Source organism: Pocillopora damicornis, chromosome 10, assembly GCF_964200805.1.
Source record: "Pocillopora damicornis chromosome 10, jaPocDami1.2, whole genome shotgun sequence".
In the NCBI taxonomy this organism is placed as follows: Eukaryota; Metazoa; Cnidaria; class Anthozoa; order Scleractinia; family Pocilloporidae; genus Pocillopora; species Pocillopora damicornis.
The window spans coordinates 12,905,674-12,976,864 of record NC_142679.1 but is presented as its reverse complement, the minus strand read 5'-3'; the positions used below and the strand labels follow the sequence as shown (position 1 = coordinate 12,976,864).

The following is a 71,191-nucleotide window of genomic DNA, read 5'->3' as shown; positions in this document are numbered from 1 at the left end:
ACGTTTAAAACACATGACATCATCCACCTTGTCAAATGTAATAGCATGATCATTTCAATTGTAATGCCTTCTTATCCCAACGTTACTTTGTTTCTTTGCTACATTAGCGAACACTGAACTACTGCTCGTACTCTAGATATGACAATCAACCACAAAATTCCCTAAACCAGATAACATTAAACATAATCTAAAAAATCATGTGTCAATTCACGAGTTTGCTCACAGAGCACTTTGATTTCTTTCAAATACATTTCGTTCCAAATAGGACTGGCATCAATTCATAGATTCACAAACAAATCTTTACCACGTAAATAAATTTGTTTAGATAATCGAGATAACAATTGAACCTCTTGTAGTGCACTAGAAATAACGTGTCGTTTCTTCGCCCAACTCTGAGAGCGTGGAGCGGCAGAGACGCGAAACACGACTCTCGCGTCTCGCGGCTTCTCCATGCTCACAGGATACGCGAGACCTCACTATCTTTAAGAAAAATAAGAGACTGCTCGAAGTCTGTATTCCGTTCAACCATTTCATAAGAGTGACGCGAGTCTTTCAATCGAGTGAGAAGGTCACAAACCCATTCTTCATTCCTTTGACACGGAAATTGAAATCGTATCGAGTATACAAAGTTATAGTGAGTTCCTTTAGATCTCCCGAACTTGTATCGCGTTGGAAACAATTACAAGTACAGGAAGAAGTAGTTCGTTAGCGAGACGTTCATTATGTCTCAGGACTGCTTTTAGAATAGCAAAGATGGAAAAACTTTGGTTGATCGCGTGGCTTAAGTGGTTTGGTACGACTGTCTGAATGCAATGACGAAGTAAACGTCATTTGATAAGCTGCCACCTGTCTAAAGAGGTCTTAAGTGAAAATGAACTAATCTTGGCAAGGATTGGCCTATTTCACCTCGCTCAGGAGGATAAACAAAAAAAAAGTGGATTTGCCATAGGTATCGCCACACTTTGGGGAAGTTTTGGAGAAGTGCAAAGGTAACATGTCAGTATCCTGATCATGATGGTGTCAGGAAGCGTATCCAAGGCAGAGGTGTAATTACCTTGCATATGTCTCAGGACATTCATGATAGTGAGTCTTGGCTGAGACAAGAAGAATCAGAGAAGAATCTTCGGTCCTCAGAAACGCCACTTTTAAACACGAGACAACTAAGGTAATTGAATTAAGGGGTATTTGTTTTATTGAAAACTATCGTTCAGGTTATAAGATAGGCAAATAACTCTCCCCACCGATTTTTTCTTACATTCTGTTAATCAAAAGTTTCAATAATTATAAAGGCTTTCTTGTTGATCGTCTTAATAGTAACAGTTTCCAGGATCCAAGGGGAGCAAAAGAGAGAACAATTTTCTGTGTAGTTAGGTAAGGCGAAATGCCAGCTTTATACTTCTCCCGGCGTGATAACGATAATGATGACAACAATGGGTAAAAAGCATCGTCCGCTATTAATGACGATTATCATAGTTATAAACAAATCTCAGTTCTAGTCCTGAAAAAAATCTCAGGGGGTTCTTTGAACCATCCACTTCATCTCGCCAGAGGTCAAAGTTGCCTACACTCATTCTAAGGTTCGTGCGATTTTACGACAAATTTTCAATTCCGGTGTGTTGCACGCGCGACTTTTGATAGGAAAAACCTGCACGCGCTATAACTTAAAAGAACGTGTCAGTGGAATGAATCAAATCTCTATCATTTTGCATACATTCTTGGGAACAGCAAAAAATACTTAGTACAAACATTCTAAGTATAGTGTTCATTCCGTGCAATGGGGCATAAATAAAAGGTTCTGGTGGAAAATACACCTTATTTTATACCACTGATGACAGGCAAAAAGGTTATATGGGTACCCCGGTTAAAAATATATTGTTAACTCTATTATTTAATACCAGCTCTAATTTAAAGGAGAAAGTTATGAAAATAAAATAAAAGTTGTTTGTACCACGAAGCATGCCTTCATTGTTTAGACTGATAGTCCTAAAGCTTTTTAAGCATGTATTCGAATATCTTATGACGATAAGCCCGCCACTCACCCCACCCCGCGCTATACTGTTTTCACTCAGCGGCTGGTCAGCGATCACGTTTATGAGGTAAACACAACGATCGATTCCTGATCACCGTGCTTGTCGATCGGAAAATCAAAATACCAGCGTGATATTGCCGCGAAGATGAAGCAGTTGTGTTATTTGATTCGTACTTCGCATTCGAGTCGAAGCTTGGGTTGCACAGGTTATTTCTTACGGTGGAATCGACGAGGGGAATTCGAACACTAGTCGTAGTGTTTGAATTGTTGGAAGAAATGTTCGCATGGGGATGGTAAGTTTAACGAACAATTTCAAATTTCGCCGCTTGAATTGAAAGTAAAGTTCATTTGAATTGCTTTCGTATGTATTTCTGACGGTTTTAGATCTACCTGCTTGATTTATATCGGTTACGCTTTATGTTGACAAGTCCCTCAAAATGGCGGCCAAACTTGGAAATTACCGAAAGTTAGGTAAGTTCACGGAGTTATAAAGTTCTCGTAAAGGTCGGGCCGCAAAGTTTTTTTCTGTAGTTACCTTTTCTATGACAACTATTTCCTAGCAATGTTAGTTGGATCAGTTAAGAACGCCTCACTTTTTCAAAAATTTACCTTGAATTTGATCGGTTTTGGCGTGTGTGATTTGGGCGAACCGATAAGGTGTCATTCAAGTCTTCCTGTTTCCTTGATTGAAACGTGATGTTTACGAAAGTCGCCTCGATAGATAAGATAAAGTTAATATACATGGCTGTGGTATTTGTTTTTTTCTGAGTTCCGTAGTTTTTTGTAAATTGTTCTCCAAAGTTGTATGAAATTAAAGTCTTGAAAAGTGTCACGACAAGCCTTCGCTCGAGTGAAATTTAATTTCCGTAAAACTCCGAAAAGTAAAGAGATCCGATCAAACTGATTGTTGTTTTAGTATAGGTACATGAATGTCTTACAACACACAAGAAACGAGCGAAATCAGTGTCTCAAGCAAAATCGACCGGACCGCTCTTACAGAGACACTCTCTTAAACCTTTACCGTTGAATATCTTGTCAAAACACGAAGTCTCTGGTAGTTTAACACATAAACCGGGAAGACTGCGACGAAGTTGAAGATTCTACCGTTTTATTTTTTTCCTTTTGATCGACTAAGTGGTATAAATTCTAATTTTTCGTACTGTTTCGTCGTTCATTGCGCGTGGTGTTTATTATTTGGAATTTCGAAACGGACAAGTTTAGGAGTGGGCACTGAGTTTTGGAGTCCATCGTTGTTCGTTTGAAAGTTATTCGCATTTTTTGGACGCGCGCTCAAGATACCATGGAGGAGTGAAATATATCGACTGATGTAATGTACTTAGAGCAGCTCGAAAGTACAGGAAGCGCACAATGCACGAGGTAAGAATATAGATTAAGTTATCTTGACCCCTATCTTGGGGTGTGTTGGTGACTAAGGGTCATTTAGCCTACTTTCAATATCGCCCACTCTAGATCGAGAGTGAACTCCGGTTTAATCGTCAAATGCAGGAACCAAGAACAATTTATCAATCACTTCTCGGGTACTCGTTGGTACTTACTACGGATTATGGAGATGATGTTTGACTGGTATCGATTATCAAATTAATGCTCATTTTTTTTTTGTCACTTTGAGTGTAGAGGGTTGACCAATACACTGATTCTTTTTCGACCACACTGCATATTCAATAATTAGTATAGGTCCAGGTAAAGTTTTTTTTTTTGTATTTTATTAATTTTTATTAATTCAAAGTTACATACATTTTTCATAAACAAACATAATTCACATAAACAGACAGACATGGTACATCATATATCTACATACACAATCCACAAATCCTCTTAGCTCTCCTCGGCTTCTAAATATAATACTAGTACAGTGCAGCAACAAACATGAGATTCTATATCATCTAATAATTTTTGTACTTGTCCCATTTCATATTATGAGCTTTTAGCTTATTATTTGATTTTGCGATCATTGTCTCGAGTTGGTGGATCGTTTTAATTTTGAGGTTTAATACTTTAATTGAAGGAAGAGATTTGTTCTGTCGGCAATACTGTTTGGCAATTATTAAAATATGATTGATTAATAATTCGTCTTCGCACCTTAAAATACCAAACATTATATCTTTTTCAGAGAGGTGTTTTATCTTTACGCCTTGATTATCGAACCACTTTATTACCTCAGCCCAGAAATCCTTAGTATAACGACAAGAAATAAAAAAGTGCTCCAAGGATTCGTTCATTTCGCCACAAAAGGAACACGCCGGGGATGGAATAATACCAATTTTGTTTAAAAAAGAATTTGTGATAAGACACCTGTTAAGTAGTTTATACTGGAATTCACGCGATTTTGTGTCCAAGGAAGTACGAAATGGCAAGCGGTAAATCTCTTTTCATTCTAAAACATCATTAACAAAATGAGTATTAAAATTCAGTTGAGCAGTCGGTGGAGTGATGATTCTATTTCGAAGTTCTTTATATATAGTCTTTGAAATGACTGTTTCAATTAAAACGTTTTTGTCATTAAAACTTAATTTAATTTCGTTATACAAATTGAAAGGCTCGTGAGCTGTAGAAGCAAGCGTGTTTAATGATTCACGCCATTCAACTGGTAAGGCGTCTATTACAGAAATAAGTCTAAATATATCTAACGGCGAGGTGTTTAATTCTCTCAACTTGTAATTACTTTTAACAATAAATTCGTTATTGTCCGAGATTAGATCCCCTATTCGGAGAATTCCTTTTTCTGCGAGATTTTTAAAATACACAGATTTGCCACCGATACAAATAAATTTATTATTCCACACAATAGCTTTTGAAAGATCTTGTCTATTTTGATCTTGTATACTTGTGTGAGTTGCTGCGGAACATTTTGCGAAACTTTTAAAGCATTCTTCATAAAATGCTGGAAGCTTTATGGGCAATTTCTTCAAATCAAAATCGCAACATGAAATAAGTTTACCCCCCGCAGGTTCAAGATAATGCAGTACAATTTTTTTCCAATTGCTCGGTTGATCGCTTGCCAACTTTTTGCAACAGAGGATTCTCTGAGTCTCTATTGTAGAATCTAAATGTGGGGCTTTAAGTCCAGGTAAAGCTTGGTTGTTGAACTGGTCATTACAAGTTGCCTGACGGGCAACTTGTAATGACCAGTTCAGGTACATGTGAGAAAAATTCCACCGATGTAGATATATTTAATAGTAGAAGAAAAATGTTTAAAGGGGAGAGAGAATTAATTATGGGTCAGAATGGTATTACTTATCTTTTACACAGAATAAGGAAAGATAGGATACAGGATGATAAACTTGGCACATTTTCAACAGATCCAGTGTTCCACTCTAATTTATTTCTGTTAATCGTTGTACACCAACTATGTGTAACATAACATTGGCTGCATCACTTTGATTTGCCCTTCCTGTGCAAAATGTTATGCTTATTGTACAAGAACACTTATACATAAGTCATGTTCTTATCACATTAAAAGTTACATACTGCTAGTGATATGTTAAGTTATACATGTGCAACAGTATAACGATATAATCTACATGTAGTTAAATATTACATTTATTATGTTCTTAAACTGCTGAAATTTAGTGACAGCAATTCAGTGTTTGTTTAATATTCTACAAAGCTACAGTCATAAATAACAATTTAAAATCAGATACATTACAGCTTCGTATACCTACTGTTCATTTTGAATTTAATATTCAATTCATTTAATTCAAGATCCAATACAACATGATTGTACGTGCATGTCTCATCTTTGGCACCATGCACTTCACTTTTACCCTGTAAAACCAGTTGCAATATTGTAAACCAAAAAGCTAACATGCTACTTGTACATATACTAGGTTATTAGGCTATGTTCACTTTACTAACATGGCATATACAACGTGCTTTTACCAGGTTAATTCTAACATGTTGTGTTGAAACATTAATCAATTATTAGATGCGTCTCTGTGTGTAAAAATGCATACATGCTGAGATATATTTATTTCATGCAGTGTGGTCGGTGAAATCAATTCTTATATGTACAAATCTAAAACATTTAAAAATTACTTAGCCACCCCTCATGACTACTCTATTCTTCATGTGCAGGCAACGGCGTAACATGTTCAGACATGTGGGATGTGGAAAGATGAGTAGTTGGAGGCTGGAAGACATTTGGAAGATTTTGTAGACACAACTGGCATTCTCTTGGTAGATCATAAATTGGTAGCTCCTCCCCATAGTTCCACACCTTTAGTGCTACTAGCTGCATGAGTCTTGGAACTTGTCCATCAGGTGTACAGGTAACTCCCTCAATTACTGTTGGGTTGAATGACCTCTGTCCCTCCAGTGCAGATGTTCCCCTGACAGAAGCCTTCCATTGAAGTTTAAGTTTGCGACCATCTGCTTTTAGTGACTGAATTGTTTCTGGTAAGTTATTGTTTACTTTCTTCTCTACCCATGCTCTAGGGTAAACATCCTTTGCAGTAAGTGGCCCATGTGTGCAGTTTTCTCTAATCTTGTTTAGGTTCTTTCTTGCCTCTTGCAAAACGTCTGTGGTGAGCATTTGGGTATAATCTTTCATTTTTCTTCGTGAACTTCACATGCTGCTTCTGTGGTCCTGGTGTTGGTTTTTCCACTATGCAGAATATTTTCAACAAATGTGATTGAGGCCTGTTTTGATAACTCTGACATGTTATCATTAAGATACAGTTGAGAAAGATTGAACTGTCTTTCAGCAAGAACATAGTTAACTGAAAGACTGAAAATGTGCTTGGTATAGAACTCAAACAGGTTTGGAGTGGCTTCTTTACTTATGAGTGAGCTGTGTGGTGATGAAGCAATTTCTTTGATCTCACTGAGCAATTGTGGTTCCATCAATTTCCAAAGAGTGGCCCATTTAATCAATCCAACTCTATCCTTAGACACCAATGTTAGAATGTTCTGTCCATGTACATGAAAGAGATTGTTCACTGACTTTTCTTGTTGATTCTCAGATCTGACTGGAATTTCAAGAAGCTTTAAAACTAAATGCCAGAAAGGACTTTGGTATCTCTGATCAGCTCCCATTCCAAACAACTTGGGAAAAGTTAACCACTCTGCTCCATGATCTTTGATTACTTTAATTGCTTCTTGTAACATTGGCCTCAGCACTTGTTTGTGAAAATGGTTGATAGCTGCTGGGTCCTTCAATGACATCTTCACCTGTTGCGATGTTAAAAGAAAATATTCTGCAGGAGACATCAACATTTTACTTAAAGTTTCATGGTGCTTCAGAACAGTTGCTGGCCATAACCTTGCTAGGTAACCACTGGAGAATCCAAGTTCTGCATCACTAGCTTGGGATGAATTCAGAGATGGGATGATAAACTTATCGAGGAATTCAAACAAAAACTTGATTTCAACTTGAATCATAGGACTGGAGCTAAACTTAATGACATCTTGTCAAATAATCTGGTGGCTATCTGATTTTGGCAATCTTTCAAGGAGACACTCAGCGAGCTGTAAACAAGCTTTTCCATACTTAAGATACCAAGTTTGTTGGGGGGCTACAATTGAACAAAATATTGAAAATCAGATGTAATGCTACAGGTGTCTTTTGATATGATAACAAATATGCATGTTGCATGTATCTGACACAAGCCGTAAACATAAAGGTCCTTTGGTTGTGTCCAATGTCTCCACAAGGGAATGCCCCTTTTTGGCAATTTCACTGTTGCCCTGTAATTTCTGTTTTAGCTTTGAGGAAGCAGATCTTGTCCCCCTTAGCTTGTGTCTGACTTGTTTTTCCTTTTTTTCAGTGGACATCAGATTTTTTTGACACTTTTTAAGTTGAGTTTGAAGCCTCAACACGTCCTTTTTCAATTGGATGTTCCTTCCTTTTACAAATACTGAAATTATGAAAAGGTGACACACTAAAAATTAGTTAAATGTAACTGATTTCACTCGAGAGAGTATCGAAACAGAATACAAAGTTAAAATGTCCTACCAGAAATCTTATCGACCAGGTATATTTAGAATGTGTAGTTCAAATTTGGCAAAAACATTGTTATCACAATTGCAAGGTTGAATAATTGAAACTATTGTGTTTCCACGGTGGTCCGTACGCAGATAATTTTGTTCGCGTTGATAAAAACTTCTAACACAAGCCTCAAAACTTCACTCGTAAAACTCTCGATACTGTGTGATACTCAAAGATACGCGTCCTCATGATCTGCTGACCGAAAACATTAACTTGGCCTGTACATTTCTTTTCTTAGGTACGAACCTTTACAGGGAATCTAGTCCGCAGTTTAATTTTTTCGCTTTTGAGTGCGCATACTACCTCCTTTGCGTTAACCGCCGCTCCAAATAGTTAAGCAAGAAAAAGCCTGAAAATACTGACCAGGCAGCCATATCGACTACTTTGTCTTTATTTTCGAGAAGTTTTTTTTTGGGGCTTCTGTTTGGTGGGAGTATTATCGGTTTATGATTAAAATCCTCTTAAAGTAGTGTTATTAGCGATCGCGTAAGTTGCAACCGCCGAAAATTCAGAATAGGAATGAAAATCATTCACCGTAGTTCGTGGCTCAGGCAATCTGCATTATTATTCTTATTCTTATTACAGACAGAAAAAGATAATAAAGAATACTGAGAGTGAGATATTATAACTTCAAGTTTTTAATTTCGGTAACATTTTTTTCTGGTGGAATCGAGTCGTTTTGTCTTTGATTCGAAAGTCACCTGAGTACAACATGAAAAGTGAAATGTCTTATTTGCTCTTGTGTGGCCACAGAGGAAGCTTTTGGGAGAAATATTCCTTGGTTTTTTTCGATAATTGCGGTTGCAGAGGTGGCTAGCAAAAACTATGCCACGGGCCGGGAAAGAAGTAGATTTCTTTCTTCCACAGTTAGTTTTCCGCAGTTTGGGAGAGTTTGAATAAAGCAACCAGAACCACGCCAATTGTCCTTTGCAAGGAGACGTGCACCTAGGATTGTCCAGCAATATAGAGGGCAGAAGACGTACGGAAACGTCAAACCTGATCATAACCACATGTCCATGGGAATTAGACAGAGACTTTCAGAAAGATTAACGCTTGTGGCCATCAAGGGAAACTGTTTGTACAAAAACTTAGGTTTCTGTCTCAGTGGCTTCCAATTGAGAATTTCGAGGTCTTTCTTCTTTTAATTAAATGAAATTGAACCAAGTGTGTACAATTTTTTTTTTGCTGTAACATTTGTTCTTGTTGGTGAACATCATGTTGAAAGAAACATTAGCAACTTGCACACATTTGTTGAAAAATACGTCAAGTTGGGGAACACTGCCTGTACATCAATATCAGCATCTATTGACATTTATCTCTGGGAATGCACCATGCAAAACCCCTACGCGATGCAAATAAATTGCACCGGGTCCTCTTGGCCCTCTTGCTGTGGGTCACTTTTTAAAAGCTCCTCTAGGCGTGAGCCGATCTGGTTCCGCCTCGCCCAGTGCTAGCACGGCTGAAAGGCCGATGGTAAACTGAGATTCTTTACGTTATCATTTACATCTCCATGATTGCTAAAATAGTCTTCCTGTGCTGTTCTGAATCTATATAAGCCGTATTTTTGCAGCCAACACTACTAAACAAAACGAGAGTGCAGCACTAATCGCATCAACGGTACGGTCCAGTTTCAAGTTCCCACCTCAGAGATTACCATCGGATTATTCAACCGAATTCGTGCGAACACATTACGATCACTGTTAACGATCTCCATACCAACCGGCATCGAAGGCAGAGCAGGCGAGGAAAATCCAATAACCAGACAGGTTCCGACAATTTACGCCAAGTATAAAAGCCTGGAGACGAGCAAGTTTCAGAGGACTAATAGAAGAACAGAACACCTTCACTTCGACTAAGAGGAGAGAAGAATGGATTTTAAAACTATCTTTGTAGTGGGTTTTCCAATTGTTCAAACTATACTCATCGCTAAATTCATTTTAGTTACAAGAAATGTCGGTTTATGGCTCATTTGAAGCTAGACAATTTTGTTTAGGGAACGTGGTCGAGTGATTTTGGCCGGTGTGCTTGAAGAAGAGATAAGCTCTCGGCTTGAAATATTTCCTTTCCTGGAATTCATATGTTCAACATGATATACAAGCAAGTGTTTTTTTCTTATGAGTAGTACCACTCCTTTATCTCTTGCAATTTGAAAATAGACAAACGAAAAACGCCCTATTAAGAATTGAACGGTGGATCCAACCAGGTATGTTCTGACCATTTTCGTTGAATCACTGAATAAATTGTGGAATGAGTCCTACATTTTCTGAACGCACTGACATTAGTACTTAAATGAAGCTTGTCATTTTCGGTACAATTTTGCAGAAAAGGAATGTTGATAAAATTGCTTTCATACTTGTAGATCAAAATTTTCCTTTTTTACCGCAGTCCATCGCAGCCTATCAATTGGTAGCAGATCTAAAGAATGGCAGTGAATCTACAGGTGCGCTGTCCGATAAATTGTCTTCTTTACTTGAACTGCACGAAGAAGATAGGCCAAGGAGCAGTACAGGAAATCATCCTTTCCTCTCACGAGTTTCTCGCTCACCGAACCCCTGCGAGGAAAAGTGCCGTTTCTGAGCTCGCCCATCGTAACTATTGATTAAGGGATATATGTAGTCAATATGGACATAAGTTATGCTGATTTAATTTTTGAACGAATCAAATAAATCCTATGTTAATCGTAAATAACAGCCATTGTAGATCGTGATCGCCTCGACCGGCATAGTGTGCTCCTGAAAAGGAATGGTTAAGCTGACTGTTTCGAAAACTTGGGAGGAAGTGATAAACAGAGTCATGACTTCTTACTTTCGCTAAGGAAGTTTAAAACGTCTAATTTTTTCACCGACAACAGTCCATCACGTCACCCATTGTTTATCTTTCAATGGTTTAAGTTACAGTTGTTTGTTTACAGGATGACCGCCAGAAATTTCCGGTCTACCGGCTACGGGTTTTCCATCTTGGAAAAACAATTGACCGACATTTCCTTGATTCTGTTCTGATCCTCGCCATAATTAATCATCTTTGTTTCTCTCTAGTTCATTTAGAGTTGTTAGATGTACGTCACCCTAAATAAATACTACGATTCAATTAAGGTTTTCATAAATTTAAATATGATTCTTTGAAGGTTTATTTTGATGGCCTTATATATTTCAATATGATCAGAGCAATGATTGATTCATTTTTAATTTCGCAATTTACTTTCTGTTTACCTCTCTTTTTTATCCTCTGGGTTCCCTCTGGCACTGGTGCATCATATTTTTGTATTAACCGGTTTTCAACGGCTTTTGGTCTCTCCAGTGTGTTAAGGGAGGCGTGAAGACCAAAATTTAAGCCAAGGTCAGAAATAGCGAAGACCAACTGTTCATGTTCTCCATATCACAACTTGAAAGGTACACAGATTTTTGACAGCGTCTCCAAACTCCTCAAGTGTTCATATGAGACCATGAACGAATTAAATGGAGATCGATGAATGAGCTGAATACAGATAACATATCGCCATCGTAGGCCTTGTTGATAAGCCAGCTTATTTTTAGTCATTAGAACCGTAACGCCAACAAAAGTGCAAATTCTTTATTGTTGCCTAATTTTAAGCATATCTGCCCTCTTTAAGATTAACATCCGGCTTTATAGGTAGGTAGACTTCCTGTTGAATCGTTTCACCGAAAACCATTAGAGTTTCCCGCAAAACCGCGAATGTAGTACATTTGTATTACTTCATGATCACCATGGACGTTGTTTTCCAAACCGGCTTTGACTAAGGAAATCCAGTTTATCAGGAGTAAGACATCGCAGAACTCAGTGCCTTCACAGCGTACGAGGGTCATTTAAAGCGGAAAGGCTAGCTTTGGCAGAGCGCTTTAGTCAAGCCACAAGGGAGTTATATTTTTTCGGGATCTTTGAAGCTAACAGGAGATATTTTGGGGTGTATAAGATGCTACGGAAGCAGTGTGCTAATGTTGTATACCGCATGGGGAAAGTGATTGTTTGAATTAATTCTTTGCTTCAATCTCTCGCCTTTGGGTAATTGAGTAGAATAGACGGCTGATTTTAGAATGAAAGTTACAAGAAGAATGATAATCATCTCGTCACTAAACAAACTAAGAAAAACATTTTTATTTGTATACGATTAAAAATCAACATCGATGTTAACCTATACAAGCCGAGCAGCATTTCTGCTTTCATCTGGAATCTCTGTACAAAACGTAACACTACGGTGAGTCAGCTTTTATCGTCATGTTACATGTATTACGGCACTGCTAAGAAAATACACACAACTTTGATTACTTATGAAGTGTAAAAGGATGACGGTGAGTTCTTTTGTAAGCAAATGTCATTTTCAAAACTCTCACCGATAACCTTCATTATTGACATCTGCATCCCGTAACATGTACTTTTCCGCATCCATTCCGTATCCGTATTCCTCCGGAGTGTGGTGAAGGGTAGGACCCGTCAATCAAATCGACGCTTGTATCCCCACAAGTGATATTGAATACCATCATACCGCCACAAATTGCAACTGACATGTTGAACTTGACGCACGAATGGGTATCGCGAATGACACGGTGGTGGAATCGATTCAAGCAGTTCATCCCGCTTCCGTCACGATGATCGTTTGGGCTGATGTCACGACGTAACGCTTTGCTTTCTTCAAAGCCGTCACCGACCTGGTCACGGTCACGATAGACGAAGTTTTCTTTCTGTTGAACTGGGGCATCAAAACGGCGGGAATGGAGTAATCCTTACCGTTTGGATGAAAAGTAAGAAAAGAGCGAATGTGGTCGGTATCTAAACGGAAGAAAACAAAAATTTTGGGTTGCTCACGTAGGTTATTCTATTTTGGTACACCAGTTCTTTGATGAATGCTCTCAGAAGTAACGTAAACAGTATTAAACACTGTGATTGGATGTAATAGGTGTGTTGAGACAAGGTGTCGTTTTTGGATGCGGAACAGCACGTACTACGGTGCTTTATTTTTTTTCCCGCGTTCCTTCTCTCGCACGTTTTTCGCTCCTTGCGCTTCCTTGGCGTTTACCCACGATTACTTTTAAAAAAGCTGCATATTGAGCAAGCTATACTTGAAGGCAGTTTCATGCTGTATGGCCAATTTCATGAACGCGAATTCCTTTTTGTGATTTATTGGCGGGAGTGATGTTTTGAAAGTTGTAGTAATTGCTTACGTCATCGGCGGGTACAATGGGAAATATTACAACTGATCATAAACCACGAGATGAACACGTGTTTTGCGATTTTTTGTTATTCTTTTTATGAGACAAATAAGCTGACAAACACTAAATCTTTGCCCATCGCCGGTGTTCGAAACACTCTCCAACGAGTTTAAAAATGCTTGTGTTTTCTCTCAATTGGTTATTCAACTGATTAACCGCAACAGACTTGAAATAACAAATTAAAAAATCTTTCAAATATTTTATAAGTTACCTAATTTTGAGAGAGTATAATACGGAAATTCCTTGTTCTATGACCCATTTACGCATTAGTCCTTAATCAGTCAGAAGCGATATATGTCTGAGTATCTGATGCCTGCTCTGCGATTTTCGATTGTTTCAGTGAGACATCATTTTGTTCACCAGAGGACTCGCGTTTAACGATGGGCACGAGTAACATTAATGATATCAAAAACGATCAAGACAAAAAGAGATCATACTCAAAGCAAAAGAGATCATACCCAAAAAGATCAAACATCTCGACCACTTACAAGTTGTTTTTTTTTTTACTATATTTATCTGTGTCTACGGCTATCCTATCTTCTACTTCTTGGGAGGTAGTAACGCTCCAGCATTTTTTAAACTTAACAACCGGTTATTGAAACATAAGACTTTTTCTAGAAGAAAATGCCAAAATAAATTTACCTACCTTAACCCGATTCAAAAGAAGAGTCTACAAGAGCTCTCCTTGATCTAAAAAAGCTTTAGAGACGGAATTTTTCATTGTGATTCTCAGCTCTTCGGTCGCCTTATGTACGTTTTCATTTTCAAAATCTATTCGACTCAAATTTCGAGGATTATTTTTTAAGCGATTAGAGGGAATTCAACACTGTTCCTTTGCATTAAAACTTGTTCATCAGCATAAAACTTGGACTTCCAAGTAAGATAACTGTTTTTAGAATTACTCTTACATAAATTTCAGTTTCTCGAAAGTAAGGCAACATAAATTCAACACAAACGATTAAATATCTATAACATTTTCTTTGAAATAACTGAGGCAAGCCCCTGTACTGACATTTAAATCATAACAAGGAGAAGAGCAGATAGACATAAGCTGAATTTAAGCAAGAAACATGAGTGTTGATTTTGAAGTAACTTCTTCACTCTTCTTGTTCAAGACTGCGCACATGAGCAATTAGTTTGATATAACTACAAATGGACTTCACCGATGCAATATATAACTGGCTCTCTAATTTCTTAGAGGGAGGAAGACAAACTTCTGTTTGTTCAGGGTCACTAATTTATGTTCCATTTCCCCCAAATAACAATGAGTTTAATTATATCCTAGTTATGCCTTTCAGCAAAACAAAATAAGACACCTCAACGCTCTCTTCATTGTGTGACTTTATCTACCGGACATTTGTGCTCTTTCAGCAAAATAGACCAAGCGGGCTACGAAATAAATTCCCGTAGTTTGCAACATCAGTTATTTCATCATAAGGTTTTCTAGACTGGGTTTTATTCAATTCTTAAAAGATAGGTTAGAAAGGAACTTGATCCTAATGGAAACAAAGGAAGTTCTTTATCCAGATTTCTACAAGGAAAAAGCACCTGACGCTGTTACAAAATGACGTTTGTTATCGTTTACATTAAGTTTGTGTTTCAAGGATGTGTTTTTTCATACACTTACAAATTCAATTAAGAAAATGCTAATGAGAAACTGACTAAAACTCAAAATATTTACATAGATACAATACGAGAAAAATTCTCTGTAGTTTTCCAACATTTATTGCACAACTCCCAGCCACAAAGAGTTCCGTGGTATCCACCTAATTGTGTGGTAGCAAGTAGAAATAGAACTAAACCATGATTTTGACGCTTCAGACGGCTAAAGTATGATTGAACAACTGGTCTGAGACTGCGTGCGAATCCATCGCAAAATACCACTGGTTTGTGGACATGTAATCAGATTTTATCTCAGTGCTCTGTTTACAGCGAACGTCATCAGGCTATGTCATGTGGTATCTTGACCGGGAAAGTCGTAAAATAATTTTGAGAGTGAGAGGCACAAATTAGGGTTTTGTGAAGAGCAGGAAAAGAAAAGAAAAGCTTCAAAAAATAATTTTTTCGTTCTAATAACTCCCTAAAAAAAATAAGCGACTTCAGTTCTTTATTATTAGATGTTTGCGAGGGAGATAATTGTTTAAGTTCAGTGGTTTATTAATTTACTTAAGTGTAGTTTATTTTCCCAAAAAAAAACAAAAGGAATGCCTAGCTACGAATATCCATGCGGAATAACAGTATTAATTGGCCTTAAAAGGCCAAGTGGTGATAATATTCATCGTGAAATACCTTGTTTATTTAACTCTATGCCCTTAATTGCATATGGATCAGGAGTAAGACCAATCATCAAGCGCGTGGTAATCAGCGTATTGTAAAGCCCGAAATAATATTATTTAGCTATGGTTGTTACACTTCAAGCGGCTACAATTTGGTCCAAAAAAGGTTTAGATTCTTAGGGTTCGAGCCAATGGTAAAATAATTTTAGATTCCATTGATTTTTTCATGACGTTGATTCTTTGTTTCATATTTAGCCGAGTTGACGGTAACAGGTTACGGAATTGTCCCGTTCTGTGTCATCCCGTTCTTTGTTGTATCGTTCTGTGTCATCCCGTTCTTTGTTGTACCGTTCTGTTTCATCCCGTTCTTTGTTGTACCGTTCTGTGTCATCCCGTTCTTTGTTGTACCGTTCTGTGTCATCCCGTTCTTTGTTGTATCGTTCTGTGTCATCCCGTTCTTTGTTGTACCGTTCTGTGTCATCCCGTTCTTTGTTGTATCGTTCTGTGTCATCCCGTTCTTTGTTGTACCGTTCTGTGTCATCCCGTTCTTTGTTGTACCGTTCTGTGTCATCCCGTTCTTTGTTGTACCGTTCTGTGTCATCCCGTTCTTTGTTGTATCGTTCTGTGTCATCCCGTTCTTTGTTGTACCGTTCTGTGTCATCCCGTTCTTTGTTGTATCGTTCTGTGTCATCCCGTTCTTTGTTGTACCGTTCTGTGTCATCCCGTTCTTTGTTGTACCGTTCTGTGTCATCCCGTTCTTTGTTGTACCGTTCTGTGTCATCCCGTTCTTTGTTGTACCGTTCTGTGTCATCCCGTTCTTTGTTGTATCGTTCTGTCTGTAATCAAAATTGTAACAAATTTGAGGAATTCCTCAACAGCCCGACTCGAGCACCGATAGGACAGTTGTTAGGAAGTTGTAGATCAACGGGTTTTAAGGTTTTATTGATTCATGGGGGTGAGAAGAATGTTTTGGGAGGGTGTTTGTCTTGTTCTTTGTTTTCTCTTAATTGTTCATGACCTCCCTGTTTTGTTTCGCTTTCTTCTTCTTTTTCTTTTATTTTTTAGTCGAGGTTCAGTTCAAAAACCCACGATAAATAAGCACTTATTTGAATTAATTTTGTCGGGTCTAGAACAAAGATATAGCGGTCCTCAAATATTGAAACAAAAGATGAAAAGGTTTTAAAACTAATTTCTTGATTTTCTCTCCGTCTTGTTTAAATCGTAAGTTTTCTTAAAATGTAACTGTTTACTGTGTTAGTATACATGACAAGCGTTGGTTCATAATCTAATTTCTCTTTTTAAGTCAGTTTTGAAATCAACGAAGGCAAGGTCTTCAATGGGCAAACTCACACATAAAATGCATATACATCAACACAAGTTTCCCCACTGTTGTCCACCTCTCGACTATCCACCATATCCTGTCCGTACCAAATCTGCATCTCTTGGTTGTTCGAAACAGACAGTGGATTGACGAGGGTACGAAAAACGAGCTCAGTTGAATTATGATGATATCCAGGAAGACTGTAAAAGTGGGCTTTTTCTCCTGCCATTCCCAAATTCGTCAGGTCTTCAGTAGGCGGCAAGACAGGTTTCTTATCAGCATCCGTGATGATTGTCATCAAGTGTCTTTTGTATTGTGGATTAGTGCAACTCCAGTAGGATGCTTTAAACTTAGGGTTGCATTTCACCCATCCCGACCTGTGAATAAGCTTCATTGTCTTCACTCGTCCTCTCTTTGTCATGTTGAAGGCGCCATACTCGTTATCTTTGGCTCCAAAGCAGACAGGCACTTCACCATTTATTTTTTGCCAGCCCTCTGAAATAATGTAATACACTAATAATTTAGGTAGTGAATCTTGATAGTTTTATTTTATGTTGTTAATGGTAACTAAAAGTCATTTGCAAGATATGTTCTAGTGATAAAAGGGGTAACTGAATAATCAATTCAGTGGTTGTCCAACTCATTGACCGATCAAAACAATTTCGTGTGAGGGAGAGAATAATTCATGTCTAGTTCATTCATCCTTCTCCGGGTTTGTTTATCTTTCAGCGTTATCACCAAAACAATGCTATTACCATTGTTCCTAACTCTTTTTGCAGAACACCGCGGCGAGATTAATATTTTAAAAAATACCTATGTCGGAATGTAACAACACATCAATTCACCTTTTGGGCTTTAGATTTTACGAGTAGTATCACGTGACTTTGATGTAAACAAACCCCGAAAGTGCGGACATTGAGTCGAGCTCGCAGCACATGTGTCCAAACTTTGGCTTTGGAAATTTTTCTTAAATAACTTCCCACTTTCAAGAAGCGTCTCTTCGCTCAAAATTGACATCTTTCTTTTGGCATTTATTTGATCGTTTATTAAGCAAGTTGTCATTTCGCTGCCGTTGAAGCAGATGCGAAGAATGTTACAGGAAGCGTTGCGGCATGGAATAATCGAACTAGTTCTGCGTACAGTGACGTATCTGATCAGGTGTTTTCAGGGTGTTTAGTGCGTAGATTGTCAGATAAATCCCCGTTCGACAAGAAATTAGTGCCCACGAATCACTGTAGGACGTGAGGAAGCCTTCATTCCCAAAAACAAAACCGATTTCAACTCTATGAACGTGTACGATTGCAGTTGTTTAGTAAATGTATACCTAAACATAATGGTTACGACAAAGAGATGAGCTTATGGCACCTGAAAAACGATTCACGATACCTCAAGAAAAATTTCCAAAGCCGAAGTTTGGACACATGTGCTGCAGCTCGACTCAATGTCTGAACTTTCGGGGTTTGTTGACATCAAAAGTCACAAAGGTGAATTTAAGGAGGCAGTGGAAGGATGATTGAGTCCACCAATGTAGTAAAACAATTTACCTTTACAATAAGCCTTGATGACCTCGCCATTCTCTTCAGAGTAAATCCAGTACATCCCGTCAATCATCTCGTCGCCTTCACTCGCTTTGATCTCACCGCAGGTATCCGCTGGAAGTTCTTTGATGGATCCGAGGGGAACTGCGTCAGTAAAAACGAATTACAAATAGGTAGTTTACACCATCATGCAATTCGATACCTCCTGGTATGACTTGAGCATCTGATTTCTTTAGGCATGGAAATAACAAGGTAAAGGAGAAAGCTTCCCCCTTTCCTGACCATGTAAAAGCAGGAAGAAATGAAAACTGTGCAACAGTAATTATATTTGATTATGAAGTAGAAATAAGATGAAAGACAACAACAATGAAAAAGAGAAACTAACCACCTTTTCAGGTTCATTACGATACCATTGTCAAGGTTACTAAGGGAACTGTTTTTTGACTTCGTTCCTGAGTTTGAATACTTTTTATAACTTAACTTGACAATGGCGTGGAGTCAGTTATTTTCTTTAATTTTTTTTCCTTTTAAAAACCTTTTCTAACAATGAAGCAATCATTGAATTAACATCTTCCAAAGGCCAGCCATAGAAATATGTATCTTAAATACTGTATATGCCTGAAATCTGAGTTTTCTGCAATTGTGATTGAAATATGACGTTTTTTCATTTTCTTTCTGGAGGAACCAACGGTTTCTTTAGAGTCCGAGTCGGAGAGCTGATTTTTATCCCGCGAAGTGCTCGGAGTTAAGGCGGCGATTCCGTCAACATCAGGAGCTGTTTCTTCAGACTCTTCTTTCTGTTTTCGCCTTCCAGAAAAATTTCTCTTTCTTTTCTTCCTGTGGACAGATCTACTTTTCTCTCCGACCATTTTCGATATAACTTTTCCTTTGATTGTTCCGAGTACACTGAGTGTCACATTCGACCAAAACTACCTCTAAATCTATCTTATAATGGTTTTGACCCTAGAAAACCGTTCAGATAAGACTAAATTAAGTATCTCTCGTTAAATCCTGCCCGTTTGGAGCTTGGTTGCCAGGATAACACGTCATAAATAACTGAAAAATCAAAATATGCTCTTCTCGTTGCCATGGTAACCACACCATTAGCCAGAGCGGGAATTTTGAAATCGCTCAAAAAGGTAAAAATAGTCAAAATAAGTGGAAAATTATTTTTTCATAGCAAAGTTGAATACCCAAAGCTGCAAATTCCGAGGAAAACAAAAAACTCAGTTTTTGAGCAAATTTCAGGTTTATCCCCGCCTCAAGATGAAAGGCAGCAATAATGAAAGAGAGAAACTAACCACCTTTTCGGTTTCATCACGACACCACTGTCAAGGTCACTGAGGGAAATGTTTTTTAACTTCGTTCTTAAGTTCAGATACTTTTTATTAGTTAACTTGACAATGGCGTGGAGTCGGTTATTTTCTTTAATTTTTTTCTTTCAAAAACCTTTTCTGGCAGTGAAGCAATCATTGAATTGACATCTTTCAAGGTCTTCTACAGGTCCGCCGTAGAAATATGTATCTTTAATTATGTATACGCCTGAAATCTGAGTTTTCTGCAATTGTGATTGTAATACGACGGATCAAAATACTTCCATACTGACAAACGAGTAGGCGAAACTAATAAACAAAAGTAAAGGGGTACCTCTATTGTGCGAGCGTTTCATATAATATCTCCTCTGATCTGGCATAAAATCTTCCGGTGTTGCTTCCTTTGTACGATTGTTCAGTTCACAGATCCTTTGAGCAATCACGAAATTGTAGCTCTGACACGTGACTTCTTCCTCACACCGGAAATAACACATTTCAGGCAACCCAACCCGATACGTCATAAATGTATGACCTCTGAGGAACATCCCACCAATAGAGCGTTCCCCTGCTTGACATTGGCTGCTGGCGTTGAGAATACCAATCCGGAACATCAGAAACATGATTACCAGCGAAAACTTTGGTGTCATTGTGAGGTTCCACACGCTGCCTTAAAAATGACAAAGGCTAGCTATCACTTTGTTCGAGATTGCGACCGGTTACGAGGAGAGAATATTTTTTCAAATTGAAAACTTCTTGAGCACACAAGGTAGGGGTGGTTGGATGGAGCAATAGCCGTTTAGAAAATGCACTCACATGTGCACACTTGACCCATTGTATTTCTTAAAGCTTTAGAGTCAGACATTACCTTTGAAATTTCCTAAACAGCTTATGAGGTGACATGTTAAGAAAGAGCCAGAATCATTTATTCGCTTAAAACTGGTTTGTTTCCGCATTTCAAATACTGATGAAATTAATTTTGGAGATGTTTTCCTACAATAACCCTCAGAAAGGTGTCGGAGACTTTCTAGAGAGGGCGTACCTTTTTATTTCTTTTCCTTACACCCTCGTAAGGTTTGGTACTCTAGTTGCGATATTTCCTTATATAAAAGGGGCCTTAACCTTACAATCAAAGCGAAATGAGACAGAGGCTTGAAATCGTGTATCGTGCCGCTTTCCAGAAGACACGTTAAGTAGTTCACCCAAATGAGTTAATTTGACATATAGTAAGAACGAAAGCTAATTCTTGATAGAAAGTTCTAGAGAAGTTAGTTTCCGTTATTCTAATGAAATATTACATCTTAATGCACATATTGCGATCATGATAGCTGGCGGTGAATTTCAATTAACATGAATGATGACAGGAACTTGTCAAAACGCAGCGAACATTTAATGGCATCCAAAAACAGGTTTTTCTCTCTTCATCTTAAAAGAGAGAAATATTTTTGTACCCAAATTTTTTGCAAAATATTTGCCTAAGTTCTCGCCGATCGAACAGCGAAGAGACTATCTTCGCCCTTAAGGCTTTTTAAGTGAAGATCATGATCATCTATTATAATACCACCACCTGCTTCTCCTGTTCACCAGAAGAAAACATACACTGCCTTGAGGCTCGTTTAACTTTGTCGGAGAGATGGAAAGAGTCGTTTAAAGATTACCTACCAGTCGTAACAAAATGTGTGACTTATAAAACTATTCTGGGTCGTAATTTTAAGACACCTAGTCATGGACAGTTTTTATATGACTAATTTATCTTATTTCCGTTTGGTCCAATGACAGTTTCCCTTTTTATAACGGTCAGTACTTATTTTCTCCAACAATTCTCACCTACGAACTGTATGAACTAAACCGGAATATCATTTTTTAGAATCCTGGAAGAGAGTCTCAATGGGAGAGACCGTTAGCTTTAAAACGGCACAGAAAACTTAGTCTTTAGACGTAAAATTGACAAATTACAACCGTTGGTCGTGAAAAAGGTAAACGTAAGATTTTCTCATTCAATCGCAATGGAGAAAAATTAAACGTTACCGTGAGATAGCCAGAAATTTTACTGTTAGACGTAAGAGTCATCACCTCATTAAAAGCTTTCTGTAATGAAAGTCGCGTTCAGAGTCAGGGGACTTTTAGCTTGCTCAAATCCACTTCTATGATTATTTTGAAAATTTCTTCCGGCATCTTGAATTATCAGGTAACGAAGTATGGAGCTTTATCGGTTGTGTCATGGAAAAGCTTACTTAGAGACATAAAACAGGGAACTTTTCAAATGATCTTCAAAATGAAAAAGACAATTTTACCTTACCTCAACGTACCTCAACTTCCTTACCTGAAGCGTAACTTTTAAGTTACTAGAGGGTTGTTCTTAGAATCGACAGGCGCTGTTATTTATTACCACTATTCGCCGAATGTCTAGCTGAGATAAAAATATTTCAGCACACGAACCTCGCGATGCTTTCATTTGAAAAAAAAAATTCCATATCTTAAAACTGTAAACCAGGCCAGCTGTTTCTACATAGTGCATTAAATGAAAAATAAATAAATGAATAAAGACTTAACATGCGTTTGGAGCCCAAAAAAGTGCTAAAAAAATGTAAAAGTCAGGGCTCCTCAATTTTTTTCGCTAATAGTCGTCGGCGTTTGTAAACGAGAAAATTTCACTCAAATAAAACTAGATCTAAATTTCATCCTGTTTTTGTTGTCTTCTTTTTTTTATTAAAACCCTTAATGATATACTTGAAGAAATTACGCACGTCTGATTGGCTGATTTCATGTGACACGAATACAAATTACAAATAGCGCGCGCGCTGTCAAAATGTGGGAGCTAATGCATCATGGCTTCCACTAAGTTAGAAACAGAAAAAAAAGCAAATCGACTGACTTGAAAAGGAAGTAGCGATTAATTTGAATCGAGAGAATGTTTCAGCGAGGCACAAAATTACTAGAATTTACATGGCAAATTTTTACTACTGACGTAGTTTAGTTATTATCATAATTACCAATAGAATCAAGTATGTCACCCTTAACCATCTGTCGAACTTCCTTAAATCGACAAGAAAAACTTTTAGCTTTTAGAAAAGCTAAATGTAAGCTATGAAAGGCATCATCTGTGATATGTTGATCAAGCTTTCGCAATCCTAAGTAACCCTGAAGAGTTGCCCTCTGAAAAACTTCTCAAGAATGTGAGAACAAAAACACTTAAGAACCACCTGGTTTTACTCCAAACAAATATTAAACGAAGCTAAAGGCAACTGAACGCCAGAGTCCTTCGGCCGACGGAAAAGACAACTGTGAGGAAACGAGAAAACGTAAGATCAAAATGCTTCGCTGGTTGGCTCACGTAAGTATCAACTATTTGCCCTCTACTTGTAAATTTTTCTTTCGGTTGGTTTTTCGGTCGTCATTGTATAGGGAAATCGTTCAAAGTCTGGGGCACTTATACGATGGCTAAAAAAAAGGAACTTTTTTGAATGCAGTTTATAGGGGCTTCGCAACAATTTCATTGAATAAAAACCGAGTCCATTTCAGTCTTGTTGTTAGAACAAGTTTTGAAGATTTTATTACAGTATTACCTCAGTTACGAGGTAGACCGCCAAATTCTATGGCTTTGTTAATTTGAATGAATTCAAGAAATCTTTTTTTAAGCTTGCTGAAGGTAGTCAAACTGACAACGTTTAAAAATAAAGATGGACCAGTCTTTTCGCTACACATATTTTATGTAAACTGCTAGGCACTAAAAATGCTAGGCTAAATCTATGGACGAAATTCGTTTTACACGTTGCCAAAAAGCCCAATCATAAATGTCCTGGAACTATTGTTGACTTCTGTGCATATTTTCGGCTGAAAACAAATTGCGACAACAATCAAACTTATGCAATAAATTTTCCCTTCACAATTTTTAATTCTTATAAGCGCATGCTCACTAAAGCACACTTACCTTCACCAACGACAGGTGGTTCTGATTTCCTTTGTTCTTCAAGTTACCATGGCAATGGGAGATATAAGTAACGACGAGTTACTGTTGACCGGTGTGCCTGCTGACGCCTTAGGTGACGAGCAAGTGGACGAGGATCTTCCCAGCGAGGGAACGGGAAATAAAGAGCCAGAGATTTCAAAGTATATTCAACTTAGCGAGTTGTTTAAAAGACGTCGGTCTTGTGTCAGCTCTAGGCGACAGAAGGTTGTATGCAACGAGTTAAAACTTGTGTTCGATTGCTTCTCATCCGGTCAGGCAGCTTGTCACGAAAATCAAGCCCGGTTTTGTGTTCCAGAGATGAGGACTACACAATGTGGAGAGATAATCACTGTCGGTTGTAAATGTGGGAAAAAACTTTTGAAATAAATCAATTCACCTGACTCTACCAATTACATTGATAGCAATAATTGCCAAACTTGAAGGTGAGACCATTAAGACTCTGAGATGCATGGTTTATGCTGAGTATTTTCTAGTTTCAATGCTTGCGCAAGACCTTGCTTCAGATAACTTTTACTTAAAAACGTTTTTGCATTGGAATATTTTGTTCTATGACGAGGTTTCGAAGTTATTTGCCATTGCGTTATTTTCATGTTTAAACCCCGACGAGTACAACTGCTTGTCCTGACTATCACACTAGGCCAAGTAAATCGACGGAACTTCGTACAATTTTCGGTGCATTCATCATCGTGAGTCACTGACGCGAGGTTAGTTCTAAACGGATTCGAGCACACTCGGATTACTTGACGAATTCGCATAACTGAGATTAACGCGCATTTTATTTACGTTATAATCGTTACGAAAATGAGTGCATGTAATTTACATACACAGTATCAACCCTACTTCCAGGTTCTCTAAATCTTTGCCATCACTTTGGTGGCCCTTCCTTTTCGCGAAATACTTCTTAAGTTTTAACGGTTCCCGCGTCATCTACACATACTGTTACTATTTTCAGATATTTTCACGTGGCAATCGATCTATCAACTTGCAGTCGTCAGGTTTGTGTGAATTGGTTACCTAGTTGACGCTACTAGATAAATCGATTTGCTTCATAGCTCCAGTCAACACGCGCGGAGATTAATGAAACTTTGACCAGTCGAGGCAAAATAAGAAGAGTCGTCCAGCTATTTAAAAACTGGCACTAACTCCCCAACAAAAGCAACCCTAACTCATCTCAGTAGATGATTTAAAAACTGCGAGGAAAGAGCTATCTCGCTGCTGCACGGTTTGTAAAGTTTAGAAAAATTTCGCCTAGACCTTTCAAGTTTGCCGTCGGATAATTTAAATGCCAATTGATTCACTCTGTTAGTCACGTTCTTTGATAGTTTTATTATTATACTACATTTCTCATTTATTCTTTCCTGCCAGATGTTTGCCTTTGTCGCTCCCTTTAATTTGTTTATCATAGATAAAAAAAGAAATTTTCTCCCTTGCAGTGATAACATATCTATCTAGCATGACGTTTCTCCTTAACACCGTATCCGACTGTGTTTCCGGTTGCATTATTATTTTACTCCCTTTTTCGTTAAGCAAAAATTGTCCACTCATTTTCAAAACATGCCCAGTGGTCTAAAGGAAGGAACTAAAAACGGTATAAATGTTATGCTTGCAACAGCTTCCCTTAAACAGCTAACATATTTCTATTGTCGTTTTTGTCCCATGAGCATTTGGTTATACACTTTCAACTCAACTTTGTGCTTTGTATAATTCAGAACTGAAGATGGCAGAAGAACTGTCGAAACATGTCTTTAAAAAATGTCGTATATGTTCTTAAACTAGCATATTTCCACCAGGAGCAAGCACACAAAGTTTGAATATCCCTTACTCACATTGGTATACGTAAGATGCACGCACGTGTAGCACTTATACTATGTGCACATTCAAAAGCGCTTTTTACTTCAAATTTCTGAGCTCAAAGCTTTCTTAAAAAGAAACGTTTTAAGTTGTCTAATCGATAATTGCTACGGGTTCTATAGGACACGAGCAACATGTGCGAAGACACGATCTCCAAGCGTAAAGTAGTTGACTGTTGGAGCGAACAGAAGAGATTGTGTTGAAAAGCGAAGAGCATAATTAGAGGCTTGTTTAAGACACGAAAGATCCTAAGTGTAGGGGGGACTTATGTTGTTTAACGACTTAACCATTCCTCACTCATAAGGAAGGCAACGGACAATAATCTTACACAGGATATTTGTTTGAATTTCACTCTTGAACGAGGTAATAACGTTGCGCTTATCAAAGAAATATACTGAATGGTTTACAATCAAAATCTTTAAATGGAATCATCTCTACGATATCATTATTCATGGCGTCTAATTTTTATTCAGAATATTTCAAACATTTTTGCTAGCACTGAATTTCACTGTTTCACGTTCAAAATCTTTATTTATTATGGATTGGATGAAGACCACCACAAATTAATTATCCAATCTACAAGTGGACAATTCTTTGCTCTGTTCCTAAGAATGGACAATGTTTGTCATGATATTAAATTTGCATTTTATTCTAATGTTCTCATTTTGTGCTCAACCACTCGAAATGTGTATTTAACTCAAGAGATGAAATCTTAATTATATTTGCAACGATTGGAAAGAGCTAAAAATACACATGTGGTAATGTTTGAAATCATGCATGATCCTTTGCAATGATAAAAACGAAAACTTTCTTACAGATCAGCAGCTCTGTTCTAAAGTGGTGTTATTTTATTCTAAAAAGTCTTTATTAATAATGGAACTACCACCCGATTTCACCGGCTCTACTGGAAATTATGCTTATCCTAGCTCATAATAAATCAATAATTTGATAACTTAATCTTGATGTCCTCATCATAATATTGAAAAATTCTGGAATAGACATGGCTAGAAATCGAAGACATCATGGCGGCTAAGCATGCACATAAAAGACAAATTACGGAGTTTAAATATGGCGACTGCATAAGGCTTTCTGTGGGAAAGCGTGTACTAAAAATGCCCTCGTCTGAAATGTATTAGAAAAGTGTCCAGATCACTCACCTCCGTTCTCGAACTCTTACGATTTCGCTACGATCTGCCCCAGTCGAAGAAACTTTAAACCTTTTTGGTGCCCTAAGTGTCTTAAAATGGCTTATGTTGGTCAGCTAAAGCTTCTCCTGCAGCCACAACAAGGGTTGTTTTATCAATTGCCCACGTCTGTTCGATCTCTTCGAAAGCCAACCTTCTACTTGAAGGCTATTTGAAGTCATGAAAGTGTGAATCCACGCTGCCAAACGACTTCCAAAAGTCCAAAAAATTTTTTTTCTTATGGGTCTTGTTCCCAGTCGAGACGTTGACTCAAAAACTAAAATTATAAGATCTGAAAACATATCAAAGAACTCTTCGATCGCCATTTTGTAAAAACATAGTAACCTAGCCTCTTATGGACAATACCGCTACAAGGCAGCTGCTGAAGGCTAAAAGATTGACATAGATTGCAGCATTGGCGCGAAAATAATTTGACTTGAAAAACAAAATAGTAAGCTTCTTACTTGGACAAGATTTTAACAGCTTCCCAAGCAATATCTCGGAAAGAAAATCGGCTGTGCTAAGCCTATCGAGCGCTTTGTAAAAGGTAATTTCCGACATCTTTTGATGTTTGATTTTAGTGGGATGCGCAGACGCAGTAAGGTGAAACGCAGCTCGTGTTGCGTCCGCGACATCAGCCGCTGACTGACCTCGATTTCTAGCCATGATTTCTCTGAGAAAAAACCGCACTTTTGTATTCGAATCTACATTGTACTGATTGGGAGCTTGAGAACCCAAACTTATCAGGGTAAATCCCAAGCAAAACTAAAAAGCAATTGCGTTTTTATAAAAACTGTTCCTATCAGGCAACAATTCAATGCTGTCCTTGTGTTCTCATTAGTTGATTCTACAATTCTAAATACTTCAAGCATTTTCTAGTTATCAATTCATGATAAACTGCACTATTCCAATAGATTGGAAAGGGCTCGAAACTGACAATAAAATCAAACGTTCAAATTAAAACCATTTTTAAGTTAGCCAAAATATACATGCAATCTGGCAATTCCATTTACGTCAATTCTAGGTTTAAAATCCAAATTGTAACCCAAGATGAAATATGTTTCGTCTGCTTAGAAATATCCCAACATTAATCTTTTACGGTACAATGTTTTTCTGTGTGATCATTATTACTGAATCGGTAGTAGGTAGTATCCTTGCAATATTTTTAGAAACTTGAATCCAAGCTCTCGATTTCAGCTTGTGAAGCAACATTGTGACACTGGCATGAACAGATTTATATTTGCTCCTATTATGTAACAGTTCCACTCAGGTTTTTGGCCGATGTCTTTCATGTCCAACTGTGTGATCTATGTTTTATCCTATTAAGGCAATTGTCGGCAAAAGTGTAAACATTTTCCTTGCCTACTGCTGTGCATATAGGCTTGATTACGCACCTTTGAGAAGGATGTATGGCCTGCGTACAGTTTTCCTCGAATGTTGTCAACTTGTATGGCCTCCAAATTGACTAAGTAGTCTTTATGGCCTTCCTGTAAAGAAAAAATCGATCATCTTTGACATACTGAAGCAAAAATATTGAAGGTCAACTCAGGACAATTCCAAACGAAGCTTCATGCAGTAAGGTTTTGACAACGCCACATTGAAGCCGTATAACCACAATTTCGGGTTCTGCCTTTTTCATTTCCAGTTTCATTATATGGCAGAAATGATTGGTCATAGGAAAAATTCCTACAAGCAGCAAGCAGAAAAAAAAAGTTTACCACTACGTGGTAAACTTCCCTTTTTGTGGTAAACTTTCCCTTCTTCCCTTTGTTTACAATCTGGTTGCTATGGTGCCTGATCATAAGCCAAATTTATATCACGTCCCGCAGTTCCGTGTCACCCACGCAAAGTTCAAAACACGCAAACGTCGAGTGGGCGCAATGTAAGGAACTACGGATAAACATGACAAACTAACGCCTTATGTTGTATCACACAGGAAGTGTTTGTTCAGGTGCAACAATATGTGGAAGTGAGCAAAGAAACTACTCGTTATTTTGCTCGCTTGAGAGGGATGCTACAAATTAGAACTGTGGCGGAACCTTGTTTAGACCGATATTTACTTTGAACTAAATTAAACGAACTTACCTGGTCAATGTGCGAGGCTTTTAACGGCTGGGTTACTCCAACTGCCTAACTTAAAGCAAAAGCAACTTGAATCTCGACATACCTTGGAAAATTTATCACGTTTTTGATCGTGCCGAGAGTATTTTGTGGTCGATTTTTGGGAACCGAGGCAATGAAATAAACGTTGTCATTTAACCTGCAGGGACCAACAACTGTGTCGTAGGTGCAACTGTTCAGCAGTAACAGAACTAGAGAAACAAATAAACAAAGTAGTTCTGAATAACAAATGCTTTTCATTTGACATTAATGCGAGACTAAGATAAACATAGAGTCTCCCACGAAGATTTCAACCCTAAGGGTTCTTTAGTAACAAACTTCCTGCATACCGCTAGGATGAGCGTCGTCGCAAAGTCGTATGTTTAAATAGATCAGAACACGCTTTGGGGGTCCTTTTGTCAATGGAGGATAAAGTTTCGACATGGCTGCATTCCTTGGGTCAACAATCATTGGCTAGAAGGCTGAAGGCAACGAGTTGTCTTCCAAACTTTGCAGGAGAAGTCCAAGTATCATGTATTAATTTAGTGATTACCTAGACCAACCTGAAGGTTGGTAAGCGTAGACGAAGGCTGTAACGATCTTCTGGACACTTCCACCAGCTGATTATTTTTGAGTGCTAGTCTTAATGTCAACAAAAATGGGATTTCACTTCGTATGACCCTTTCAACTTCCAAGTCAGTAAGTTTCCTCTACAAAGTCACTTCACTAAAACTATCCGTTATTCAAAGAATCATGTGAATAGGCTCACACTACAGCTAAACGGAACTCTGGTGAATTTTTCCTACACATTCCCATGCGCATCACAAATAGCGTCAGACAAAGACGATCTGCTTCAAGCAAAAAGTATTAATTATTAATACAATGATCGAAAAAAGAGCCTCCTTCACGGCGAACTCTTTCGTGTGTCAGTAGAGCTGCAAGAAGAAATATCTACGGTCTTGGGTTTCGGGTCAAGTTCGGAATCATGAAAGCTGTTGTCCGGATTGATGAGAAACAGGACATAAATTTAACAAATAAGCCACGGTCCATTGATAAAATTTGAGGCGCTTCCATTTCATGCTAACAGACAGCTACAATTTTACATTACAGACAGAAAAAGATAATAAAGAATACTGAGAGTGAGATATTATAACTTCAAGTTTTTAATTTCGGTAACATTTTTTTTCTGGTGGAATCGAGTCGTTTTGTCTTTGATTCGAAAGTCACCTGAGTACAACATGAAAAGTGAAATGTCTTATTTGCTCTTGTGTGGCCACAGAGGAAGCTTTAGGGATAAATATTCCTTGGTTTTTTTCGATAATTGCGGTTGCAGAGGTGGCTAACAAAAACTATGCCACGAGCCAGGAAAGAAGTAGATTGCTTTCTTCCACAGTTAGTTTACCGCAGTTTGGGAGAGTTTGAATAAAGCAACCGGAACCACGTCAGTTGTCCTTTGCAAGGAGACGTGCACTTAGGATTGCCTCAGCAATATAGAGGGCAGAAGACGTACGGAAACGTCAAACCTGATCATAAACCACATGTCCATGGGAATTAGACAGAGATTTTCAGAAAGATTAACGCTTGAGGCCATCAATGGAAACTGTTTGTACTGCAAAAACTTGGGTTTCTGTCTCAGTGGCTTCCAACTGAGAATTTCGAGATCTTTCTTCTTTTAATTAAATGAAATTGAACCAAGTGTGTACAATTTTTTTTTGCTGTAACATTTGTACTTGTTGGTGAACATCATGTTGAAAGAAACATTAGTAACTTGCACACATTTGTTGAAAAATACGTCAAGTGGGGGAACACTGCCTGTACATCAATATCAGCATCTATTGACATTTATCTCTGGGAATGCACCATGTAAAACCCGTACGCGATGCAAACAAATTGCACCGGGTCCTCTTGGCCCTCTTGCTGTGGGTCACTTTTTAAAAGCTCCTCTAGGCGTGAGCCGATCTGGTTCCGCCTCGCCCTGTGCTAGCACGGCTGTTAGGCCGATGGTAAACTGAGATTCGTGCGAACACATTACGATCACTGTTAACGATCTCCATACCAACCGGCATCGAAGGCAGAGCAGGCGAGAAAAATTTAATAACCAAACAGGTTCCGACAATTTACACCAAGTATAAAAGCCTGGAGACTAGCAAGTTTCAGAGGACTAATAGAAGAACAGAACACCTTCACGTCGACGAAGAGGAGAGAAGAATGGATTTTAAAACTATCTTTATGGTGGGTTTTCCAATTGTTCAAACTATACTTATAGCTAAATTCATTTTAGTTACAAGAAATGTCGGTTTATGGCTCATTTGAAGCTAGACAATTTTGTTTAGGGAACGTGGTCGAGTGATTTTGGCCGGTGTGCTTGAACAAGAGATAAGCTCTCGGCTTGAAATGTTTCCTTTCCTGGTATTCATATGTTTAACATCATATACAAGCAAGTGTTTTTTTTCTTATGAGTAGTACCACTCTTTTATCTCTTGCAATTTGAAAATAGACAAACGAAAAGAGTCCTTAAGAATTGAACGGTGGATCCAACCAGGTATGTTCTGACCATTTTCGTTGAATCACTGAATAAATTGTGGAATGAGTCCTTTGTTTTCTGAACGCACTGACATTAGTACTTAAATGAAGCTTTTCATTTTCGGTACAATTTTGCAGAAAAGGAATGTTGATAAAATTGCTTTCATACTTGTAGATCAAAATTTTCCTTCTTTACCTCAGTCCATCGCAGCCTATCAATTGGTACAAAGTTTCCTTCTCTACAAAGTATGTTCAAGTCCTGTTAGAGTCCCTGAGTTGCCAGAAAACCAGGCTTTAGCAGATCTAAAGAATGGCAGTGAATCTACAGGTGCGCTGTCCGATAAACTGTCTTCTTTACTTGAACTGCACGAAGAAGATAGGCAAAGGAGCAGTACAGAAAACCATCCTCTCCTCTCACGAGTTTCTCGCTCACTGAACCCCTGCGAGGAAAAGAGAGTCCGAAAGTGGAATCATTGTCTTGAAAGATATATCATTGAGGTTCATTGCAAGAAGCATAGTGTTAGTTGTTACTCACCAGGCAATATTCCACCGAAATGCAAGAAAAATTTCAAAATCGTTTTTGGTGCAAGTGGTTCTTGTACAATGGCTTCGAATTGCACTTGTGCTGCGTGACGCAATTTTTGAAACCATTGCACAGGGCCGTTTCTGAGCTCGCCCATCGTAACTATTGATTATGTGATATATGTAGTCGTTATAGACATAAGTTATGCTGATTTACCTTTTGAACGAATCAAATAAATTATATCTTAATCGTAAACAACAGCCATTGTAGATCGTGATCGCCTCGACCGGCATAGTGTGCTCCTGAAAAGGAATGGTGATGCTGACTGTTTCGAAAACTTGGGAGGAAGTGATAAACAGAGTCATGACTTCTAACTTCCGCTAAGGATGTTAAAAAACGTCTAACTTTGTCACCTACAGCAATCCATCTACCAGGACAACCCTCGCCCTGATGATCAGACTACGCAATAAACTTGATCTTTTCAGATGTACTTCCAAGTTTGTCGAGATTTCAAATGAACGATAACAAGCTTATTTCGAAGTGCAGCATTCGTGGAGAGTTAGCACCTTAAAAACATTAGGTATAGTAATGGGGGTGAATAGTAACGTCACCCATTGTTTATCTTTCAATGGTTTAAGTTACAGTTATTTGTTTACGAGATGACCGCCAGAAATTTCCGGTCTACCGGCTACGGGTTTTGCATCTTGGAAAAACATTTGATCGATATTTCTTTGATTCTATTCTGATCCTCGCCATAATTAATCATCTTTGTTTCTCTCTTGTTCATTTAGAGTTGCTAGTTGTACGTCACCCCAAATAAATACTACCATTCATTTTAAGTTTTCATAAATTTAAAGAGGATCCTTTGAGCGTTTAAGTTGATGGCCTGATATCTTTCAATATTATCAGAACAGTGATTGATTCATTTTTAATTTCGCAATTTACTTTCTGTTTACTCCTCTTTTTTATCCTCTGGGTTCCCTCTGGCACTGGTGCATCATTTTTATGTATTAACCGGTTTTCAACGGCTTTTGGTCTCTGCAATGTATTAAGGGAGGCGTAAAGACCAAAATTTAAGCCAAGGTCAGAAATAGCAAAGACCAACTGTTCATGTTCTCCATATCACAACTTGAAAGGTACACAGATTTTCCGCAAGTGTTCATATGAGACCATGTAAACTCGAAAAATAAATTCCTCCACGAATTAAATAGAGATCGATGAATGAGCTGAATACAGATAACATATCGCCATCTTAGGCCTTGTTGATAAGCCAGCTTATTTTTAGTCATCAGAACCGTAACGTCAACAAAAGTGCAAATTCTTTATTGTTGCCTAATTTTAAGCATATCTGCCCTCTTTAAGATTAAAATCCGGCTTAATAGGTAGGTAGACTTCCTGTTGAATCATTTCACCGAAAACCATTAGAGTTTCCCGCAAAACCGCGAATATAGTACATTTGTATTACTTCATGATCACCATGGACGTTGTTTTCCAAACCGGCTTTGACTAAGGAAATTCAGTTTATCAGGAGTAAGACATCGCAGAACTCAGTGCCCTCACAGCGTACGAGGGTCATTTAAAGCGGAAAGGCTAGCTTTGGCAGAGAGCTTTAGTCAAGCCACAAGGGAGTTATATTTTTTCGGGATCTTTGAAGCCAACAGGAGATATTTTGGGGTGTATAAGATTCTATGGAAGCAGTGTGCTAATGTTGTACACCGCATGGGGTAAGAGATTGTTTGAATTCATTCTTTGCTTCAATCTCTCTCCTTTGGGTAATTGAGGAGAATAGACGGCTGATTTTAGAATAAAAGTTACAAGAAGAATGATAATCATCTCGTCACTAAACAAACTAAGAAAAACATTTTTATATGTGTACGATTAAAAATCAACATCGATGTTAATCTGTACAAGCCAAAGAGCATTTCTGCTTTCATCTGGAATCTCTGTACAAAACGTATCACTACGGTGAGTCAGCTTTTATCATCATGTTACATGTCTTACGGCACTGCTAAGAAATACACACAACTTTGATTACTTATGAAGTTTAAAAGGATGAGGGTGAGTTCTTTTGTAAACAAATATCATTTTTCAAAACTCTCACCGATAACCTTCATTATTGACATCTGCATCCCGTAACATGTACGTACGAATGGGTATCGCGAATGACACGGTGGTGGAATCGATTCAAGCTGTTCTTCCCGCTTCCGTCACGATGATCGTTTGGGCTGATGTCACGACGTAACGCTTCACTTTCTTCAAAGCCGCCACCGACCTGGTAACGGTCACGATAGACGAAATCTTCTTTCTGTTGAACTGGGCCATCAAAACGGCGGAAATGGTGTAATCCTTACCGTTTGGATGAAAAGTAAGAAAAGGGCGAATGTGGTCGGTATCTAAACGAAAGAAAACAAAAATTTTGGGTTGCTCACGTAGGTTATTCAATTTTGGTACACCAGTTCTTTGATGAATACTCTCAGAAGTAACGTAAACAGTGTTAAACACTGTGATTGGATGTAATGGGTGTGTTGAGACAAGGGGTCGTTTTTGGATGCGGAACAGCACGTACTACGGTGCTTTATTTTTTTTCCCGCGTTCCTTCTCTCGCACGTTTTTCGCTCCTTGCGCTTCCTTGGCGTTTACCCACGATTACTTTTAAAAAAGCTGCATATTGAGCAAGCTATACTTGAAGCCAGTTTCATGCTGTATAGCCAATTTCATGAACGCGAATTCCTTTCCAGTGATTTATTGGCGGGAATGATGTTTTTTTTTTCCAACGAGTTTAAAAATGATTGTGTTTTCTCTCAATTGGTTATTCAACTGATTAACCGCAACAGACTAGAAATAACAAATTAAAAATCTTTCAAATATTTTATAAGTTACCTAATTTTGAGAGAGTATAATACGGAAATCCCCTGTTCTATGACCCATTTATGCATTAGTCCTTAATCAGTCAGAAGCGAGATATCTCTGAGCATCCGATGTCTGCTCTGAGATTTTCGATTGTTTCAGTGAGACATCATTTTGTTCACCAGAGGACTCGCGTTTAACGATGGGCACGAGTAACATTAATGATATCAAAAACGATGTCAAGGCAAAAGAGATCATACCCAAAAAGATTAAACATCTCGACCACTTACAAGTTGTTTTTTTTTTCTAACTATATTTATCTGTGTCTACGGCTATCCTATCTTCTACTTCTTGGGAGGTATTAACGCTCCAACATTTTTCAAACTTTACAACCGGTTATTGAAACATAAGACTTTTTCTGGAAGAAAATGCCAAAATAAATTTACCTACCTTAACACGATTCAAAAGAAGAGTCTGCAAGAGCTCTCCTTGATCCAAAAAAGCTTTAGAGACGGAATTTTTCACTGTGATTCTCAGCTCTTCGGTCGCCTTATGTACGTTTCATTTTCAAAATCTATTCGACTCAAATTTCGAGGATTATTTTTTAAGCGATTAGAGGAAATTCAACACTGTTCCTTTGCATTAAAACTTGCTCATCAGCGTAAAACTCGGACTTCCAAGTAAGATAACTGTTTTTAGAATTACTCTTACATAAATTTCTGTTTCTCGAAAGTAAGGCAACATAAATTCAACACAAACGATTAAATATTTTAATTAATTATTAAACATTTTCTTTGAAATAACTGAGGCAAACCCCTGTTCTGACATTTAAATCATAACAAGGAGAAGAGCAGGTAGACATAAGCTGAATTTAAGAAAAAATATGAGTGTAGATTTTGAAGTAACTTCTTCACTCTTCTTGTTCAAGACTGTGCACATGAGCAGTTAGTTTTATATAACAACAAATGGACTTCACCGATGCAATATATAACTGGCTCTCTAATTTCTTAGAGGGAGGAAGACAAACTTCTGTTTGTTCAGGGATCACTAATTTATGTTCCATTTACCCCAAATAACAATGAGTTTAATTATATCCTAGTTATGCCTTTCAGCAAAACAAAACAAGACACCTCAACGCTCTCTTCATTGCGTGACTTTATCTACCGGACATTTGTGCTCTTTCAGCAAAATAGCAATAAATAGGCATCATCAGCCATTGAATTTGCCTCTAAATCATATACGTATGATGAAGTCCAGGAGGAGTAGACCAAGGGCTACGAAATAAATTCCCGTAGTTTGCAACATCAGTCATTTCATCATAAGGTTTTCTAGACTGGGTTTTATTCAATTCTTAAAAGATAGTTTAGAAAGGAACTTGATCCTAAAGGAAACAAAGGAAGTTCTTTTTCCAGATTTCTACAAGGAAAAAGCACCTGACGCTGTTACAAAATGACGTTTATTATCGTTTACATTAAGTTTGTGTTTCAAGGATGTGTTACGACTACATATGTTTATAGAACACGCGGAAATGGGTTCACGGGTTGTGAAATTCCTTATTTCAGTTAATCCCATCGGGCTAAGTTACGAAAACCTCTGTAGTTTTCGAATACCAACAAATTTTTAAAAACGGATTTTACCATAAAAATTAACGTTAAAAAGCAACGACGTTTCGACTGCTCAACCGACATGTTCAAGTTGAAGGATAAAATTTTTTTCATGCACTTACATAATCAATTGTGAAAATGCTAATGGGAACTGACTAAAACTCAAAATATTTACATAGATATAATACGAGAAAATTCTTTGTAGTTTTCCAACATTTATTGCACAACTTCCAGCCACAAAGAGTTCCGTGGTATCCAGCTAATTGTATGGTAGCAAGTAGAAATAGAACTAAACCATGATTTTGACGCTTCAGACGGCTTAAGTATGGTTAAACAACTGGTCTGAGACTGCGTGCGAATCCATCGCAAAATACCGCTGGTTTGTGGACATGTCATCAGATTTTATCTCAGTGCTCTGTTTACAGCGAACGTCATCAGGCGTTCTTTTTTGTATCGTTCTGTGTCATCCCGTTCTTTGTTGTATCGTTCTGTGTCATCCCGTTCTTTGTTGTCCCGTTCTGTGTCATCCCGTTCTTTGTTGTACCGTTCTGTGTCATCCCGTTCTTTGTTGTACCGTTCTGTGTCATCCCGTTCTTTGTTGTACCGTTCTGTGTCATCCCGTTCTTTGTTGTATCGTTCTGTCTGTAATCAAAACTGTAACAAATTTGAGGAATTCCTCAAAAGTCCAACTCGAGCACCGATAGGACAGTTTTTAGGAAGTTGTTGATCAATGGGTTTTGAGGTTTTATTGGTTCATGGGAGTGAGAAGAATGTTTTTTGGAGGCTGTTTGTCTTGTTCTTTGTTTTCTCTTAATTGTTCATGACTTCCCTGTTTTGTTTCGCTTTCTTCTTCTTTTTCTTTTATTTTTTAATCGAGGTTCAGTTCAAAAACCCACGATAAATAAGCACTTATTTGAATTAATTTTGTCGGGTCTAGAACAAAGATATAGCAGTCCTCAAATAGTGAAACAAAAGATGAAAAGGTCTTAAAACTAATTTCTTGATTTTCTCTCCGTCTTGTTTAAATTGTAAGTTTTCTTTCTTAAAATGTAACTGTTTACTGTGTTTGTATACATGACAAGCGTTGGTTCATAATCTAATTTCTCTTTTAAAGTCAGTTTTGAAATCAACGAAGGCAAGGTCTTCAATGGGCAAACTCACACATAAAATGCATATACATCAACACAAGTTTTCCCACTGTTGTTCTCTTCGCCACGATCCACCATATCCGGTCCGTACCAAATCTGCATCTCTTGATTGTTCGAAACAGACAGTGGATTGACGAGGGTACGAAAAACGAGCTCAGTTGACTTATGATGATATCCAGGAAGACTGTAAAAGTGGGCTTTTTCTTCTGGTCCTCCGAAATCCTTCAGGTCGTAAGCAGGCGGCAAGACAGGTTTCTTATCGACATCCGTGATGATTGTCGTCAAGTCTCCTTGGTATCGTGAACGAGTGCAACCCCAGTAGGATGCACCAGTCGTAGGGTTGCAGTGCACAGATCCTGACCTGTGAATAAGCTTCATTGTCTTCACTCGTCCACTTTTTGTCATGTTGAAGGCGCCATACTCGTTACCTTTGGCTTCAAAGCAGACAGGCTTTTCACCATTTATTTTTTGCCAGCCCTCTGAAATAGTGTAATACACTAATAATTTAGGTAGTGAATCTTGATAGTTTTATTATGTTGTTAATGGTAACTAAAAGTCATTTGCAAGATATGTTCCAGTGATAAAAGGGGTAACTGAATAATTAATTCAGTGATTGTCCAACTCATTAAACGATCAAAACAATTTCGTGTGAGGGAGAGAATAATTCATGTCTAGTTCATTCATCCTTCTCCGGGTTTGTTTATCTTTCAGCGTTATCACCAAAACAAAGCCATTATCATTGTTCCTAACTCTTTTTGCAGAACACCGCGGCGAGATTAATATTTTAAAAAATACCTATGGAATGTAACAACACATCAATTCACCTTTTGGGCTTTAGATTAGTAAACAAACCCCGAAAGTTTGGACATTGAGTCGAGCTCACAGCACATGTGTGCAAACTTCGGCCTTGGAAATTTTTCTTAAATAACTTCCCACTTTCAAGAAGCGTCTCTTCGCTCAAAATTGACATCTTTCTTTTGGCATTTATTTGATCGTTTATTAAGCAAGTTGTCATTTCGCTGCCGTTGAAGCAGATGCGAAGAATGTTACAGGAAGCGTTGCGGCATGGAATAATCGAACTAGTTCTGCGTACAGTGATGTATCTGATCAGGTATTTTCAGGGTGTTTAGTGCGTAGATTGTCAGATAAATCCCCGTCCGACAGGAAATTAGTGCCCACGAATCGCTGTAGGATGTGAGGAAGCCTTCATTCCCAAAAAATAAAACCGATTTCAACTCTATGAACGTGTACGATTGCAGTTGTTTAGTAAATGTATACCTAAACATAATGGTTACGACAAAGAGATAAGCTTATGGCACCTGAAAAACGATTCACGATACCTCAAGAAAAATTTCCAAAGCCGAAGTTTGGACACATGTGCTGCAGCTCGACTCAATGTCCGAACTTTCGGGGTTTGTTGACATCAAAAGTCACGTGATACTACACGTGAAATATAAAGCCCAAAAGGTGAATTTAAGGAGGCAGTGGAAGGATGATTGAGTCCACCAATGTAGTAAAACAATTTACCTTTACAATAAGCCTTGATGACCTCGCCATTCTCTTCAGAGTAAATCCAGTACATCCTGTCGACCATCTCGTCGCCTTCACTCGCTTTGATCTCACCGCAGGTATCCGCTGGAAGTTTGATGGATCCGAGGGCAACTGCGTCAGTAAAAACGAATTACAAATAGGTAGTTTACACCATCATGCATAATATCCTTTGTTTACAATCTGGTTGCTATGGTACATGATCATAAGCCAAATTTATATCACTTCCCGTAGATCCGTGTCACCCACGCAAAGTTCAAAAGACGCAAACGTCGAGTGGGCGCAATGTAAGGAACTACGGATAAACATGACAAACTAACGCCTTATGTTGTATCACACAGGAAATGTTTGTTCAGGTGCAACAATATGTGGAAGTGAGCAAAGAAACTACTCGTTATTTTTCTCACTTGAGAGGGATACTACAAATTAGAACTGTGGCGGAACCTTGTTTAGACTGATATTTACTTTGAACTAAATTAAACGAACTTACCTGGTCAACGAGCGAGGCTTTTAACGGCCGGCATACCTAGGAAAATTAACACGTTTTGATTGTGCCGAGAGTATTTTGTGGTCGATTTTTGGGAACCGAGGCAGTGAAATAAACGTTGTCATGTAACCTGCAGGGACCAACAACTGTGTCGTAAGTGCAACTGTTCAGCAGTAACAGAACTAGAGAAACAAATAAACAAAATAGTTCTGAAACACAAATGCTTTTCATTTGACACTAATACGAGACTAAGATAAAAATAGAGTCTCCCTCGAAGATTTCAACCCTAAGGGTTCTTTAGTAACAAACTTCCTGCATACCGCCAGGATCAGCATTGTCGCAAAGTCGTATGTTTAAATAGATCAGAACACGCTTTGCGGGTCGTTTTGTCAGTGGAGGATAAAGTTTCGATATGGCTGCATTCCTTGGGTCAACAATCATTGGCTAGAAGGCTGACGAGTTGTCTTCCAAACTTTGCAGGAGAAGTCCAAGTATTATGTATCAATTTATTAATTACCTAGACCAACCTGAAGGTTGGTAAGCGTAGACGAAGGCTGTAATGATCTTCTGGACATCACAAATAGCATCAGACAAAGACGATCTGCTTCAAGCACAAAGAGCCTCCTTCACGGCGAACTCTTTCGTGTGTCAGTAGAGCTGCAAGAAGAAATATCTACGGTCTTGGGTTTCGGGTCAAGTGCGGAATCATGAAAGCTGTAGTCCGGATTGATGAGAAATGGGACATAAATTTAACAAATAAGCCACGGTCCATTGATGAAATTTTAGGCGCTTCCATTTCATGCTAAAAGACAGCTTCAATTTTACATTACAGACAGAAAAAGATAATAAAGAATACTGCGAGAGTCAGATATTATAATTTCAAGTTTTTAATTTCGGTAACATTTTTTTCTGGTGGAATCGAGTCGTTTTGTCTTTGATTTGAAAGTCACCCGAGTACAACATGAAAAGTGAAATGTCTTATTTGCTCTTGTGTGGCCACAGAGGAAGCTTTTGGGATAAATATTCCTTGGTTTTTTTCGATAATTGCGGTTGCAGAGGTGGCTAGCAAAAACTATGCCACGAGTCAGGAAAGAAGTAGATTGCTTTCTTCCACAGTTAGTTTTCCGCAGTTTGGGAGAGTTTGAATAAAGTAACCGGAACCACGTCAATTGTCCTTTGCAAGGAGATGTGCACTTAGGATTACCTCAGCAATATAGAGGGCAGAAGACGTACGGAAACGTCAAACCTGATCATAACCACATTTCCATGGGAATTAGACAGAGATTTTCAGAAAGATTAACGCTTGAGGCCATCAATGGAAACTGTTTGTACTGGAAAAAACTTAGGTTTCTGTCTCAGTGGCTTCCAACTGGGGATTTCGAGGTCTTTCTTCTTTTAATTAAATGAAATTGAACCAAGTGTGTACAATTTATTTTTTTGCTGTAACATTTGTTCTTGTTGGTGAACATCATGTTGAAAGAAACATTAGTAACTTGCACACATTTGTTGAAAAATACGTCAGGTGGGGGAACACTGCCTGTACATCAATATCAGCATCTATTGACATTTATCTCTGGGAATGCACTATGTAAAACCCTTACGCGATGCAAATAAATTGCATCGGGTCCTCTTGGCCCTCTTGCTTTGGGTCACTTTCTAAAAGCTCCTCTAGGCGTGAGCCGATCTGGTTCCGCCTCGCCCAGTGCTAGCAGGCTGTTAGGCCGATGGTAAACTGAGATTCTTTACGTTATCATTTACATCTCCATGATTGCTAAAATAGTCTTCCTGTGCTGTTCTGAATCTATATAAGCCGTATTTTTGCAGCCAACACTGCTAAACAAAACGAGCGTGCAGCACTGATCACATCGACGGTACGGTCCAGTTTCAAGTTCCCACCTCAGAGATTACCATCAGATTACTCGACCGAATTCGTGCGAACACATTACGATCACTGTTAACGATCTCCATACCAACCGGCATCGAGGGCGGAGCGGGCGAGAAAAATTCAATAACCAAACAGGTTCCGACAATTTACGCCAAGTATAAAAGCCTGGAGACTAGCAAGTTTCAGAGGACTAATAGAAGAACAGAACACCTTCACGTCGACGAAGAGGAGAGAGGAATGGATTTTAAAACTATCTTTATGGTGGGTTTTCCAATTGTTCAAACTATACTCATAGCTAAATTCATTTTAGTTACAAGAAATGTCGGTTTATGGCTCATTTGAAGCTAGACAATTTTGTTTAGGGAACGTGGTCGAGTGATTTTGGCCGGTGTGCTTGAACAAGAAATAAGCTCTCGGCTTGAAATATTTCCTTTCCTGGTATTCATATGTTGAACATCATATACAAGCAAGTGTTTTTTTCCAATAAGTAGTACCACTCCTTTATCTCTTGTAATTTGAAAATAGACAAACGAAAAAAGTCTTTCTAAGAATTGAACGGTAGATCCAACCAGGTATGTTCTGACCATTTTCGTTGAGTCACTGAATAAATTGTGGAATGAGTCCTACATTTTCTGAACGTAATGACATTTGTACTTAAATGAAGCTTGTCATTTTCGGTACAATTTTGCAGAAAAGGAATGTTGATAAAATTGCTTTCATACTTGTAGATCAAAATTTTCCTTCTTTATCGCAGTCCATCGCAGCCTATCAATTGGTACAAAGTTTCCTTCTCTGCAAAGTATGTTCAAGTCCTGTTAGAGTCTCTCAGTTGCCAGAAAACCAGGCTTTAGCAGATCTAAAGAATGGCAATGAATCTACAAGTGCGCTGTCCGATAAACTGTCTTCTTTACTTGAACTGCACGAAGAAGATAGGCAAAGGAGCAGTACAGAAAACCATCCTTTCCTCTCACGAGTTTCTCGCTCACTGAACCCCTGCGAGGAAAAGAGAGTCCGAAAGTGGAATCATTGTCTTGAAAGATATATCATTGAGGTTCATTGCAAGAAGCATAGTGTTGGTTCTTACTCACCAGGCAATATTCCACCGAAATGCAAGAAAAATTTCAAAATCGTTTTTGGTTCAAGTGGTTCTTGTACAATGGCTTCGAATTGCACGTGCGCGGCGTGACGCAATTTTTGAAACCATTCTACAGGGCCGTTTCTGAGCTTGCCCATCGTAACTATTGATTATGTGATATATGTAGTCGTTATGGACATAAGTTATGCTGATTTACCTTTTGAACGAATCAAATAACTTATATCTTAATCGTAAATAACAGCCATTGTAGATCGTGATCGCCTCGACCGGCATAGTGTGCTCCTGAAAAGGAATGGTGATGCTGACTGTTTCGAAAACTTGGGAGGAAGTGATAAACAGAGTCATGACTTCTTACTTCCGCTAAGGAAGTTAAAAACGTCTAACTTTGTCACCGACAGCAGTCCATCTACTAGGACAACCCTCCCCCTGAAGATGAGACTACGCGATAAACGTGAACTCTTCAGATGTACTATCAAATTTTTCGAGATTCCGAATTAACGATAGCCAGCTTATTTCGAAGTGCAGCTTTCGTAAAGGGTTAGCACCTTAAATACATTAGTTATAGTAATGGGGGTAAATAGTCACGTCACCCATTGTTTATCTTTCAATGGTTTAAGTTACAGTTGTTTGTTTACAGGATGACCGCCAGAAATTTCCGGTCTACCGGCTACGGGTTTTCCATCTTGGAAAAACAATTGACCTACATTTAAATTGATTTGTATTTGATTCTGTGCTGATCCTCGCCATAATTAATCATCTTTGTTTCTCTCTAGTTCATTAGGAGTTTTTTGATGTACGTCACCCCAAATAAATACTACGATTCATTTTAAGTTTTCATAAATTTAAAGATGATCCTCTGAAAGTTTATGTTGATGGCCTTATATATTTCAATATGATCAGAGCAATGATTGATTCATTTTTAATTTCGCAATTTACTTTCTGTTTAGCCCTTTTTTATCCTCTGGGTTCCCTCTGGCACAGGTGCATCATATTTTTGTATTAACCGGTTTTCAACGGCTTTGGTCTCTCCAGTGTATTAAAGGAGGCGTAAAGACCAAAATTTAAGCCAAGGTCAGAAATAGCGAAGACCAACTGTTCATGTTCTCCATATCACAACTTGAAAGGTACACAGATTTTCGACGGCGTCTTAAAACTCCTCAAGTGTTCATATGAATCCATGTTAACTCGATAGAAAAATTCCTCCACGAATTAAATAGAGATCGATGAATGTACTGAATTTAGACAACAAATCGCCATCCTAGGCGTTGTTGATAAGTCAGCTTATTTTAGTCATCAGAACCGTAACGCCAACAAAAGAGCAAATTCTTTGTTGTTGCCTAATTTTAAGCATATCTGCCCTCGTTAAGATTAACATCCGGCTTTATAGGCAGGTAGACTTCCTGTTGAATCGTTTCACCAAAGACCATAAGAGTTTCCCGAAAAACGGCGAATATAGTGCATTTGTATTACTTCATTATCAACATGGACGTTGTTTATCAAACTGGCTTTGACTAAGGAAATCCAGTTTATCAGGAGTAAGATATCGCAGAACTCAGTGCCCTCACAGCGTACGGGGGAAATTTAAAGCGGAAAGGCTAGCTTTGGCAGAGCGCTTTAGTCACGCCGTAAGGTAGTTATATTTTTTCGGGATCTTTGAAGCCAACAGGAGATATTTTGGGGTGTATACGATGCTATGGAAGCAGTGTTCTGTACTCTGCATTGGGGAAGAGATTGTTTGAATTCATTCTTTGCTTCAATCTCTCTCCTTTGGGTAATTGAGGAGAATAGACGGCTGATTTTAGAATAAAAGTTACAAGAAGAATGATAATCATCTCGTCACTAAACAAACTAAGAAAAGCATTTTTACTTGTATACGATTAAAAATCAACATCGATGTTAACCTATACAGCCAAACAGCATTTCTGCTTTCATCTGGAATGGTTGTACAAAACGTAACACTTCGGTGTGTCATCTTTTATCACCAATACAGAACACTTTGATTACTTTTGAAGAGTAAAAGGATGACGGTGATTTATTTTGTAAACATATATTATTTTTCAAAACTCTTACCGATAACCTTCATTGTTTGCATCTGCATCTCGTAACATGTACTTTTCCGTACCCGTTATAGTACTTCCGTATCCGTATTCCTCCGGAGTCTGGCGGAGGGTAGGACCCGTCAATCAAATCGACGCTTGTATTCCCACAAGTGACATACATTGAATACCATCATACCGCCACAAATAGTAACTGATATGTTGGACTTGACGCACGAATGGGTATCGCGAGTGACACGGTGGTGGAATCGATTCAAGCTGTTTTTCCTGCTTCCGTCACGATGATCGTTTGGGCTGATGTCACGACATAACGTTTTACTTTCTTCAATGCCGCCACCGACTTGGTCACTGTCACGATAGACGAAATCTTCTTTCTATTGAGCTAGGCCATCAAACGGAAATGGAGTAATCCTTACCGTTTGGATGAAAAGTAAGCAAAGGGCGAATGTGGTCAGTATCTGAACAGAAGAAAACAAAAATTTGCGGTTGCTCATATGGGTTATTTTATTTTGGTACACCAGTTCTTTGATGAATACTCTTAGAAGTAACGTAAACAGTATTAAACGCTGTAATTGGATGTAATTGGTTGAGACAAGGGGTTGCTTTTGGATGCGGAACAGCACGTACTACGGTGCTTTATTTTTTCCCGCGTCCCTTCTCTCGCACGTTTTTCGCTCCTTGCGCTTCCCTAGCGTTTACCTACGATTACTTTAAAAAAAAAAACTGCCCATTGAGCAAGTTTCATGTTGTATGGCCAATTTCATGAACGCGAGTTCCTTTTAATGAGTAATTGGCGGGAGTGATGTTTTGAAAGTTGTGGTAATTGCTTACGTCATCGGCGGGTACAATGGGAAATATTACAACTGATCATAAACCACGAGATGAACACGTGTTTTGCGATTTTTTGTAATTCTTTTTATTAGACAAATTAGCTGACAAAAACTTAATCTTTGTCCATCGCCGGTGTTCGAAACACTCTCCAACGAGTTTAAAAATGCTTGTGTTTTCTCTAAATTGGTCATTCAACTGATTAACCGCAACAGACTAGAAATACCAAGTTAAATATCTTTCAAGTATTTTAAAAGTTACCTAATTTTGATAGGGTATAATATGGACATTCCTTGTTCTACGACCCATTTAGGCATTTGTCCTTAATTAATCAGAGCGAGATATCTCTTTGAGTATCTGATGACTGCTCTGCAATTTTCGGTTATTTCAGTGAGATATCATTTTGTTCATCAGAGGACTCGCGTTTCACGATAGGCACAAGTAACATTTATGATAATAACATCAAAAACGATGTCAAGGCAAAAGAGATCATACCCAAAAAGGTCATGGTTGTCATGTTTCAAACATCCCGACCAAGTTGTTTTTTTTAACTATATCTATCTGTGTCTAAGGCTATTCTATCTTCTACTTCTTGGAAGGTCGTAACGCTCCAACATTTTTCAAACTAAACAACTGGTGATTGGCCGGAGGTTAAAGATTTTGTGGCACAAATTTATTTGGCGAGATGTCAAGTTTTAGTAGATATATGTCTTACACTACTTTTCAAACCCTTTGAAACAGAAGACTTTTTCTAGAAGAAAATGCCAAAATAAATTTACCTACCTTACACGATTCAACAGCAAAGTCTGCGAGAGCTCTCCTTGATCCAAAAAAGCTTTAGAGACGGGATTTTTCATTGTAATCTCAGCTCTTCGCTCGCATTATGTACGGTTTCATTTTCAAAACCTATTCGACTCAAATTTCGAGGAATATTTAAGCGATTAGAGAAAATTCAACGCTGTTCCTTTGCATTAAAACTTGCTCATCAGTATGAGAGACCTTCAAGTAAGATAAGTTTTTTTAGAATCACACACATTTCTGTTTCTCGAAAGTAAGGCAAAATTAATTCAACACAAACGATTAAATATCTATAGCATTTTCTTTGAAATAACTGAGGCAAGCCCCTGTACTGACATTTAAATCATATCAAGGAGAAGAGCAGATAGACATAAGCTGAATTAAGCAAGAAACACGAGTGTTGATTTTGAAGTAATTTCTTCACTCTTCTTGTTCAAGACCGTGCACATGAGCAGTTAGTTTGATATTACTACATGTGGACTTCACCGATGCAATATTTAACTGGCTCTCTAATTTCTTAGAGGGAGGAAGACAAACTTCTGTTTGTTCAGGGATCACTAATTTATCTTCCATTTACCCCAAATAACAATGAGTTTAACTATATCCTAGTTATGCCTTTCAACAAAACAAAACAAGACACCTCAACGCTCTCTTCATTGTGTGACTTCACCTACCAGACATTTGAGCTCTTTCAGAAAAATAGCAATAAATAGGCATCATCAGCCATTGAATTTGCCTTTAAATCATATACGTATGATTAAGTCCAGGAGGAGTAGACCAAGCGGGCTACGAAATAAATTCCCGTAGTTTGCAACATCAGTAATTTCATCATAAGGTTTTCTAGACTGGGTTTTATTCATTTCTTAAAAGATAGTTTAGAAAGGAACTTGATTTTAAAGGAAACAAAGGAAGTTCTTTTTCCAGATTTCTACAAGGAAAAAGCGCTTGACGCTGTTACAAAATGACGTTTGTTATCGTTTACATTCAGTTTGTGTTTCACGGATGTGTTACGACTACATTCCTTATTTCAGTTAATCCCATCGGGCTAAGTTACTAAAACCTCTGTAGTTTTCGAATACCAACAAATTTTTAAAAACGGATTTTACCATAAAAATTAACGTTAAAAAGCAACGACGTTTCGACTGCTCAACCGACATGTTCAAGTTGAAGGATAAAATTTTTTTCATGCACTTACATAATCAATTGTGAAAATGCTAATAAGAAACTGACTAAAACTCAAAATATTTACATAGATACAATACGAGAAAATTCTCTGTAGTTTTTCAACATTTATTGCGCAACTTCCAGCCACAAAGAGTTCTGTGGTATTCAGCTAATTGTATGGTACCAAGTAGAAATAGAACTAAACCATGATTTTGACGCTTCAGACGGCTTAAGTAAGGTTAAACAACTGGTCTGAGACTGCGTGCGAATCCATCGCAAAATACCGCTGGTTTGTGGACATGTCATCAGATTTTATCTCAGTGCTCTGTTTACAGCGAACGTCATCAGGCTATGTCATGTGGTATCTTGACCGGGAAAGTCGTAAAATAATTTTGAGAGTGAGAGGCACAAATTAGGGTTTTGTGAAGAGCAGGAAAAGAAAAGAAAAGCTTCAAAAAATAATATTTTCGTTCTAATAACTCCCTAACAAAAATACGCGACTTCAGTTCTTTATTATTAGATGTTTGCGAGGGAGATAATTGGTTAAGTTCAGTGGTTTATTAATTTACTTAAGTGTAGTTTATTTTCCCAAAAGAAAACAAAAGGAATTCCTAGTTACGAATATCCATGCGGAATAACAGTATTAAGTGGCCTTAAAAGGCCATTAAGTGGTGATAATATTCATCATGAAATACCTTGTTTATTGAACTCTGTGCTCTTAATTGCATATGGATCAGGAGAAAGACCAATCATCAAGCGCGCGGTAATCAGCGTATTGTAAAGCCCGAAATAATATTATTTAGCTGTGGTTGTAACACTTCAAGCGGCTACAATTTGGTCCAAAAAAGGTTTAGATTCTTAGGGTTCGAGCCAATGGTAAAATAATTTTAGAATCCATTGATTTTTTCATGACGTTGATTCTTTGTTTCATATTTAGCCGAGTTGGCGGTGACAGGTTACGGAATTGTCCCGTTCTGTGTCATCCCGTTCTTTGTTGTACCGTTCTGTGTCATCCCGTTCTTTGTTGTACCGTTCTGTGTCATCTCGTTCTTTGTTGTACCGTTCTGTGTTATCCCGTTCTTTGTTGTACCGTTCTGTCTGTAATCAAAACTGTAACAAATTTGAGGAATTCCTCAACAGCCCGACTCGAGCACCGATAGGACAGTTTTTAGGAAGTTGTTGATCAATGGGTTTTGAGGTTTTATTGGTTCATGGGAGTGAGAAGAATGTTTTTGGGAGGGTGTTTGTCTTGTTCTTTGTTTTCTCTTAATTGTTTATGACTTCCCTGTTTTGTTTCGCTTTCTTCTTCGTTTTCTTTTATTTTTAAATCGAGGTTCAGTTCAAAAACCCACGATAAATAAGCACTTATTTGAATTAATTTTGTCGGGTCTGGAACAAAGATATAGCAGTCCTCAAATATTGAAACAAAAGATGAAAAGGTCTTAAAACTAATTTCTTGATTTTCTCTCCGCCTTGTTTAAATCGTAAGTTTTCTTTCTTAAAATGTAACTGTTTACTGTGTTAGTATACATGACAAGCGTTGGTTCATAATCTAATTTCTCTTTTTAAGTCAGTTTTGAAATCAACGAAGGCAAGGTCTTCAATGGGCAAACTCACACATATAATGCATATACATCAACACAAGTTTCCCCACTGTTGTCCACCTCTCGACTATCCACCATATCCTGTCCGTACCAAATCTGCATCTCTTGGTTGTTCGAAACAGACAGTGGATTGACGAGGGTACGAAAAACGAGCTCAGTTGAATTATGATGATATCCAGGAAGACTGTAAAAGTGGGCTTTTTCATCTGGCCCTCCGAAATACTTCAGGTCGTGAGCAGGCGGCAAGACAGGTTTCTTATCAGCATCCGTGATGATTGTCATCAAGTGTCTTTTGTATTGTGGATTAGTGCAACTCCAGTAGGATGCATTAAACTTAGGGTTGCATTTCACCCATCCCGACCTGTGAATAAGCTTCATTGTCTTCACTCGTCCTCTCTTTGTCATGTTGAAGGCGCCATACTTGTCATCTTTGGCTCCAAAGCAGACAGGCACTTCACCATTTATTTTTTGCCAGCCCTCTGAAATAATGTAATACACTAATAATTTAGGTAGTGAATCTTGATAGTTTTATTTTATGTTGTTAATGGTAACTAAAAGTCATTTGCAAGATATGTTCTAGTGATAAAAGGGGTAACTGAATAATCAATTCAGTGTTTGTCCAACTCATTGACCGATCAAAACAATTTCGTGTGACGGAGAGAATAATTCATGTCTAGTTCATTTATCCTTCTCCGGGTTTGTTTATCTTTCAGCGTTATCACCAAAACAATGCTATTACCATTGTTCCTAACTCTTTTTGCAGAACACCGCGGCGAGATTAATATTTTAAAAAATACCTATGTCGGAATGTAACAACACATCAATTCACCTTTTGGGCTTTAGATTTTACGAGTAGTATCACGTGACTTTGATGTAAACAAACCCCGAAAATGCGGACATTGAGTCGAGCTCGCAGCACATGTGTCCAAACTTTGGCTTTGGAAATTTTTCCCACTTTCAAGAAGCGTCTCTTCGCTCAAAATTGACATCTTTCTTTTGGCATTTATTTGATCGTTTATTAAGCAAGTTGTCATTTCGCTGCCGTTGAAGCAGATGCGAAGAATGTTACAGGAAGCGTTGCGGCATGGAATAATCGAACTAGTTCTGCGTACAGTGACGTATCTGATCAGGTGTTTTCAGGGTGTTTAGTGCGTAGATTGTCAGATAAATCCCCGTTCGACAAGAAATTAGTGCCCACGAATCACTGTAGGACGTGAGGAAGCCTTCATTCCCAAAAACAAAACCGATTTCAACTCTATGAACGTGTACGATTGCAGTTGTTTAGTAAATGTACACCTAAACGTAATGGTTACGACAAAGAGATGAGCTTATGGCACTTGAAAAACGATTCACGATACCTCGAGAAAAATTTCCAAGGCCTAAGTTTTGACACATGTGCTGCGAGCTCGACTCAATGTCTGAACTTTCGGGGTTTGTTGACATCAAAAGTCACGTGATACTACACGTGAGATATAAAGGCCAAAAGGTGAATTTAAGGAGGCAGTGGAAGGATGATTGAGTCCACCAATGAAGTAAAACAATTTACCTTTACAATAAGCCTTGATGACCTCGCCATTCTCTTCAGAGTAAATCCAGTGTATTCCGTCAATCATCTCTTCGCCTTCACTCGCTTTGATCTCACCGCAGGTATCCGCTGGAAGTTCTTTGATGGATCCGAGGGGAACTGCGTCAGTAAAAACGAATTACAAATAGGTAGTTTACACCATCATGCAATTCGATACCTCCTGATATGACTTGAGCATCTGATTTTTTTTGGCATGGAAATAACAAGGTAAAGAAGAAAGCTTCCCCCTTTCCTGACCATATAAAAGCAGGAAGAAATGAAAACTGTGCTACAGTAATTCTATTTGATTATGAAGTAGTTAAGATGAAAGACAACAACAATGAAAAAGAGAAACTAACCACCTTTTCAGTTTTATTACGACACCATTGTCAAGGTTACTAAGGGAACTGTTTTTTGACTTCGTTCCTGAGTTTGAATACTTTTTATAACTTAACTTGACAATGGCGTGGAGTCGGTTATTTTCTTTAATTTTCCTTTCAAAAACCTTTTCTAACAATGAAGCAATCATTGAATTAACATCTTCCAAAGGCCAGCCATAAAAATATGTATCTTAAATACTGTATATGCCTGAAATCTGAGTTTTCTGCAATTGTGATTGAAATACGAGATTTTTTCATTTTCTTTCTGGAGGAACCAACGGTTTCTTTAGTGTCCGAGTCGGAGAGCTGATTTTCATCTCGCGAAGTGCTCGGAGTTGAGGCGGCGATTTCGTCAACATCAGGAGCTCTTTCTTTAGACTCTTCTTTATGTTTTCGCCTTTCTCTTTCTTTTCCTCCTGTAGACAGATCTACTTTTCTCTCCAACCATTTTCGATATAACTTTTCCTTTGATTATAATTTTTCCTTTGATTGCTCCTAGTACACCGAGTGTCACATTCGACCAAAACTGCATCTAAATCTATCCCATAATGGTTTTGGCCCTAGAAAACCTTTCAGATAAGACTAAATAAAGTATCTCTCGTTAAATCCTGCCCGTTTGGAGCTTGGTTGCCAGAATAACACGTCATAAACAACTGAAAAATTAAAAAAAAAATGCTCTTCTCGTTGCCATGGTGACCACGCCATTAGCCAGAGCGGGAGTTTTGAAATCGCTCAAAAAGGCAAAAATAGTGAAAATAAGTGGAAAATAATTTTTCCATAGCAAAATTGAATACCCAAAGCTGCAAATTCCGAGGAAAACAAAAAACTCAGTTTTTGAGCAAATTTCAGGTTTACCCCCGCCTTAAGATGAAAGGCAACAACAATGAAAGAGAGAAACTAACCACCTTTTCGGTTTCATTACGACACCACTGTCAAGGTCACTGAGGGAAATGTTTTTTTAACTTCGTTCTTAAGTTCAGATGCTTTTTTATTAGTTAACTTGACAATGGCGTGGAGTCGGTTATTTTATTTAATTTTTTCCTTTCAAAAACCTTTTCTGGCAGTGAAGCAATTATTGAATTGACATCTTTCAAGGTCTTCTACAGGTCCGTCGTAGAAATATGTATCTTTAATTATGTATACGCCTGAAATCTGAGTTTTCTGCAATTGTGATTGTAATATGACGGATTAAAATACTTCCATACTGAGAAACGAGTAGGCGAAACTAATAAACAAAAATAAAGGGGTACCTCTATTTTTGGAGCGTTTCATATAATATCTCCTCTGATCTGGCATAAAATCTTCCGGTGTTGCTTCCTTTGTACGATTGTTCAGTTCACAGATCTTTTCAGCAATCACGAAATTGTAGCTCTGACACGTGACTTCTTCCTCACACCGGAAATAACACATTTCAGGCAACCCAACCCGATACGTCATAAATGTATGACCTCTGAGGAACATCCCACCAATAGAGTGTTCCCCTGCATGACATTGGCTGCTGGCGTTGAGGATACCAATCCGGAACATCAGAAACATGATTATCAGCGAAAACTTTGGAGTCATTGTGAGGTTTCACACGCTGCCCTAAAAATGACAAAGGCTAGCTATCACTTTGTTCAAGATTGCGACCGGTTACGAGGAGAGAATCTTTTTTCAAAATGAAAACTTCTTGAACACACAAGGTATAGGGGTGGTTGGATGGAGCAATAGCCGTTTAGAAAACGCACTCACATGCGCGCGCTTGACCCATTATATTTCTTAAAGCTTTAGAGTCATATGCATTACATTTGAAATTTCCTAAACAGCTCATGAGGTGACATGTCAAATACTGATGAAATTAATTTTGAAGATATTTTCCCACAATAACCCTCGGAAAGGTGTCGGAGATTTTCTGGAGAGGGCGTGCCATTTTATTTCTTTTCCTTACACCGTCGTAAGGTTTGGTACTCTAGTTGCAATATCGAAGAAATGCAAAATGGTTTCCGTGTTTACATAGCCTGATGTAAACACGCAGGAGGTTGGGAGAACGCGAGATAAGCGTAGGAAACCACGACGCGAAGCGGAGTGGTTTCCAGCTTATCGAGTCGAACGAAAAACCGTGTTTACATACGCTCATGTAAAATGGTTTTATAGCCAATCAGAGCGCGCGTACTATTTGAATTATTTTATAATTCCTTATATAAAAGGGGCCTTAACCTTACAACCAAAGCGAAATGAAACAGAGGCTTGAAATATGTTTTCGCAGGTATCGTGCCGCTTTCCAGACTGAGACACGTTAAGTAGTTCACCCCTCTATGAAATTTATTTTCTTAGGGAGAAAGAGACGAAAATATGTTCTTTTAGTGATCAGGTTTTAGGACTCCCCTCCCTTTTTAACTCTTTCCATTTAAGAGTGCCTTTAATTGATTCTCTATGAGCGTTCCTTTTGGTTGAAAATGAGTTAATTTGACATATAGTAAGAACGAAAGTTAATTCCTGATAGGAAAGTTCTAGAGAAGTTAGTTTCCGTTATTCTTATGAAATATTATTTAACAATGCACATATTACGATCATGATAGCTGGCGGTGAATTTCAATTAACATGGATGATGACAGGAACTTGTCAAAACGCAGCGAACATTTAATGGCATCCAAAAATAGGTTTTTCTCTCTTCATCTTAAAAGAGAGAAATATTTTTTTTCCAACCTTTTTTACAAAATATTTGCCTAAGTTCTCGCCGATCGAACAGCGAAGAGACTATCTTCGCCCTTAAGGCTTTTTAAGTGAAGATCATCTATTATAATACCACCACCTGCCTCTCCTGTTCACCAGAAGAAAACATACACTGCCTTGAGGCTCGTTTAGCTTTGTCGGAGAGATGAAAAGAGTCGTTTAAAGATTATATATATATATTTTTATATGACTAATTTATCTTATTTCCGTTTGGTCTAATGACGGTTTCCCTTTTTACAACGGTCAGTACTTATTTTCTCCAACAATTCTCACCTACGAACTGTATGAACTAAACCGGAATATCATTTTTTAGAATCCTGGAAGAGAGTCTCAATGGGAGAGACCGTTAGCTTTAAAACGGCACAGAAAACTTAGTCTTTAGACGTAAAATTGACAAATTACAACCGTTGGTCGTGAAAAAGGTAACCGTAAGATTTTTTCATTCAATCGCAATGGAGAAAAATTAAACGTTACCGTGAGATAGCCAGAAATTTTACTGCTAGCCGCAAGAGTCATCACCTCATTAAAAGCTTTCTGTAATGAAAATCGCGTTCAGAGTCAGGGAACTTTTAGCTTGCCCAAATCCACTTCTATGATTATTTTGAAAATTTCTTCCGGCATCTTGAATTATCAGGTAACGAAGTATGGAGCTTTATCGGCTGTGTCATGGAAAAGCTTACTTAGGGACATAAAACAGGGAACTTTTCAAATGATCTTCTAAATGAAAAAGACAATTTTACCTTACCTCAACGTACCTCAACTTCCTCACCTGAAGTGTAACTTTTAAGTTACTAGAGGGTTGTTCTTAGAATCGACAGGCGCTGTTATTTATTATCACTATTCGCCGAATGTCTAGCTGAGATAAAAATATTTCAGCACACGAACCTCGCGATGCTTTCATTTGAAAAAAAAAATTCCATATCTTAAAACTGTAAACCAGGCCAGCTGTTTCTACATAGCGCATTAAATGAAAAATAAATAAATGAATAAAGACTTAACATGCGTTTGGAGCCCAAAAAAGTGCTAAAAAAATGTAAAAGTCAGGGCTCCTCAGTTTTTTTCGCTAATAGTCGTCGGCGTTTGTAAACGAGAAAATTTCACTCAAATAAAACTAGATCTAAATTTCATCCTGTTTTTGTTGTCTTCTTTTTTATTAAAACCCTTAATGATATACTTGAAGAAATTACGCACGTCTGATTGGCTGATTTTATGTGACACGAATACAAATTACAAATAGCGCGCGCGCTGTCAAAATGTGGGAGCTAATGCATCATGGCTTCCACTAAGTTTAGAAACAGAAAAAAAAGCAAATTGACTGACTTGGAAAGGAAGTAGCGATTAATTTGAATCGAGAGAATGTTTCAGCGAGGCACAAAATTACTAGAATTTACATGGCAAATTTTTACTACTGACGTAAATTAGTTATTATCATATTTACCAATAGAATCAAGTATGTCACCCTTAACCATCTGTCCTCACTAGTTAATTTAGCACTTCGAACTTCCTTAAATCGACAAGAAAAACTTTTAGCTTTTAGAAAAGCTAAATTTAAGCTATGAAAGGCCAAGATATCATCATCTGTGATATGTTGATCAAGCTTTCGCAATCCTAAGTAACCCTGAAGAGTTGCCCTCTGAAAAACTTCTCTAGAACATGAGAACAAAAACCTTTAAGAACCACCTGGTTTTACTCCAAACAAATATTAAACGAAGCTAAACGCAACTGAACGCCAGAGTCATTCGGCCGACGGAAAAGACAACTGTGAGGAAACGAGAAAACGTAAGATCAAAATGCTTCGCTGGTTGGCTCACGTAAGTATCAACTATTTGCCCTCTACTTGTTAATTTTTCTTTCGGTTGGTTTTTCGGTCGTCATTGTATAGGGAAATCGTTCAAAGTCTGGGGCACTTATACGAAGGCTAAAAAAAAGGAACTTTTTTGTATGCAGTTTATGGGGGCTTCGCAACAATTTCATTGAATAAAAAACGAGTCCCTTTCACTCTTGTTGTTAGAACAAGTTTAGATTTTACTACACATGCTACAGTATTACCTTAGTTACGAGGTAGACCGCCAAATTCTATGGCTTTGTTATTTTTGATGAGTTCAAGAAATCTCTTTTTAAGCTTTCTGAAGGTGGTCAAACTGAGAAAGTTTAAAGATAAAGATGGACCAGTCTTTTCGCTATACATATTTAAGTTAATTAATGCCAATTTTTAAACTGTCAGACACTAAAAACGCTAGGCTTAATCTATGGACGAAATTCGTTTTATACGTTGCTAAAAAGCCTAATCATAAATGTCCTGAAACTATTGTTGACTTCTGTGCATATTTTCGGTTGAAAAAAAATTGCAACAACAGTCAAACTTATGCAATAAATTTTTCCTTTACAATTTTTAATTCTTATAAGCGCGTGCTCATCAAAGCACACTTACCTTCACCAACGACAGGTGGTTCTGACTTCCCTTGTACTTCAAGTTACCATGGTAACGGAAGATACAAGTAACGACAAGTTACTGTTGACCTGTGTGCCCGCCGATGCCTAAGGTGACGAACAAGTGGACAAGATCTTCCCAGTATAACGGGCAATAAAGAGCCAGGATTTCAAAATATATTCGGCTTAGCGAGTTGTTTAAAACACATTCGTTTTGTGTCAGATTAAGGCGACTGAAGCTTGTATGCGAGAAGGAGGTAAAACTTGTGGTCGATTGTTACCCATCCAGTCGTGTAGCTTGTCACAACAATTATGTCCGGTCATGTGTTCCAGAAATGAGGACTAAAACCTGTGGAGAGACAATCTCTGTCGATTGTAAATGTGGGAAAAGATCCTAGAGAAATATATTAATCACTTGACTCTGCCGACTACATTGATAGCAATAATTGCCAAACCAGAAGGTGAGACCATTGGGACTCTGATGCATGTTCTATGCTGAGTATTTTCAAGTTTCAATGTTTGCGCAAGACATTGCTTCAAAAGATTTTTAATTAAGAAAGTTTGTGCATTGGAACATTTTGTTATATGACGAGGTTTCGAAGTTATTTGCCATTACGTTATTTTCATGTCCAAACCCCGACGAGTACAACTGCTTGTCCTGACTATCAAACTCAACCAAGTAAAACGAGGGAACTTCGTGCAATTTTCGGTGCATTTATCATCATGAGCCACTGACGCGAGGATAGTTCTCAATGGACTCGAGCACACTCGGATTACTTGACGAATTCGCATACCTGAGATTTACGCGCATTTTATTTACGTTATAATCGTTATGAAAATGAGCGCATTCAATGTACATACGAAGGTGTTAATATAATTTAATACTATTTAATACTATTTTTAAAAAACTATTTAATACTATTTCCAGGTTCTCTAAATCTTTGCCATCACTTTTGTGGCCCTTCCTTTTCGCGAAATACTTCAAATCTTAAAGTTTTATCGGTTCCCGCGTCATCTACACATACTGTTACTATTTTCAGATATTTTCACGTGGCAATCAATCTATTGACTTGCAGTCGTCAGGTTTGTGTGAATTGGTTACCCAGTTGACGCTACTAGATAAATCGATTTGCTTTATAGCTCCAGTCAACACGCGCGGAGATTCATGAAACTTTGACCAATTGAGGCAAAATAAGAAGAGCTGTCCAGCTATTTAAAACCTGGCACTAACTCCCCAACAAAAGTAACCCTAACTCATCTCAGTATATAATTAAAGAACTGCGAGGAAAGAACTATCTCGCTGCTGCGCGGTTTTGTAAGGCAGTGTTCACACTTGGTGCCCGGGCACTAGTACCCGGGCACCGGCACAAAATGGTGCTGTGTTCAGACACACGGTATCCAGTCTGAAGATATGTTTACATTCAATAAACAGAGCACACGCTCACTATTGAAATCTCGAGTGGGACAAGGAATTGTGGGTACGAAAACAAGTGGTTTGTGGGTAAAGTGCCAGGGCACCAACGAAAAATGTGTTCACACAAGGAATCAGTGCCCAGTTTAGTGCCCGAGTACAAGGTCGAGACCTTGTACTCGGGCACCGGCACCGTGCCCGAATTCTGGCGTGGGTACCAGGAAAAAAGGTGTGTTCACATTGGTGCCCGGCGTAGAATAGAACCCAGGCACGGTGCCCGGGCACCAAGTGTGAACACTGCCTAAAGTTTAGAAAAAAATTCGCCTGGACCTTTCAAGTTCGCCGTCGGATAATTTAAATGCCGATTGATTCACTCTGTTAGTCACGTTCTTTGATAGTTTTATCATTATCGTACATTTCTCATTTATTTTTCCTGCCAGATGTTTGCCTTCTGTTGCTCCCTTTAATTTGTTTACCATAGATAAAAAAGAAATTTTCTCCCTTGCAGTGATAACATATCTATCTAGCATGACATTTCTCCTTAACACCGTACCTGACTGTGTTTCCCGTTGCAACATTATTTTACTCCCTTTTCGTTTGGCAAAAATTGTCCACTCATTTTCAAAACATGCCCAGTGGTCTGAAGGAACGAACTAAAAACAGTATAAATGTTATGCTTACAACAACTTCCCTTAAACAGTTAATATATTTCTATTGTCTGTTTTGTCTCATGAGCATTTGGTAATACACTTTAAATTCAACTTTGTGCTTTGTATAATTCAGAACTGAAGATGACGGAAAAACTGTCGTAGAATGTCTTGAAAAAATGTCCTATATGTTCTTAAACTAGCATATTTCCACTAAGAGCAACCACGCAAAGTTTGAATATCCCTTACTCACATTGGTATACGTAATATGCACGTGTATAGCAAAATTTGGGCAATGATAAATAAAAAAAATATACAGCGCTTATACTATGTGCACATTGAAAAGCGCTTTTACTTCAAATTTCTGAGCTCAAAGCTTTCTTAAAAAGAAACGTTTTAAGTTGTCTAATCGATAATTGCGACGGGTTCTCTAGGATACGAGCAACATGTGCGAAGATGCGATCTCCAAGCGTATAGCAGTTGAGTGTTAGAGCGACCAGAAGAGATTGTGTTGAAAAGCGAAGAGAAAAATTAGAGGCTTGTTTAAGACACGAAAGATCCTAAATGTAGGGTGGACTTACATTGTTTGACGACTTAACCATTCTTCACTCATTAGGAAGGCAACGGATTATAATGTTACAAAAAAGAAAATTTGTTTGAATTTCACTCTTGAACGAGGTAATAACGTTGCGCTTATCAAAGAAATATACCGAATGGTTTACAATCAAAATCTTTAACTGGGATCATCTCTACGATCTCATTATTCACGGCGTCTAATTTTTATTCAAAATATTATTGACATTTTTGTTAGGACTAAATTTCACTGTCTCACGTCAAAAATCTTTCTTTATTATGGATTGGATGATGTAGGGTGGACTTACATTGTTTAACGACTTAACCATTCTTCACTAGCACTGAATTTCACTATCTCGCGATAAAAATCTTTCTTTCATATGGATTGGATGAAGACCACCACAAATTAATTATCCAATCTACAAGTGGACAATTCTTTGCTCTGTTCCTAAGGATGGACAATGTTTCTCATGATATTAAATTTGCATTTTATTCTAATGTTCTCATTTTGTGCTCAACCACTCGAAATGTGTATTTAACTTAAGAGATGAAATCTTAATTATATCTGCAACGATTGGAGAGAGCTAAAAATACACATGTGCTAATGTTTGAAATCATGCATGATCCTTTGCAATGATAAAACGAAAACTTTCTTATAGATCAGCAGCTCTGTTCTAAAGTGGTGTCTCTGTTCTTAAGTAGTGTCTCTGTTCTAAAGTGGTGTCTCTGTTCTAAAGTGGTGTCTCTGTTCTAAAGTCTTTATTAATAATGGAACTAGCACCCGATTTCACCGGCTCTACTCGAAATTATGCTTTTATATCGTGTAGAAGAGGCTCATAATAAATCAATAATTTGATAACTTAATCTTGATGTCCTCATCATGATATTGAAAAATTCTGGAATAGATTTCTCTGAGAAAGAACTGCACTTCTGTATTCGCATCTACATTTTACTGATTGGGAGCTTGAGAACCCAACCATATCAGGGTAAATCCCAAGCAAAACTCAAAAGCAATTGCGTTTTTATAAAAACTGTTCCTATCAGGCAACAATTCAATGCTGTCCTTGTGTTCTCATTAGTTGATTCTACAATTCTAAATATTTCAAGCATTTTCTAGTTATCAATTCAAAATAAACTGCATTATTCCAATAGATTGGAAAGGGTCCGAAACTGACAATAAAATCACACGTTAAAATTAAAACCAATCTGGCAATTCCATTTACGTGATGTTTTAATTCTAGGTTTAAAATTCAAATTGTAACCCAAGATGAAATATGTTTCGTCTGCTTAGAAATATCCCGACAATAATGTTTCACGGTACAATGTTTGCTGTGTGATCATTATTACTGAATCGGTAGTATCTTTGCAATATTTTTAGAAACTTGAATGCAAGCTCTCGATTTCAGCTTGTGAAGCAACATTGTGACACTGGCATGAACAGATTTATATTTGCTCCTATTATGTAACAGTTCCACTCAGGTTTTTGGCTGATGTCTTTCATGTCCAACTGTGTGATCTATGTTTTATCTTATTGAGGCAATTGTCGGCAAAAGTGTGAACATTTTCCTTGCCTACTGCTGTGCATATAGGTTTGATTACGCACCTCTGAGAAGGATGTATGGCCTGCGTACAGTTTTCCTCGAATGTTGTCAACTTGTACGGCCTCCAAATTGACTGAGTAGTCTTTATGGTCTTCCTGTAAAGAAAAAATCGATCATCTTTGACATACTGAAGCAAAAATATTGAAGGTCACTTGAGGAAAATTCTAAACGTAGCTTTATGCAGTAAGGTTTTGACAACGTCACATTGAAGCCGTATAACATCAATTTCGGGTTCTTCCTTTTTCATTTCCCGTTTCATTATATGGCAGAAATGATTAGTCATAAGAAAAATTCCTACAAGCAGCAGGCAGAAAAAAAAAGTTTACCACTACGTGGTAAACTGCCCTTTTTGTGGTAAACTTTCCCTTCTTCCCTTTGTTTACAATCTGGTTGCTATGGTACCTGGTCATAAGCCAAATTTATATCACGTCCCGTAGATCCGTGTCACCCACGCAAAGTTCAAAAGACGCAAACGTCGAGTGGGCGCAATGTAAGGAACTACGGATAAACATGACAAACTAACGCCTTATGTTGTATCACACAGCAGTGTTTGTTCAGGTGCAACAATGTGTGGAAGTGAGCAAAGAAACTACTCGTTATTTTGCTCGCTTGAGAGGGATGCTACAGATTAGAACTGTGGTGGAACCTTGCTTAGACCGATATTTACTTTGAACTAAATTAAACGAACTTACCTAGTCAATGTGCGAGGCTTCTAACGGCTGGGTTACTCCAACTGCCTAACTAAAAGCAGAAGCAACTTGAATCACGACATACCTAGGAAAATTAACACGTTTTTGATTGTGCCGAGAGTATTTTGTGGTCGATTTTTGGGAACCGAGGCAGTGAAATAAACGTCATGTAACCTACAGGGACCAACAACTGTGCCGTAAGTGCAACTGTTCAGCAGTAACAGAACCAGAGAAACAAATAAACAAAGTAGTTCTGAATAACAAATGCTTTTCATTTGACACTAATACGAGACTGAGATAAAAATATAGTCTCCCTCGAAGATTTCAACCCTAAGGGTTCTTTAGTAACAAACTTCCTGCATACCGCTAGGATCAGCATTGTCGCAAAGTCGTATGTTTAAATAGATCAGAACACGCTTTGGGGGTCGTTTTGTCAATGGAGGATAAAGTTTCGATATGGCTGCATTCCTTGGGTCAATAATCATTGGCTAGAAGGCTGAAGGCAACGAGTTGTCTTCCGAACTTTGCAGGAGAAGTCCAAGTATTATGTATCAATTTAGTAATTACCTAGACCAACCTGAAGGTTATTTAGTGTTAACAACTGGGTTGAAAACGTAAATTAGCCACCGTAAAGGGTAAAAAAGCTGACGGTCCAGTTTCAAGTTCCCACCTCAGAGATTACCATTACCATTACAAGAACAGAACACCTTCACGTCGACGAAGAGGAGAGAAGAATGGGTTTTAAAACTATCTTTATGGTGGGTTTTCCAATTGTTCAAACTATACTCATAGCTAAATTCATTTTAGTGACAAGAAAATGTCGGTTTATGGCTCATTTGAAGCTAGACAATTTTGTTTAGGGAACGTGGTCGAGTGATTTTGGCCGGTGTGCTTGAACAAGAGATAAGCTCTCGGCTTGAAATATTTCCTTTCCAGGTATTCATATGTTGAACATCATATACAAGCAAGTGTTTTTTTCTTATAAGTAGTACCACTCCTTTATCTCTTGCAATTTGAAAATAGACAAACGAAAAAAGTCCTACTAAGAATTGAACGGTGGATCCAACCAGGTATGTTCTGACCATTTTCGTTGAATCACTGAATAAATTGTGGAATGAGTCCTACATTTTCTGAACGCACTGAAGTTAGTACTTAAATGAAGCTTGTCATTTTCGGTACAATTTTGCAGAAAAGGAATGTTGATAAAATTGCTTTCATACTTGTAGATCAAAATTTTCCTTCTTTACCTCAGTCCATCGCAGCCTATCAATTGGTACAAAGTTTCCTTCTCTACAAAGTATGTTCAAGTCCTGTTAGAGTCTCTCAGTTTCCAGAAAACCAGGCTTTAGCAGATCTAAAGAATGGCAATGAATCTACAGGTGCGCTGTCCGATAAACTGTCTTCTTTACTTGAACTGCACGAAGAAGATAGGCAAAGGAGCAGTACAGAAAACCATCCTCTCCTCTCACGAGTTTCTCGCTCACTGAGCCCCTGCGAGGAAAAGAGAGTCCGAAAGTGGAATCATTGTCTTGAAAGATATATCGCTGAGGTTCATTGCAAGAAGCATAGTGTTGGTTCTTACTCACCAGGCAATATTCCACCGAAATGCAAGAAAAATTTCAAAATCGTTTTTGGTTCAAGTGGTTCTTGTACAATGACTTCGAATTGCGCGTGTGCGGCGTGACGCAATTTTTGAAACCATTAAGGCCTATTTACACGGCACGACTTTGTCGCATGCGACAAGCTTACGACAGGCCTACGACATGACTTAAGAGTCGTAAGCGAGTTGTAGGTTTGATTTACACGAAACAATTCGTGTCGTAAGCCTGTCGTAAGCTTGTCGCATGCGACAAAGTCGTACCGTGTAAATAGGCCCTTACACAGGGCCGTTTCTGAGCTCGCCCATCGTAACTATTGATTATGTGATATATGTAGTCGTCATGGACATAAGTTTTGCCGATTTACCTTTTGAACGATTCAAATAAATTATATCTTAATCGTAAATAACAGCCATTGTAGATCGTGATCGCCTCGACCGGCATAGTGTGCTCCTGAAAAGGAATGGTGATGCTGACTGTTTCGAAAACTTGGGAGGAAGTGATAAACAGAGTCATGACTTCTTACTTCCGCTAAGGGACCGGTCATTATTTATCGCCTGGGGGGGGTCGGAGTATTTTTGTTGCCACATCGGAGCATTTACCTGATCCCCCCGTAGAGTATCTAGTTTTTTAGAGATCCCCCCTTATCGGTAGTGGAAAGTTTCATGATCCCCCCCCTTTTCTCCCAGCCACCGCCAAATAACTTTTTGAATATGCAAGTGATATTTTAATAGTGGTACTTACGTCTCATGGACCTTGAACCACAACGGTAAATATTTGCTCGTCAGATACGAACTGAATTGTCGAGGAAGTGCCAATCTCAGGCTGTTCATCCAAATCCACGAAAACATAGTCATCGTCGCTCTCTGCCTCTCCGCTTTCGGATTCTTCATCCTCGGATTCCACGTCATCTTCATCACTCGACAGTTCTTCTGTTATCACAGTCTCTTTATTCTGTCGGTAATAGTGACATCGAATGGCCTTCACTTTGTCAAGTTTCCGACCCACAGTCGTCAAACCATGCTTGTTGAGATACAGGTCTAGTTCTCTTACCCGCAACTTTTCAACTTTGCCACCCTCGATGAGGTTATCCCATTGAAAGTCCTTGTACGTTCGTTCGGCCTCTTGCCTTCTTCGCTCCTGAGCTGCTCTTGTTCTGATGTCCTTTCGGATCTCAATATCCTTCAAATGATTAACATATGCAATGACGTGCTTCTCTTCCACATTATATTTTGAGCAGAAGCTCTTCATGGTATCCTGATCGTTTCTGATACTGTCAGAATGTTCCTCGTACAGATCTTTAATACATTTTCTTGGAAGGTAATCATCTGGTGTCCTGCCCGTCGATTCCGTCTGATAGATATCCATGAAATGTCCAGGATTGTTTGAATCTGGTACAGGTTGCGGAATTCTTTCCGTTTCTGGACCGACCCATCTATTGTTAGAACACCAGGAACAGAGATTGGAACTTTCTTCTCTTGACTCTTTACAGGCATCACGACAGAATTCCATAAAAAGTTCTCCACGAATATAGTGGTCTTCCATAAACGATTCGATCTTTCGGAAGTATGCTGCACCGGGCGCTTGCTCTTTGTTTCGTTCTGATGCACCCCGATAGTTGTCGAGGTAAACAGAATTGAAAAAGAATAATTCATCAGGGGACTCGCTTACTTAAGGGCAGTGGTGATGTCGCGAAGTGTGAGTCCTCCTTGACCACTGTCAATGAGGCCTTTAATTCAGCATCCGATTTGCTCTCATTTATCGACAACAGACGAAAGAACCTTTATACAGAAGAGCATACCTTAAGGTCGTTTGCAAGTGATGAGCTCAAATATTTCCAGGAAGCTCAAGAGCGAGTGAAGGCCATACACCAAAAGCTGCAGAAAGCCTCCATTGCGCTCACGACCACCCTCATGAGCTTGAAGAGAAAGTTCCCATCTCCCATGGGGAACAACGGCCAATCCCGAAGAAAAAAAGAAAACAAGAGAAAAGTGAAAAAAATCAAGGAGAAAAGGTTGCATCAGCGAGCAGCAATTCTCCTAGAAAAACTTACCTCAAAAGAGGTAGCTAAAGAGGTTTTCGATTCACTCGAAAAGAATACTTACAAATGTGTCTCAAGTATTAATGCAGGATTCACTGCGAGATTTGTCAAGCGTCTCCACCTGGATCCTCTGCTATGGCTTTTGGAAAGAGGCGTGTTTGAAACAGAGCTGGCACGAAATTTGAAAGTGGTAGTGGCCAGAATGAACGAAGAGAATAGCAGTAATGGTGCTGAAAAAGGGTCAAGTTCGGGCGAGGATTCAGATGAATCTGACGAGGAGACTGTGCAAGAGCCAGTGGAGAGGGCTGCCGAAGATTCTGACACGGAAGCGGAACAAGATACAGCCTCACCAAAATAAACACTTTTTTATTTGTTGTTTTCATTCGGCCGCGTATTAAAATAATGAAAGTTAATGATTTTAGATTACGATTCTCTATAAAACAAACTGAAACGTTATGCAACAATTTTGAGCAATTGTAAGTATTCCATTCTCAAAATCTTGATTACCTTTCTAATTTAGATCGTGCCTGAATAAAAACGTGTATCTTAGACTACGATAGTGATTCTTTTTTACAAAATGGAGGGTCTGTAAAAGGGTTTGGGTTTTGTGTCTGGGCTAGAATAGAGTTTATATAATACAAAATACAACTGAACGTGGTCTTGAATATATGGTTGGGGGTTTAGAGTCCCAGCGGCAAATCCTACCAAAGTATTTACAAATGCAATCACCCGGGGTCCCGGCGCGACCTAAAATTCCTTTTTTTTTGGTCTGATCCCCCCCCCATTATGCTTGTCAATTACGGCTGATCCCCCCTAAAGGTCTTCAAAAAGCCATGTGATACCCCCCTAAATACTCCGACCCCCCCCAGGCGATAAATAATGACCGGTCCCTAAGGAAGTTAAAAATGTCTAACTTTGTCACCGACAGCGGTCCATCTACTAGGACAACCCTCCCCCTGAAGATGAGACTACGCGATAAACGTGAACTCTTTAGATGTACTATCAAATTTTTCGAGATTCCGAATTAACGATAGCCAGTTTATTTCGAAGTGCAGCTTTCGTAGAGGGTTAGCACCTTAAATACATTAGTTATAGTAATGGGCGTGAATAGTCACGTCACCCATTGTTTATCTTTCAATGGTTTAAGTTACAGTTGTTTGTTTACAGGATGACCGCCAGAAATTTCCGGTCTACCGGCTACGGGTTTTCCATCTTGGAAAAACAATTGACCGACTTTTTTTTTATTCTATACTGATCCTCGCCATAATTAATCATCTTTGTTTCTCTCTAGTTCATTTAGAGTTGTTAGATGTACGTCACTCCAAATAAATACTACGATTCATTTTAAGTTTTCATAAACTTAAAGATGATCCTCTGAACGTTAATGTTGATGGCCTTAAATATTTCAATATGATCGGAGCAATGATTGATTCATTTTTAATTTCGCAATTTACTTTCTGTTTACCCCTCTTTTTTATCCTCTGGGTTCCCTCTGGCACTGGTGCATCATATTTTTGTATTAACCGGTTTTCAACGGCTTTGGTCTCTCCAGTGTATTAAGGGAGGCGTAAAGACCAAAATTTAAGCCAAAGTCAGAAATAGCGAAGACCAACTGGTCATGTTCTCCATATCACAACTTGAAAGGTACACAGATTTTCGACGGTGTCTCAAAACTCCTCAAGTGTTCATATGAGACCATGTAAACTCGAAAAAAAAATTCCTCCACGAATTAAATAGAGATCGATGAATGTGCTGAATTTAGAAAACAAATCGCCATCCCAGGCGTTGTTGATAAGTCAGCTTATTTTAGTCATCAGAACCGTAACGCCAACAAAAGAGCAAATTCTTTATTGTTGCCTAATTTTAAGCATATCTGCCCTCGTTGAGATTAACATCCGGCTTTATAGGCAGGTAGACTTCCTGTTGAATCGTTTCACCAAAGACCGTTAGAGTTTCCCGAAAAATATATATATATGATATATATGAGAGGGTCTTATTCAATTCTTCAAAGATAGGTTAGAAGGGAACTTGATTCTATAGGAAACAAAGGAAGTTCTTTTTCCAGATTTCTACAAGGAAAAAGTTTGTGTTTCAAGGATTTGTTATGACTACATCTGTTAAAAGAACACGCGGAAATGGGTTCACGGGTTGTGAAATTCCTTATTTACTTAATCCCATCGGGCTAGGTTACTAAAACCTCTGTAGTTTTCAAATACCAACAAATTTTTAGAAACAAATTTTGCCAAAAAAATTAACGTTAAAAAGCAGCGATACTGACTAAAACTCTAAATATTTACATGGAGACAATACGAGAAAAATTATCTGTAGTTTCCAACATTTAACTGTACAATTTCCAGCCACAAGTTCCGTGGTATTCAGCTAATTGTATGGTAGCTAGTAGAAATATGATTTTGACGCTTCAGACGACTGAAATATGGTTAAACAACTGGTCAGAGAGTGCGCGCGAATCCATCGCAAAATACCACTGGTTTGTAGAAATGTCTTCAGATTTTATCTGAAAGCTCTGTTTACAGAGATACGTCATCAGGCTATGTCACGTGGTATCTTGACTGGGAAGAGTTTTGAGTTTTGTGAAGAGCAGCAGAAGAAAAAAAGGCTTCAAAAAATAATGTTACGTTCTAATAACTCCCCCCAAAAATGCGTGAGTTCAGTTCTTTTATTATTAGATGTTTGCGAGGAAGAAAATTGGTTAAGCTCAATGGTTTATTCATTTATCTAAGTATAGTTTAATTTTCTAGAAGAAAACAAAGGGAATTCCTAGTTACGAATATCCATGCGGAACGACTTTTAAGTGGCCTTAAAAGGCTATTAAAAAGTGATAATAATCACTGTGAAATTCCTTGTTTACTTAACTCTATACCTTTAGTTGCATATAGATCAGGAGCAAGACCAATTATTAAGCGCGTGGTAATCAGCGGATTGTAAAGACTGAAATAATTAACAAATAGAGAAGCCTTGACTGTGCTCTGTTTTGTTGTAAAGCACGCAGGAAGCGGCTAGAGCACGAAAGAAGTGTAGGGAGAAACACGAGACGTAGTCAAGTGTTTCTCCCCATTTCTTGAGTACTCTAGCCGCTTCCTGAGTGCTTTATAACAGAACAGAGCACAGTCAAGGCTTCTCTATTTGTTTTAATGATAAAGCATCCGTTAAATTCCCTAAGCATTACTTTCAATTTTCAAAACAAACTTTCTTTCCAAAGCGAACAACAGTGTCGTCAGCATGCTCTATACTCTCATAAAGCACGCTACAATAAGCCAATTATAATCCCTGTAGGAATAGTTCAAATAATTTGATTGGCTATACAAGACTAAAGCTGTCAAAAATTTCAAATCATCAAAGTTTAAAAACCATCAAAGTTCACATTCTGCGATAGACAAACTTAAATAGTTCGGCAGGTCGAATTTAACACTTTTGCTTGAAGGGTTTTAGTCTCTAATACAGATTATAATAAAGTTCGGATATAACGCGCGCTGTCATTGGTTGAAAGAGCGTGCTCTATGAGAGTATAGAGCATAGAGCTGAGCTAAAGCTGTCACGCCATCTGCCAATTGTACTATGTTCGAGCTTTTCCGGGACTTCTTTTTAGCTTTTTTCCGATAATTGAAAGTGAAATTTCAGAACTGAAGCGAGCCGGCAAGTAGCAACAGAAGAATCAAACAAAGATTTGCAAACATACCTGGCGCCGTAATTTACGTTATTTAAACGTGAGCAGATACGAAAATCCTCAAGGGAAAAACAAAATAAACATTCCGAGTTTTAAAGATTTTCACGCTCAGTTAGATTGCAAGCTTACGCACGGTAATAAAAATCAAACACAGCTAAAACTCGTATAGTATATAAAGTTCAGTGTTCAAAAACAAAACAGAATAAAACAGAAATGATGAAAAATTTAACCAAACTGACATAATTGTTAAAATTCATACTAATCACGACGGTGTCTGAGCGAATATGATCATGCTGAAGTTCATCGCGGCTCGCTCATCATGGCGATCTCCGGTCATCACAGTAAAGCAAGCCTCAGAAACTAAATCGGCCACCCTTCGAGTGAAAAAATAAGAGCTTGCTCTGATATCCTTTTCGATATGTTGAGTGGAAAATCACATCAGTCACTGCAGCCGAGTTTTGCGGCGCTGTCATTACGAGCGATCTTCATGTTCCGGAGAATTCGGCTGTCGTTCATTCAAAAAACACTCGCCTTGAACAGTTTGTTTTCCACCTTGTCATGTGAACAAACTCGCGTGTTTTTATGAGCCATAATTCGGCTGAAGTTCATTGAACATTTCACTTCAAGATTTAGCAAATAGAGAAGCCTTGACTGTGCTCTGTTCTGTTATAAAGCACGCAGGAAGCGGCTAGAGCACGAAAGAAGTGTAGGGAGAAACACGAGACGTAGTCGAGTGTTTCTTCTCACTTCTTGAACTATTTTAGTTTGTAAACTATCGTAGAATGTCATCATGAATTTTGATGCTTTTTGAACTTTGATGTTTTGACACTTTTGACAGCTTTAGTCTCGTACAGCCAATTAGATTATTTGAACGATTCTAACAGGGATTCTGATTGGCTTATTGTAGCGTGCTTTATGAGAGTATAGAGCATGCTGATGACACTGTTGTTCGCTTTGGAAATAAAGTTTGATTTGAAAATTGAAAGCAATGCTTGGGTAATTTAATGGATTCTTTATTATAAAACAAATAGAGAAGCCTTGACTGTGCTCTGTTCTGTTATAAAGCACTTAGGAAGCGGCTAGAGCACTCAAGAAGTGGGAAGAAACACTCGACTACGTCTCGTGTTTCTCCCTACACCTCTTTCGTGCTCTAGCCGCTTCCTGCGTGCTTTATAACAGAACAGAGCACAGTCAAGGCTTCTCTATTTGTTAAACCTGAAAGTGAAATGTTCAGTGAACTTCAGCCGACTTGTGACTCATAAAAACACGCAAGTTTTTCCACATGACAAGTACAAAACAAACTGTTCAAGGCGAGTGTTTTATGAATGAACAACAACCGAATTCACCGGAACATGACGATCACTTTGGATGACAGCGCCATAGAACTCGGCTGCAGTGACTGATGTGGCCTTCCACTCAACGCATCGGAAAGGATATCAGAGCAAGCTCTTATTTTTTCACTCGAAGGGCGGCCGATTTATGTATCTGAGGCTTGCTTTACTGTGATGACTGGAGATCGTCATGATGAGCTAGCTGCGATGGACCCCATGCACCATGATCGCAGTCGCTCTGACACTGTCATGATTAGTATGAATTTTAACAGTTAGGCCAGTCTGGTTACATTTCTCATCGTTCCTGTTTTGTTCTGCTTTGTTTTTGAACACAAAACTTTATATACTATACGAGTGTTAGCTGCATGTGTTTGATTTTTGTTACCGTATGTAAGCTGGCAAACTAACTGAGCGTGAAAACCTTTAAGACTCGGACTGTCCATTTTGTTTATTCTTTGAGGATTTTCGTCTCTGCTAACGTTTTAATAACGTAAATCAAGGCGCCCGACATGTTTAAAAACATTGGTTTGGTTCTTCTGTTGCTACTTGCCAGCTAGCTTGTTCTGAAATTTCACTTCCAATTATCGAAGAAAGGCTGGAGAGAAGTCTCGGAAAAGGTCGGACATCGTACAATTTGGCAGATGGCGTAACAGCTTTAGCTCAGCTCTATATGCTCTATAATCTCATAGAGCACGCTCTTTCAACCAATGTATTTTATTTTTTTATTATAAAATTATTTAGCTATGGTCGTTACACTTCAAGCAGCTACAATTTGGTAATAAAATAATAATAATGACAATCTTTAATGAGGAAACTTTTTCACTAAAAAGTGGTTTACAAAAAGGACCTCGAAAATTAAAAACTAAAAATTTACAATGAATAAAAATGCTAAAAGATGCTACTAAAAACTAATGTATCTTATGTGTAATACAAAACTTAAATCAATGAATTAAAAATCTGACGCTTCAAAATATTTACATTATCAGAGGCTCGTATAGTTTTGTCCAGCGAGTTAAAATCACTTACAGCATGATAGCCAGTTCTTTGTTTGCCCCAGTTTCTTTTAACGGATGGAATTTTGAGGTTTGCTTTATTTCTTGTGTTGTAACTATGCTGTTCTTGCTGAGTGACTAATGTTAATTCGTGATGCGTGAGACCATTAAGACATTTATATACATGTGCGCATCGGCGCTGGAAGCGCCTTTTTTCTAGTGTTAACCACTTCAGTGTAGTTAACGCATCAGACGCAGAGGAATACAGTGGTCGATCTAATATTATTTTAGCCGCCTTATTTTGAAGCACTTGCAAACTAGACATTAAAGTTACATTATGTTTGTCTCCCCAAACTAAATCAGCATACTCGAATAAGGGCATAACAAGGCTTTTATAAAAAAGGATGCGCGCCTTAAACGGTAACAAATGCTTAATGCGTCTAAGTAGGCCAAGCCTTTGATTAACTTTCCCTGCCATGTATTCGACATGATTTGTCCACGAAAAATCAGACGATATTAAGATTCCAAGATATTTAAAACAAGTAACATTGTTTATACAATAATTAAAGATTGAAACAGTTAGAGCTATTTTCCTCTGTAACTTCTTGTTACTG

The 71,191-nt window shown here is 38.2% G+C and overlaps 4 protein-coding genes, 2 long non-coding RNA genes and 1 pseudogene across 9 annotated transcripts; 2 read left to right on the top strand and 5 right to left on the bottom strand.

Annotated features, from left to right (window-relative positions):
• Positions 1–3,444: 3,444 nt before the first annotated feature.
• LOC149038997 (uncharacterized) lies at positions 3,445–5,190 on the bottom strand (annotated as a pseudogene).
• Positions 5,191–5,352: 162 nt separating this feature from the next.
• Positions 5,353–7,444, bottom strand: LOC149038996 (uncharacterized). Its single transcript, XM_089184180.1, has one exon. The coding sequence runs from the start codon at positions 7,427–7,429 to the stop codon at positions 6,596–6,598; it is 834 nt and encodes a 277-aa protein (XP_089040306.1). The 5' UTR covers positions 7,430–7,444; the 3' UTR covers positions 5,353–6,595.
• A 9,118-nt stretch (positions 7,445–16,562) lies between these two features.
• Positions 16,563–20,447, bottom strand: LOC149038995 (uncharacterized). The gene is made up of 3 exons (XM_089184174.1): positions 20,044–20,447; positions 18,403–18,540; positions 16,563–17,353 (listed from the first exon to the last, which is right to left on the bottom strand). The coding sequence occupies exons 1-3, from the start codon at positions 20,354–20,356 to the stop codon at positions 16,884–16,886; spliced, it is 921 nt and encodes a 306-aa protein (XP_089040300.1). The 5' UTR covers positions 20,357–20,447; the 3' UTR covers positions 16,563–16,883.
• A 2,369-nt stretch (positions 20,448–22,816) lies between these two features.
• LOC113671764 (uncharacterized) lies at positions 22,817–24,057 on the top strand. The gene is made up of 2 exons (XM_027188017.2): positions 22,817–23,040; positions 23,653–24,057. The coding sequence occupies exons 1-2, from the start codon at positions 23,020–23,022 to the stop codon at positions 24,040–24,042; spliced, it is 411 nt and encodes a 136-aa protein (XP_027043818.2). The 5' UTR covers positions 22,817–23,019; the 3' UTR covers positions 24,043–24,057.
• A 7,143-nt stretch (positions 24,058–31,200) lies between these two features.
• On the bottom strand, positions 31,201–32,530 carry LOC149038994 (uncharacterized). The gene is made up of 2 exons (XR_016180258.1): positions 32,074–32,530; positions 31,201–31,774 (listed from the first exon to the last, which is right to left on the bottom strand). It is a non-coding gene; the product is annotated as an uncharacterized LOC149038994 (long non-coding RNA).
• Positions 32,531–37,325: 4,795 nt separating this feature from the next.
• LOC149038993 (uncharacterized) lies at positions 37,326–56,127 on the bottom strand. 4 transcript variants are annotated; one of them, XM_089183600.1, is made up of 7 exons: positions 54,335–54,482; positions 52,118–52,451; positions 50,470–50,607; positions 48,974–49,402; positions 41,026–41,028; positions 38,984–39,118; positions 37,326–37,935 (listed from the first exon to the last, which is right to left on the bottom strand). In XM_089183600.1, exons 2-7 carry the CDS (start codon positions 52,428–52,430, stop codon positions 37,466–37,468), a joined length of 1,488 nt encoding a protein of 495 aa, XP_089039726.1. In that variant the 5' UTR covers positions 52,431–52,451; positions 54,335–54,482; the 3' UTR covers positions 37,326–37,465. The 4 variants fall into 4 exon arrangements, with proteins under 4 accessions (XP_089039726.1, XP_089039725.1, XP_089039723.1 ...); XM_089183599.1 differs by lacking the exons at positions 37,326–37,935; positions 38,984–39,118; positions 41,026–41,028; positions 54,335–54,482 and adding an exon at positions 56,011–56,127 and having other exon boundaries at positions 48,623–49,402; XM_089183597.1 differs by lacking the exons at positions 37,326–37,935; positions 38,984–39,118; positions 41,026–41,028 and having other exon boundaries at positions 48,623–49,402; positions 54,349–54,510.
• Positions 55,051–57,298, top strand: LOC149038992 (uncharacterized). Its single transcript, XR_016180057.1, has 2 exons — positions 55,051–55,390; positions 56,026–57,298. It is a non-coding gene; the product is annotated as an uncharacterized LOC149038992 (long non-coding RNA).
• Positions 57,299–71,191: the final 13,893 nt, after the last annotated feature.

What these genes read in the sequence shown, in the direction of transcription:
- LOC113671764 (XM_027188017.2), top strand. Translation starts at nt 23,020, where the DNA reads ATGCTTCGCTGGTTGGCTCAC. An exon ending in TGCTTCGCTGGTTGGCTCAC is followed by an intron (nt 23,041 to 23,652) that starts GTAAGTATCAAC and finishes CACCAACGACAG; the next exon opens with GTGGTTCTGATTTCCTTTGT.
- LOC149038993 (XM_089183600.1), bottom strand. Translation starts at nt 52,430, where the DNA reads ATGACTCCAAAGTTTTCGCTGATAATCATGTTTCTGATGTTCCGGATT. An exon ending in CATCAAGGCTTATTGTAAAG is followed by an intron (nt 49,403 to 50,469) that starts GTAAATTGTTTT and finishes ACATTATTTCAG; the next exon opens with AGGGCTGGCAAAAAATAAAT. An exon ending in CATCAAGGCTTATTGTAAAG is followed by an intron (nt 37,936 to 38,983) that starts GTAAATTGTTTT and finishes ACACTATTTCAG; the next exon opens with AGGGCTGGCAAAAAATAAAT.
- LOC149038995 (XM_089184174.1), bottom strand. Translation starts at nt 20,356, where the DNA reads ATGACACCAAAGTTTTCGCTGGTAATCATGTTTCTGATGTTCCGGATT. An exon ending in GAAACGCTCGCACAATAGAG is followed by an intron (nt 18,541 to 20,043) that starts GTACCCCTTTAC and finishes TTACTGACGCAG; the next exon opens with TTCCCCTCGGATCCATCAAA. An exon ending in CATCAAGGCTTATTGTAAAG is followed by an intron (nt 17,354 to 18,402) that starts GTAAATTGTTTT and finishes ACATTATTTCAG; the next exon opens with AGGGCTGGCAAAAAATAAAT.
- LOC149038996 (XM_089184180.1), bottom strand. Translation starts at nt 7,429, where the DNA reads ATGATTCAAGTTGAAATCAAGTTTTTGTTTGAATTCCTCGATAAGTTT.